The following is a 72,089-nucleotide window of genomic DNA, read 5'->3' as shown; positions in this document are numbered from 1 at the left end:
TAGTGCTGTTAGACCCTTAGGATGAGCAATCCATTGTACTAACTGGCTGGGTTGCTAGATACAGAAATTGGCACAGAATGAAACTCAGATGGTCACTATCTGCTTACTACACAGCCTGCCAGGAATGAGATTCACCAGGAACATACGAGTTGTTTAACACGTCTTTAAAAAGGAGCACATCTTTATTCAGTGCCCGTACCTGTTCCCCTCTGTTCAAATGAACACTTGCTTTTCACTTTGCCAAGAGCATGACTGCTCCCTTTGCAAAACTTTGTTGGCCCTCCTTTTAAAATCTCTGCTAAAATATCTTATACTTTGTCATGAGTGATCATGCATTTTTCTACAAAGCCATGGGATTTTGGTGTGCTGAATATTCCTAGATTTCAGCAGCTACCAATGCTGAAATTTTTGAGTGCTTCAGTGTGAAAGAAATATGGAAACACAACTTTGATGTAGGCACAAAGAAAAGGATTTATTTCACAAGTCAGATGCCCAGTTGAATCTAGTTGTTTTTCTTCCTCTCTAATTAACAGAAAGAGCATCATATCACAAATCTTACAAAGACACTTACCTTAATGACATGCAAGTCACTCTTTGGAATTACCTTACCTTCCTTTTTATGGATTTTAGAGATGAATCCCACCCCTGCTTCCCATTGTTTTCACCTTGATGTCAGTGGGAAATTGGACATAGAAATTAAACATCTGAATATCTTTATGGATCTAGGTCAAAGCTAGAAAATTTTGTTTGATGATGTTTCTGTCTGTTTCTAAGTTCACAAGTATCATCTTACCTTTTATTTTCTCATGGCAGAGGAGAAAAATCGCTGCATAAATCCTTTCCTCAGAAAAATACTACAATCAGCTGAACACCAGTAATTGTGTTCTAAATCTTTATAGCCTCAGTTCTAGTCTTTAAAGTAAATTTAGAATAGCCTATTTAGCTGTACTTCTTCTCTTGCCTTTAGAATGCCAGGCACACCAATAGAACTATATGAATAATAAATTATTATGCTATTTATCATCTAAATTGTTATCGTTTAGAATTTTTCTCTCAAGTGTTTCTTCTAGAAATCCACTCAACCCTCCCTAATGACACATTTGGATGAACATTTTTCAACTGTGAATGCCTAAAGTTAGTCATCTAGATCTATATTTAGGCACAAAAATGAATGACCTGATTTTCAGAGTTGCTGATTACTTATTTTGACACATTAATATGAATTTAATAGGTTAGCTGTAAATGCCAAAGTCTTAAGAAAGTTAATTTTTTTCCTGTGCACAACTTGTCTATCAAACTGCGGAGCACATACAGAATTAAATTACTAATGAATGATGACAATATGCCATATAAAAACAATGTTACATTGATTCATTTATTTGTTTACATGGTTGGGCAGGCTAATTTTATGCACAAAGTCCACGATGAAAGCTGATTTATAGTGATTTGAACAGAAAAGCATATATTTCTCCCATTTCATATCAAGACAATGGTGAATTCTTTGTGAAGAAAGCACATCCTCTGGTTGTTCTTTGTTGTATGCCAAAGAGAAATATAAGCTGAAGACATTTTGCTCATTCTATCAGAAAAGCAAACTTAGTTTTTCCTGATGACTTTCATTATGTTAAAAATTGAGAAAAACTGGATACTGTGCAATAGATCAACACGGATGGTAAAACAAAAGCCTTTCAGAAAGCATTAAGAGCCATATGTTCAATTTAGAGATATACACTGCGACTTTGAAGTATGGCTTCCTTTTTTAAAGGCCCAGTTCATCAAAGCGCTTGGCCACTTACATGAACAGGTCATAAGCGTTTGCTGAAGGGCATTGCTGAATAGGGGCCTAACAGCCCGATTTGCTATACCTTGTCTAGTTGAGTTTGAGAAGGTCCCTAAGCTACTTTGAGGATGCCCAGGACTATTTAGAGAATAAGGACCGTTGAACTGTAGTGTGACAGGCAGGAGCTAGACTTTAGAGATAAGGCTAATAAATACCCTTTGTTTAGTGTGTTGGCCTATTCTCTGTTTTTACATTGAATTATTCTTAATACACACAAGGGCAAAGAAAGAGGTGAAAGTAGGATCAGCTGCTAGATTTCCTCATCTTTGATAGTTGGTCTTTGGGCCCTGATCCACTAGTGGGGAGACTCCTATGAGCCACAGGGTCGTTGGGTGCAGGATCCCGCCTACTGCACTTAATTGGCTTGCAAAAACCTTGAGGAGAATGGCTTGAATAAAAAGAGGTAGGCTGAGTGAGAACTGCACATCTCCACCTGACGTTATATTGACAGCAGGTGGTAAATGTGGATGGAAGTGCCAGAGTATCGCTGAATAAAGCACATAGTCCCTTCAGCGTCAGCAGCTGTGTGATCGCTGGGGAGTTGTTTGGTTACATGTGGTTTTTTCACATCTGTCATTTTAACTAAATTGGTGGTCTAAATGAATAGTGTCATGCACAAAACCATTACATGGATTTATGACAGCCGAAATGTATAGCACCTAGAGGATTTGGTTTCTGTGAAGCAGTGAATGGATTTCAGAAAGGCATGATTTTCATCTGTGGTAGATATAAGCTTGATCCATTATTCATCATGTTATGCAAAAGAGAATTGCACATTGGGTTCACAGGGCAGTCTTCTGGCATTTCAGAAAGAAGAAAAAGGAATTTAAGAGAAAGATTTATATGTTTATGTTGCTCTGTTTACGATGTGAGCAAAATAAGTTCCAATTTCCTCCTAATTAGATTATAACAGGTGCAAGCAAATCCAACAGAAGGGAAGCTGTTTGTAAAATATCTATAGAGCATTTGGTGTGAGTGTAGCAGGGAAATGGGAAGCATCTCTCAGCCATGCTTTTCTTCTCCTATGGTCTGACACCTGCCGTGTGTTCTGCCATCAGATAGCGGTGTTACTGGGCTTGGTGAGGTGGCTTCATTCTGGCTCAGGTAGCACAGGTGAGTTCAGCTGAACCAGCTGTGGAAGTGAGTCCCCTTTTGATACTCATTTCGCACTTGCCTTGTTCTTCTGAGGGCTGTGTTGCCTCAGATGCTCCTGTTCCCTTTCACGCACCCTGTTTCACGCAGGCTTGGGTCCATTGCTGTCACTCACATGGGAGGCATTGCAGTTACTTGCCACTTCTCCACTGCTGGTCCTGCCTCATGTTCTGCTTTGCCCCCCTGCAGCTGAAGAGGCAGCAAAGAAAGGGTAGCACAACCTGCATGCAGACATAGCCTCCTCCAGCCATTTAAGCAGAGATGCTGAGATGTGAGCGGAGAAGGCTTAGGGGGTGTCACACATTCTGCTGTGTTACCACGTGGTCCTACCAGCAAAGTGATGCAGTGGACAGTTGGAGGCAGAAGCCTCTGAAAGTGTCATGCCAAGAACTGCCAGCGCTTGGCTATCAGAGATTTGAGGTTGTCTTGGTATGTGCAGATGGTGGGGGTTAATCTCCTTTCTCCCTAGATCTGCACTGGTGAAGCTCTATTGACATCCCTCCGCTGTACTTCTGATAATGAGAACAGAGTCCAGATGGGCCGATACTGAACAAGGAGTATAAGAAGATGGATGTTTCACCCCTGTTTTTAAGCAACCCAGGCAGCGATGTTATTTCAATTAAAAGAAAAACTAATGAGTTCAGAAACTTTCATTGCATTTTAAAGGAGCGCTAGACTTTCTACTTTCATTTTGAGTTTATAACCTAATATGTAAGAAAGGTGAAGACCTACTTTTTAATTGAAAAACTGAAGAGATCAGAACTGAGATCCTGTTTGACTAGGATGTTAATGCTGTTCTTTAAAAACTGCGACTGAAACAGAAAATCTAGAGGATTAATTTATGAATATTATGGAGAAATGCACAGAATTGTTCGTGATGGTGAACTTCCTTTTATTGTGGGCAAAACAAACTATTCTGATGTCATATAGTGTATTTATGAGGAAATAAGGTCTATTTCTGTGTAACTACATTTTACCATTGCTTCAGACTCCTAGTGAGATCATAATGATAAAGCAGTGCAAACTGCTGTCACAAACTGGCAGAAATCAGCCTGGCAGGAAATTCCAAGCCCTATGGCAAACTTCCACAGGCTATTGGAAATTAGTTGCTGTTCCGCTAAAACAGTGATTGGGGGTATGTCTTTTGGGAAGAGGACTGAGTTTTTAATATGTAGATGTGCAGATGGGTCCTTGTCAAGTTTATGACGTGCTACTCATTTACCTTCAGGGGGAAGCTGAAATCCAAACTGTAAAGAAAAAACAGGTTCCACAGGCAGGATCTGTGAAAAAACATATTTTTTTGCAGATACTGCTCTTGACTATTCAGAAAGGCATGCAAAGAAGTGCATTTACAGCAATTAATGGCTAGATAAGTGAATGTTATAATTCTGGGTTTTTTTCCAACCTGGATTTTCTCTCTGCTTCTGTTTTTACCATCTTTTCCTCTGCTACTACATTCTTACCTGTTTTTGATATGTGTTTTGAGAAATTGCTCCAGACCTGTCTACACAGAGATCTATTAATAGCTGTTCATTCTCTAGGCAGGTGCTCTAATTCCATTGATAGAGTATGGGGTTTTTGGAATTAGCTTAGCTCCAGTCAGAGTGGACTTAAACTAATTCAGACTAAGTCACTCCTATTTTGAAATAAGAGACCCTATCAAAGAATTCATTGATGAAAGACTTATTTTTCTTTAAAGTTGACACTATCTCAGCCTAAATACACTTTGTCTATAAACAAGCCCTTGGGAACATGCCATGTGTTCTGAATTACATTTGCAAGCTTTTGTGAGTATTTCAACTCATGTTCATGTGCAGTTCAACCTACCGCAATTCAAGATGTTATCACTTCCCCACCTTCTCTGCTATTTATCACAGCCATTCTGTCAGAAGTTCATGCCAGGGTGGCAGATAGCAGACTGGAACACCGGCTCATTCAAGTTTTACTGCTCCAGTTCAAAGGGTACCGTCTTAGCACAAAGCCAGTTTCACTGACAAGTACACTAGGCTGTGAACTGGGATGTGGTTGAGGATGCACGTTCCGTGCCTTTGACTCTGTTTTAGGGGTGCTAAAATGTTGCAGGAGGGCAGCTGGATGTCGCACCATCTTCCACTGCTGCAGCAAGATTAACCAGGCACAGAGATGTGTCAGAAGATGCCTGCGAGGTAGTGTGGCTCAGTAGCTCACCCTGGGGTCTGGGCACTGTAGACTCACATTCTTTCCCCCGTCATTGTATGAGTGGCCTTGCATAGCGCTGTTATTTTTCTGTAAAAGTTCAGTTTTGAACTTGGCCAGATTGGATTGGGTTTTTCTAGAGATCAACAAGAGAGCTTTTTCAGTCCCTGCACTAGGTTCATTTGAATGTCATGTTCCTCTGAAAGCCAGTGAGGCTGTTCAGAATTCTGCCAAAAAACAGCATTCAGGAGAACTGTCTGTTCTCCTTTAACCTTGTTCTCAAAGCAACAGCAACGAAAAATTGTTCTGGTCCTCCTGAGTCTTAACAAAACATTAAGGCAAGCACTGAGCTCAGACACTTGAAATTTGGCTGTATTACAAGGACTGAAAATAAGGCATTTGCCCTAGTAAATTCCCAAACAGAGGGGTCATTACCTGTGTTCTCACTTTGACTGGAGTAAGCCCACTGCAGCTCAGGATGGATTGGACTAATAAACTCCAGAGCCTGTAGAAAGCCTGCAACAGTCAACAGTGGCGAAAGCAATTAGCGTGCATGTTATAGTGTGAGCATTACTGTAGGAAAGCTTGCCTTCCCCAAGGGTCCCTGGGACAGGGAGAGGGTGTGCTGCTTGGGCCACTCTGTTTTCTTCAGATTCTTTTGCAATAGTTGTCTAAAAAGTTGAAACTAGATGTGTTACTTTGTTCTGAGAAGCAGGCTGAGTTGCATAATAGCAACTGCAGGTGACGCAGAGCCTATCCTTCCAGAGACCTGCAGAAATCTGGTTTACCACTGTAGTTAGAGTTCAGGTCAATCAGCTGCAGAGAACACCTCTGAGCATGACTCTCCTTCATGCTGCCCAATATGTACATTCTCCTGTGGTCCATTTATTTCTAAGAGAGCAGGGCTACTTTGGCATCGCTTGCAGTTACCGTTACGCAAAGTATGTGTCTGGTCAGAATGGATTATTATGTCCATTGCAAAGCTCAAAGCACACATGTCCAAGTCTACAGGTACAGCAAAATGGAACATTTGAATAGTTTATAAAATGAAATGATGACTTTCTTTTCTAGGGTCAAGTATTATCTGGGTGTGAGCTTTCTTTTCAGTGATCCCTGAGTGATGAATTTAGCTGAAGAGAAGGGACTGCTGATGTGAATAGCTGCTCATCTCGTCTGTTTGATCATAGTCAAGAGTCTATGTAGCCTATCTTACATATGAACGCAGCATGTCTGTGCTGCACAACGTCAGGCTGTTTGAAGATACAATGGCCACACATTGATCCTGGATATATTAATGCTCTGATGATGTAATGCTCCAAGGAGGCTGAGTAGGTGTAGGGTCGGTTTAACTCTGTGTGCATGCCACAGGAGAGGCATGACAGTATTCTCCTTTCCTGGGAGCAATGAAGCCTTTGAAATACATGTTATGGGTTTCCTTAGGGATATCTAATATTAATGTGAAAGTATTCACAATGCTAATGGCTAAATAAAGCTGCAGCTGTATCCAGCTGATAGTCTGTAAGTTTCTTCATCTCTTATTCCAGCTCAGATATTTTCTATATCCTCTTCATTGTGATATCTGGCTGAAGATGAAGACCTGAAGGAGGACCTTTTTGCTACCATGCCAAGCCCAGAAGATACTGCCTTTTGCAGAGCAAGTGGTCATTGATGTTTTTGGTGCTATTGAACATACTGCACTTTACATTGGTTGGCCCATGTAGGGGGAAGAGATCCACTTTGTATCTGTGAGAAGGAAAGTATTAGTAGAACTGCCGTGAAAACCCATTTCTCGCATCACCTCCTTAGGCTGGTCAAGGCAACCCTGGGCTGAGATTCAAAACAGGTAGAAAGATTAAGAAGCAGACGACTACATCATTCAGATGTGGGTTTATTGTGTAGGAGGTTTTTTTCTTTCCTGTCCCTTAAGTCTGTATAACATGGTGTATGCATGTTTAGTCAAGCGATCACCAAATGCTTGCTGTCTCCTAGTCGAGCTAGCCACATTTCTTGTTTGTGGAGCAGCTGGGGCTGTTGGGGCATGAGGCTGGTGCTTCTCTGCAAGTTGGCAGAGACAACAGTTTGCCTGGAATGTGCAGAGCCATAAAAGCAGCTGGGAGCCTTTTCCCTCTGGCCAAGTGGCTGTATTTATATTCACCAAGCAGAGGCATGTGTAGGCATTAGAGAAAAGGCTTTTGTTTTTTTAATAAAGGTCTTAATGTTGTTGGGACCTGTGATACAGTGGTATGTGGAGCAGATGTTTCAAGGACCTTTCTGTATTAAGTTTGTATTATATAGATGCCTGTAAGTGTTTGGATAGGTATTAATGACTTAGACCATGTCCAGACCATGTTCCTCTGTTCCCTGGGACTGGAGACGTGTGAAGGACAAGTGTTTCTGAAGGAGCAGGTATTCTCATCACTGGATGCGCTTTTAGAAGGGATAGGAACTCAATGCAAGACTCTTGAGAGTTTCAGCTGCCATGTGCTGATGTGCTAAACAAATAGGTGCTTAGATGAGAAAACGACCCTTAGTAGGCTGGGGTCTTTCCTAACTGTATGTCAACTTTTACTTTTGAAAATTGATTTATCTGCAACATAATACCAAGTTAATATATCCTTTCAGTGTCATGTTGGGTCTGTTTCTGAGATGGCCTTTGAAGGAACAGTTATCTGTTGTCAGCAACAACATGCTCCTTGCCTTGTCATTGCCACAGGTTATTGTTTGGCAACTCTTCTTTCTTCTTTAAAAGCATGTGCATGCAGGTTTCTCCTGCCTTCATACATGTGGCTAGCTGTCCATGCAAATATATCATAATCCCAATGCAATGGTACACTTCTTCCCTAGCCCAAATGTCTTCTGACCCTTTCTCTTCCAGATGATTTCTTCTGCCTTTCTTTGCCATGCTGTATGAATATACCCTGCTCTCTGGTTTTGTTCTTGTTTCTTTCAATGAAGTAGTTACTGCTTTTCCTTAAGTGTCCTGGCAATGGGATTTCATTCTTACTCACCACCCCAGCATATTCTGATACTGGTGTCCGTGTTTCATATAAACACACTTACACCTCTCCTAGATTTTGCTTTTCATGCATTTTTACGTTATTTAAGAAAATGTGCCAGTTTTCATTTATGCTCTCTCCCTTTTCCTGTCCTCTGTCCCTCCTGCCTGTTATCTTCCCCTCCTTACAGACAAGGACTATACTTCCTTGATTTCTTTTGTCTTTGAACTCGCAGGCAGATTATGGCTAGACACAATTAATTTATCAAGAGTCTCTAGGTTGCTTTGTTTCTGAGTAACAAGTTTTTCTGCCAAGCCACAGAATCTGTGGGTAATAATTTCTCATCCTTCTGTCTGGCATGTAGTTCACCTGCTGTCTTCTTTCTCTTGTGTCTTTCTCGGTGAAGGTCTTTCTTTTTTGACATTACAGATATTTTTTTTTCTTTGAATTTTGGCACCTCAATCACCTCAGTTTGTGTCAGTGGCATTTTTAAAGGTGTAAAGGAAATTTCACCCTCTGCAAATAGCACTCAGTTTCTCATTCTGCTGCAGGAAGTTGTCCCTTTCCTACAGTCTCAGAAAACTGAGGCTCACTCTTACTACCATCATTTTTTAAACTAAGTGTTAATATTTCTCATACTTTCTTATTTCGAATATGGCCCAAAGGGATGGTTTTTAAAACACTAACCTGACATTCTACTGATAAAGGGATTAAATGAAAGTATTTGCATAATATCTTCCAAAAAGATGGGCTTTATGATAGATGACACCAAAATATATTGCATAAGAATGTGAATCACTTGGAGGGGGAAAAAGTGCAAGTAATTTGTAAAGAGATTAGCGGAGTAGAACAGGCCTGTGCCAGACATCGACACCGTGAAATAGTAGGATTTCATAATGTCAATTGTTAAACAGCATCGTGCTGAAGAGAGCTGCCCACCCTAACTTCCTTGTTTCACTACAGGATGATCTTACAACCAGAGAAGCACAGACTGGCTAGCTTCAGAAAGAACCATTTTGCAGCCACCTTCAGGAAAAAAAAGGAATATTAGCTGTTATGTTCTTGTATCACAGGATGAATTTGAATTAATATTTTCTCCATCTTTTTGGCTTTACTTCAGAAATACATAGTTTGGTGGGAGGGGGGATTTAACAAGCTTTAGGCAAGCTTTGCTAAATCCACAGTATACAGGGTACTGGGCGACATGCACTGGAATGCTAATTCCATGAGGCTCGGAGTCTTATCGTGTCTGCAGGCAAAGAGTAGAAATGCTTTTATGTTAGACTTGCAAAATGTAATGTGCAGTGCAGTACTTTCCGTTTGAACCGTTCTGTCAAGTTAGCATGATTAGATACTACACCCCATTTTGAATCTTCTTTTTAATTGTTGTTTTTGTTTTAAGAAAGTTTAAGTCATACACCTGTCCTGGGAATGTCCTGAACAGTTCAGAGAGAATTTGACATTGTAAAATCAGCTAGAATAAAAATATTAGTTGATTATTTGATACATAGAACCAAGATGCATAACCTACATTCAGTTCTTTATCCTGTCATTGGCCTACTAAGCTGAGACAAGTTACCTCCTTTCTTTTGCCTTTGTTTTTGCGTGTTTAATGTTCTCCCTGTTGCTGTAGTAGTTGAGTGCCTCTTGTTCTTGTTAATGAACCTAAGCTGAAAACATGACTCTGAGGCATGAAAATAGAATCTTTTCTGAATGTAGATGGGAAGCTGAGATGTAGAGGGTTATGTTTATGCCACCAAGCATGATCAAGTCATATTTGACTCCAATGACTTTGGACCGTGCCGGCAGCTTTAGAGAACAGACAATCTGGATCACCTATCTCTCTGTTGAATAATAAATTACAAAAATCTGTGGTGTAATAAACACAATGCTTAAGTTAGGCTGGTCTTGAGAAGGGCTCTGCTGAACAGGCCTATGACAGACAAAGGGCTTTTTACTCAGACATTTTAATATATAACTCCCACTGAAATCAAAGAGAAGTTCTGTGCCCCGGGGACTTTGCCCTGGATTGCCCACTAGGTCTGTTGCACAACAAGGAAGTACTGGTAGGTGCAGCTCTAGAAGGGGAAAATCCTTGTATTTTACTCTTTTCCTCAGTGGAAATTCTAAATAAGTGCAACCTTTCAGTATGACATATGAGTAAAATTTCTCTCCTCTAAAATGCAGACAATGAGTCTGACTTATTTGTCAGATGCAGGGCTCTACATATATCCAAAGAAGGTATTTTTACTTAGTAATAATTAAGGTTTGACTAGGAGTAAAAATGTAGGTCCCCACTGTCTCTGATCTCAGATCATGTGCAAACAGAAATACAGGAGAAATTGCCAAAGCACCTGATTAACTATCATTACTTAGCTAATATTTGCTTCCTATCTTGGAACTGCCTTTTAAGCATAAAATAAAAACTGGTAAGAAACTATTGTGCTTTGTATGGGACTTGCAGTACCAGGCTGTGGAAGGAACAGAGGCTCACTGTTACACTTAGGAAACAGGTTTTTCCCCTGATTAGAGATCCATGCTCCAAAGTCACAGGCTGTCTCTGCTGACTGCACAAATCTGCCCTCAAAACTGCACTTGCCATGCACTGCAGCCTGCATGTGTGGCTGTGTGTGCTGCAAGGTTGCTCTCTCTGTAGCTGGTGGGCCTCCAGGTGCCTTAGCAAGGCCAGTGGGCTTGTATGTGCCATAGCCAGCTGCCTTCAGCCAGCTTTGTGTTGCTGCCTGGATGGGGCATGGGGCATGCTGCGCATCTGGGGTCTGCATACATACAGATGCATCTGTACTGTCAGGTTGGTTTTCCTGTGCCTCTGTGTTATGCTTTCCCTTCAGGCTGCATCTATCCTGCTAAATGCATCCACCCCTGGGAACGATGCCTGGTCCACAGGAAAAGTGGCCTGTTTGCACCCTCCTCAGAGCTGGTTTCTTTACAGCAGCCTGGTGGTTTCCCTTGTATCCTTGTGATGAAGCAGTTGTCTTTTTGGGTCTCTTCTGGGCCCTTTGGTTCAAAGATGTGATCACTGCTTTTCTGTGTTGCTTTTTTTGGTCTTTTTTCTTTTTGAAGCGTCAGAAATAACCTGAGGCATGGGTTGTAGCCCACCAGAGTGATACTTCCATAACAAGGCATGTGCCAGGATGGCTTGTGTCGGGATTTAGAGAGCTGGTTAGGACCAGGCAGGGTTGATAAAGAGCAAACCCTCATCAATGGCACATTTTAGGGGCGATCTGTTTCTAGTACTTCTCTCAATTTTGTATGGAGAAAATCAGTTGATTCACTCCAAAAAAGAGGCTGGGAAGGAAGCGGCAATTAAGCAATATCAGGCTATCACAACCTGAGAGCAAACTGGGAGTTAACTTGGTGGGTAGTGTAGGCTTACCAGTTATCTGCAATACATATGTGTTGGTTTGCACCTGAAATCTGCTCTGGAGTGGCCAAAGAGTTTTTCTTATGGTGCAGAGGAGAGTTCACAGCCTATAGCTGCTCTGATGTAGACCGGTCTGCTTCTCTTGGACTGGAGCTCAGGGCTCGAGCCCTTACAAAGAAACTGTAATTACAGCTTCAGTCTCTCCATTCTCTTGACAGGACTGTGATTTACCCCAGGAAAGCAGAGAACTACAAGCTGGGAGGGAGGAAGAGGCCTGGACTTGTTTTCTTGCTCTGCCACCATGGCTTTGGTGCTTTTTGCTAAGACATTATCACATGCCTTCCAGGTCTTACCTCTCTTACGTTGACTTATTAGCCATGTAATCCTCCAGTGAAGTTGCAGCTTCTTCTGTGAAGAAGTGTTTTTGCAAGAACGTATTATATCCATTCCCTACAAAATGAGCTACTTCTCAACAAAGTTGCTGCCGCCAGCCTTGTGGATCTGTCAGGAGGCTTATGCTTATGTGAAGTTGTGGTAAAACATGTTACCCCAATGGACCTGACTGCTCTGAAGAGTTTTCTAGTATGTATCTGCCCTAAGCCTCAGCTTTTCCATTTGCCACCTGGAGCTGATAGTGCTATGGTAACACAAGAAAGCCACCTGAGTTCCTCACCCGGGAGATGGGTTTCATCTAAGCCAGTACTGCTGCTCGCAAGTACAGCTGCTCCTGCCCTCACCTCTGCCCTCCGACGCTGGAAGGGAATAAGGGTCTCCTAACCACTTCTGCCACTTACACACAACTGCAGCCTTTTGTTGCTGACCTGGTAGAAGAACTAAATCTGACAAAATGAAGAAGGAAAGGGAAATGCTTCATTGATGATACAGGTGCAGGAAGGGCCAAGAAATGACATGTTTTGGTCTAGGGAATTCTTGACTTCTTTTACAGGTGCACAGACGTGGCCATTCCCTTAGTCCCAACTGGAACCTTCCTTTCAAACACCTAAGCTCATTTTCCGAGTGATCCACAGAACTCTGCAGAGAAATTTTAGTCTTGTGCCAGGTGGAGGCTTGCAGCTGACTACTCCAAGGTGGTAGCTTGCTGGAAGTGGGGAGTTCCTGTGGTGGGCTGGATGCGTTGGGAACTGCAGGCAGATCACTGCCTGCCATGCAGGGAAGTGTGGTACAGTTAGAGAGTGTGGGGGTCCCACTAGACATTGCCTGTGGCCTTTTTTATCTTTGTGGATCAGTGCTCTAGAGGCAGGGACAGTGAAACATTGTGGTCAGTTGGCATGCAGCTCCATGAAAAGAGAGCGAGTAAGCATTGATGGGTACACAGTGTTAATACATGAATAAACATTAACGGGTACATAGTGTTAGTGTACAAGACATAAACCTACTGAGAAGGAAATGGGAGAAGATTGATTGTGTCCCACCTGTTCTGTGTGAGAACTGAGGGAACAGAAAAGCTGTAGAGACCCTTGTGCATTTTACGTATTGTCAAAGTCCGTGGGCCTTCAAAAAAAGGGGACGATGTTTCTGGTGTGTGAACAGTCTAACCTGACCTGGTCTTCTCTGTACCTATAAGAAGTAATAAATATCACTCAGACCTGTATTGTCTGCATAACTTAAATGGATCTATAAGAATTTTTGTGACTAAGTTACAGTGAGAGGAAATATCTATCTACCTATCCTAGCAAATAAACACCCGATGTTTTATATAACCAAGATTAAGATTAGATACTGCCCTTATGGGAAAGCTTTCCTGTTTGGAAACTGGATGTAGTTAATTTCTGATGGTAACTCATATGTTCTTTGTACGTTAGTAATTTGACACCTATTATTGCATGACTTCATGATATCACTTATCCAAAAACTTGAAAAAAATATCACACAAGTTCCTTAAGATTTGGGTGGGGAAATCCCCAGACTCTACTATAAAAGACCTCCTTTGTCCCTTTGCTGTCACATCTGCTGGCTGAGAAGATGAAGCACACACAGGTGGCTGTGCTGCTGCTTGTGCAAAGCATGAATGCTCTGGCTAGAGCAACGGCAACAACAGAAGCGGTAAGATGGGGGTGTTACAACCTGCACTTTGGTGCCTTCTTGTCTTCCCATGTAATTTAGATTGCTGAAAATTCTTTTAGGTTACTGGAAAATTACTAGGCAAATGTTGAGATCCCTGCATGGAGAAAGTTTATAAAGTATTCCTCCATTCTTCCTGCAACTAATGTATAGGGACTGGATAATACATGTGAAAGTGAGGCACGGGTTTAAAATCAGAGTCAAATTCTGCCTTTGGTTAGACAAGTGCAACTCCCAGTGAGGATCTGAGTGGATATTAAATGCTCGGTGTAGCTTCTAATTAATTAGCAAGGGCTTATAGCAGGAAAGGATCCACATCTTTGATGTGGAAGGAGTTGGGAGGTGGGGGCTTTCCTAGTTGCATGATTGCTGTCACACTCTGTGACCAGGCACATGAAAGCCATACTGGATGTTTTTTGTGGGGTCGTGTTCCTCTTCCCTTATAAAACTGTATCTAGTTGGGCAAAAGAGAAGTTCAAATCAAAGCCATCAACCAGAATAAAAGGCCCCTAACCCACAAAAACAACAACAAATCCAGGGAGGAAGGGAGACAAGAAAACTTTGGAAAATTACATTAGTGAAAGATTTGTTTTAATTTTGTACTGCCTCTTTTTTAAAAAAAATTAAATTTGGCATAAATTATCAGAAGAAAAAGGTTGAGAATAGATTAAAAGCTCCTGCAAACGAAACAGAAACATTGTGGCTTTGTTTGACCCAAAGTGACTGCTTTTGGGTATTTTTTAGTTAAAATTTGGAAAAAAACCATTTTGGCTCCCAATGACTCTTTCTGATTTGTCTGGTTTAGTCACCAGCCAGAAAAATCCTGTGTGCCCTAGTTACATTTTTTTTAAGTTTGGGAGCACTGAGGATGCAGGCAGTGAAGTTAACATCTCCTGGGAAAGTGCTTTTATCTGCTCAATGAATGGGAAGTTACAAAAGTCAAGACGGAGGTAAATAAATGTTGATAAGCTGAGGGTAGAAAGCTTAATATGGAAGACACTTCTCCTCAGTCTGCTTAGCTTTAAGCTAGTCCCCAGTTTGTGTAGTTTACACAATTTGTGATGCTTTTTGCCCTACCACAGTTAATTGCTACTAGCTGCCCCTCTTCATTTTCAGTATGATCATATGAGCACACAAATATTTGTTCAAATGGGTTTATTTGACAGACCATCCTACAAAAGCTTGTTTACACTGTGCCCTTTAATAGACCTGCCCTTTGCTGGCCATTTGGATTTTCCTACCATTCCCTGGATCGGGAATTGGGCTTCAGCTGGGATTTGGGAAATGCAGAAAGACCCAGGGGTCCGCTGCAGGAGAAGCCCATTTGATGCTCTGTCTGTCACACCATTTGACATTGAGGGTGTCTTGCTGCAGTTCCCAGTTAGTGGTGAGACCCCACTATGGGTGACAGCATGCTGCATCATGCTGTGCACACTGTGCGTGGGGGACACAGTAGACCTTTGGAGACACACAGTACAGTGCCAGAGTGACAGCCAGTCTCCTTGCTGTGTCAGGAAGGCCGGCACCAGACACAGATGAAAGTTAAAGGGGACGTATATTGCCTTGCTAAGTAGGACTCCCAAGGTGGACCTGGCAGTGCAGGGGCTTCTGCCAGTGCTCCCTCCCCGCGGTGGGATGCTGTCCCCTCTGTAGTGTTAGTAGCAGAGCAGGACACGTGTCCCAGCCATCACAGCTCACAGCCTGACAGCTTGGCATGAAAGGGGCAGTGAGTCCTGTGCTGGGAGGCTGGAGCATGGGCTGGGTGGCAAGGAGCAGACATTCCTGCTGGGAGGACAGTAATCTCCAGATTTAGGGCAGAGGGACACCGTACTGTCATTTTAGACTGCCATGCAATCTGCCAGGGCTGCCTGTCAGAGCCCCAGCTCACACCTCCCGAGCAGGCTGCACGTCCCCTGCCTTGCACTGGTCACACAGAGCCTTTCTTCAAGAGGAGGTGTCTGTGAAGTGACAATGTGCCCGGGGAAACGTTAGTTGCCTCAACAGCAGGTCAGATAAGCCAATTAATTTTACTGTTGCTGGGGATGGCTCCAAGAATAAAATCAAAGTGCTTTGGAGCTGCAGGATGGGGGCTAGCTGATGGGGAAGGGACAGTTCCATACACAGGAATTCACACTGAAAAAGGCTTTCCTTTGCTTTTTAGACCCCTCGTCTCGATATGACGCTTCCACATCTGACTCAGTCTAGCAAGATGACTGGCAACCCGCACGCTCCCCCAAAGGTATAACCATTACTGTTCTGCAATAAAGTCCAGGAAAGAGCAAAATTAGGAGCTTGTGTCCCATTTTTTAAATGCTACACAGTCACTCAGAGACTTAACCCTGATATAGGTACATCATTTAGGCTGCCCAGGAAAAGAGTTTAGGTGTTGTGTATCCCAAATTTTAGGCAGTAGCAGATTCCCCAAATCATCAGTGCTGCTGCCATGTCATTTAATGACTCAAGTCACATCCAGTTTTCTGCCACGACTGTTGTGACTACTGAAGTCAACCCCAGACATGGAACAGCTGGGGCTGTGGGGGTTTGATGTCAATGTACCGAACAGTTTGGTGGTTACAGCCTTCCTGGAGGAAGGGGAAGACTTCTTTTCAATTCTGTCCTCTCATGTAAACCAAAACAGGGCCTTGAAACTTACCTTCTGAGAAGTCCCCACTTGTGGTTGCTGGGAGTGAGAAAATCTTCGTTCTCCCTATTCTACTTGGCTGAAATTTTATTCAATTATTTGCTGATACAGGGACTTGAATCTGATTTCCGTGCCTCTGGCACAGTGCTCAAGTCCATGGTCTAAGGATTTCAGGGTTTGGTTTCTTTGCCTCTCTCTGTCAGTGGCTGCTTAATAACGTGTTCGCTTTGGAGCAGATTCAATGGGACACACTTGTTCTGAATGGTGCTGCAACCTAGTATCAAGAACAGAGTTTTTCCAAAGCACAGCTCCAGATCAGACTGGAGATGGAAGACAGCTTGACAGCAGGTCTTCATTGTCCAGGCTAGCCTAGTGTGGCACCTGGGATGTGTGGAGGCACCTCTTCTGAGACAGAGTTAAGTTTCTGCCTCCAGTGGAGGGTTTAGAAAGTTAAATGGAGTCAGGAGACTCTCTCTCCGAGTCTCAGTACCAGAACCTAAATCTCATCCATCTCCTTGCCCAGCTGAGGTGGTCTCTGTCCCTGCTGTGGCCTCTGTCCCTGATATGTGGTTTCTGAGGATCCCATTCTATGTTTTAGGATGAGGGAGTAGCTAATTCAGAGCTGTGAATGCCGCTGGGCTACACTGCAGCTGAAATTAAGTACTAAAATGGCTAGGCTGTTTTGAGGATGTAACCCTAAGTCCACATTTAGGCAGCTGAATAAATTTCCTATTTTTCAGAAAACCGAGTAACTCGAAAAAGGCTCCTACTCCCTTAAATTGAAGGGATGTGGGAAAGGAACATTTTTCATAGCTTCAAATATGTATTTGTAACAGCTTAATTTTACAGAGTGAAATGTTGCTGTCAAGTAAGTCCTTGCTGTAGGCTAGGACAGTTTGCTCTCTTTTAAGCATTCCGTATAAATTATTAAACTTTAAAAAACATACAACTCCATCAGAAGTAACAGCCTATCTTGTGCGTTTTTCTACAGGATGAGGGAAGGCATTTTTGGTACGTGGTTGTCATTTGACTGGTATTATATTTTGATTGAAGCGCTTGCTGACCCAAGGGGCTTTTAACTAAACATTGCTTCTTGGTCTTGTCAACATCATGATCCCAATGTTTGTAATGTCAGTGGAAGAATAGAAGCAGTTCTGTGTGCCCAGGCTGTCTGCTCCTTCGGGGAAGCTGTTTTTTGGCTTAGATATAAGCTGCAATTACTGCAGTGAAGCTCTGCCTTCTACTCAAGGCTTTCTCCTAACACAAATGTTAGAATATAATGATTGTTTTTTATAGGGAGCTTAAATGCACAAATTGGAGTTTTTTGGGGAGATCATCTGAATACATTTATGAATGGCTTGTTTAGCACATGAAATAAACATGGTATCTCTAGATAAACTGATGGCTATATATAGTCAAGGCTGTAGTTTATTGCAGAGTATACAATGTATAGTTCACACTATATATGTATGGAAATGTATATACATATGTATAGTACACACTATGCTATACTATGTATAGTATACTCTCTAGGTATACACATACACGTGTATGTTACATTTGTCTTATACACAGAAAGGATAAAATACAATACCTTCCACACAAAAAATGAGCATGCCAGTGCACAACAGTCTTATTAGAAGATGCTGAACCACATTTATTTCTTCTTTTGTTTCTTCCCCCTCCCCTCTCTGTTTCTTTTGTTATTGCTGAGGAACTTGCCATCCCAGTTATGCCCATACGCAGAGGACTCAGAGGTGCAGAAGCATTTAAGTGACTTAGGAACCCTTTGGCTTTGATAACCACCTTGCAGGGAAATCAATGAAAGTTATGTGCTGGGAAATGCTTGAATGCCACGAGATACTTCTTTGCTTCCTTTCACATTAAATGTCTTCGGCAGTCTGTCTATGACTGAAGTTTTAAGGCCCGTCGTGCTTGAATACTACAGATAAAATGTCTTTTCATGCTTTCTTTCAAAATGAGATGCATGCTCTTTGTTATGGCTGTGGTAAAGGTTGCCAGAAGTGTGAACTGGGATCATTCTTGCTTGCTGCTGTTCTCTTCTTGGGCTCACAGATCAAGACAGCTTTGCTGCTGGTCATCACTGCATATTCTGGGCTGGTTTGGTGGTGAGGATGTTGGTTGAAATCACTGTGAAAAAGCAAGGGAAGAAGTGCTGCAATGTCAGTTTTCAGTAGATAGTTTTTTGTTTGCTTGTTTATTTTTAAGAGGGAGAGAGGAGAAAACACATAAATAACACCGGGATTTCTGCAAGGCACGCGGAGAGATTATAGGAAGAAGAGTATTTAAAGAGCAAATCTGTAGCTTTAAAATATGCAGCTGCATTGAAGTGTGTGCCAGAATATTTTAGAGTAACATCAAATGTCTTTATTAATAAATTTGTGATAGATTTATGAACGGGGAAGAGTTTTGTGTACAAACAAAAAGGAACTGCTCCAGACACACTCAGTATGCATCCCATTGCTTATAGGAAATTATGTGCTTCGGCTGTAAATTATGGCAAGGTCATGAATTGCCAGCCCTGACCTTTGCATGCACCATACACATTGCTCCAATGGTGATGCTTTGAGCATGCAAACAACCAGGACCAGGCAATTCATGCTAACGGCATGGGCAGTCACCTTGCAAACTGTCCACAAATGTGGGTGGGTGGGCTGTGGTGGGTGGATGTTACATGCAATGTTTTCTAGCAAAATAAGTATCTCTACCTTAGGCTGAGCCTGCACATTTAATTCATCACCTTTCAGCTGTGCATAATTAAATGCATATGTCTGTCAGCTAAGGCAGGCTGAAAACCTTCAAATGGAGCATTTTTCTTTTCAAAACTTTCCCCATTACTAGTTCTGTTTTGGTGCTTTCATCTCTATGGATGGAAATGACTAGATGATCTGATCAATTCAGATCAACAGAACAGTAACTATAAGACCTAACTTAGTAAGTTATTATTTTCCTGCTGTTGTGTGCTTTTCTATCTGCTGTAAAATTTTTTTCGTTATTTTAGGAACATTGTCTGCAAGATTGGGAAAGGAAGGACTATTATATACTTCTGTTTTTCCAATGGTAAAATCATTTAACTATTTTCAGAAAGATTTATGAGACTGAGTCATAAAAAATTGCTAGACATTTTGAGTTCCTTGGCAGAAAAAGGTGAAAGATGTCTAGCAACGAAGTTATTGATCTCATGGTTGTCACAGCTCATATTATTGTCAGACATTAGCTACTGAATTCAAAGGATAATATTAACACTTTTTTCCTTACCTATTTGTTATTGCAGCTCTTTGCCAATGTGCCTGGCACTATGGATGACGAGGGAACTTGTCAGTGCTCTGTGTACTTGCCGGATACCACCTTTCCAGTGCAGAAGGCTGAGCAATTGGAAATTATAGCCGCAACGCTCTCGGAGAAATTTGAGATAGAGCTTTCTCAAGTAAGGTGTTCTTTTCTCATAAATACAACAACTGTATATCTGCTGAAAAATGGTTGCCTGTGAAGAAAGTACAGCAGTCAGCCCTTTTCTGTGATGTGTCTTTTAAACAGCAGGAAAGAGGGCTCTGTAAGAACGAAGAGAAGGGTGACTTGAGATTTAATCTTTGACATTGTAGTATGCCATACATTTGAATATCCTTAGGTCTCTTTTCTAGGCCTTTGTAGCCAGAGGCATATGGCATTTTTGGAAGAATGGTTATGTTTTTCCTCTTTTGGCACAGTTTTATTCATTTGTGATTGCTACACAGAGCTATAGGAAGCCAAGCCTCCTGCTCTTTCATGTGTTATTATTTGTATCAAGCCAGCCAGATTGTAGGAGGGAAATGAAGGGAAAGAGGAGAAAGGTCACCACAGCCCAGAGTGAGGAAGTAGGTGAATATTTGCCTCTTCACTTCTTCTGCTCTCACAGATTAAAACAAATTTTAAAAACTCAAATATCTTCCTTGTCAACATCTGAAGCTGTGGCAGTGAGACTGCTGAATTATGCATTGCTGTTGAAGACAAACATACCTTCAGTACTTTGGCTGCTTGTTGCATGAATTCAGATCTGTTTTTTGAGGAACTCAGGCAAACCTACACATGCTGCAGTGTACTGGGTGAAGCTGCCTGTGAAGACAGAAATCTGTCTTTGACTTTTGATAGTGGATAAATATTCAGGATTCAGATTAGATGTCCAGCAGAAAGTGTTTTCTTCAGGAACTGAGCATCTTAAGAAATGAAGTGTCCTTGAATTAATCAGCAGAAAAGGCACAGCATTAAATTATAAATTCTAACCATAAATATTCATAACCCTCCTCTGGTATAATCAAGAACAGATAAGAAGTTGTGCATAAAACCCACAACAACAGGCGGAGGATCCTGTGGTAAGATCTTTCAGTTCAAATAATTTGTTTGGAAAGAACTAGAGCTAACAATGAAACACATTCAGCTGTCAGCAGGGATATGAAGGGCAAGCTGACAGAAGCCCCACTGCCTCCAAGCACAGGAGTTACCTGAGCCCCTGCATGGAGGGTTAGCTCAGAGTGAGTGACCCATGAAAACTGCTGAGATTTCAGGTCCCCATAATGTTCCCACTGTGGTCAGTGCTGGCATTTTAAGCTAGTTGTACCGAGGCAGGATCAGGGGCATGCTTCCCAGCCAGAAAGTTGGTGTGATTCTTCAGGGTGTTTGTGTACCAGCTTTCCCAGTCACTGGCCCCGGTGTAACCAGTCCCTTACCAGTACTTTCCTTGGAATGGTGCATGTTTCATTCAGGATGTGTGACTTATCTGATAGTGCCATGTAGTTCTGCAGAGCAGAAGTACTGCTGACCTCCTTGAGTGGACAACCTCAGATCTCCTTTGAGTTCAGTCATCTTGCCCATATGAAGACACAAGTTACTATAGATACCTAAATTCAGGTACGATTTTATGGCAACCTAATGCCTAGGTTGCCAGCTGATGTCAACTGGTGTAACTGTGTTGTCATCCTTAGGTGCCCAGCAGTGTACCACTGTGTAGATGCTGACCTTGGCTTTCAATTCTCCCTGCAGACAGCAAAAATACTCGACCTAACTCAGGCTTCACTGAATTTCGTCCTGTCGACACCAATCATCCAAGCAGTGTTACAATGCATCTAGTTAGATAAAGTGTGACATATACTTTGGTGTGATATAGGCAAAGAGACACTTTGGGTCAGAAATGGAAATGAACAGATTGCATTTTGGTATAACTGTGTGTGTAAGATTTCTCAGTTATGATGTTGTTTTTCTGTAGAAAGAAGAAAGCTGTCAAGCACTGCCCTATTGATATCTGAACTTAAGCAGTCTGAGATCTTGTGATGCATGAGTCTCCACGTTGTGGGAAAAATCATGCTTACACAATCTTGCATATTACTTTAGTCATGGTAATACTCAGAAAGAAGCAAATAATGAAATAGAAGAAAGCCAAGCTCTCATTACTGATCATTATTAGGGATAATCCTGAGCAAATTCCTAGGGAATCTTGGCCAAACATAACCTAGTTGCACCACAGGGCTGGGAATTTCTACTGAGTACTTCCTTTTTTGACTGAAGATCTGTGCTTTGGTTGCCCTTCTAAAACACCCTTTGAAGCTCATGGGAGCTTTCCCTGGGTAAGAGCTGCAGGATTGGACCGTCTTAAGGATGCTTTCCATGTCCTAGAAGCCCCAGATAAACAACCTGATTGAATCGTTAACCTTTTGCCTGATTGTAGGCTAATTCAAAAAGCAAGGGGGTCCTTTTATAGAATCAGCAGGCAAGGAAGCTCACAGATAAAGAGATGCTCTCATGTGCCAAATGAGTACAAACTGTAGACTGAAAATACCAGAATAATTTTTCCCCTGTCACATCAACCTTTGCCAGCATAATTATGATTGCAGAAGAAAATTAACCTTTCAAAGCAAAGCAGGAATTGGCTGCTTCTTTCAATAGGAGAGGGGAGAGGACACCTCTGTAACAGGATCAGCACATGATCCCAAGGAGAGAAAGTGCCGTTCAGAACTTGGCTCACAACGGCCATAACATCCTCATGTAACAAAAACAGGAGAAAAAAACCATGCCTGCCCTCTACCAGGAACAGCTGTTTTCAAAACAGATTAACCCGCAGTGGAATTCCTCTTGATGTCAGCTTGCAGACTACTTGCCAACCTTGCTTCTTACGGATCTGTAGAAGTCAGGCCTGCCCAAAGCCAGTGTCCTGGGCTGAGTGACTTTATAGAGTTGCTGGTTTTGTCACTTCTTTCTTATCTTCCCTCAGTCCTCCCACTTTTTTTCTTTTACATCTTCATCTTGCACCTTTGTTCCCTCTTCTGTACTCTCCAAATGCATGCTGGGTAAGTGTCTGTTTGCATGCTGCAAAACCTGTTCTGATAAATACCAATTGCAGGTAAATGACACAGTAAATGAGCATTGCAGATTTTTCCTGCCCTTTTCATTCCATGAGGGTGACAATGCTCGGAAAGGAGTAAAAACTGAAACTGAGGAATTTTCTTCCTATGTATGCCTCACGTGGCTCCATTCTCTTCCTATAAAGGGCTAGGACAGGCCCTATGCACTCATCATACCTCACTTTAGGCTTTTATGACACATGTGGCAGCAATCAATACTATTTATTGGTCTGTATCGCTAAGTATGGGATATGCACAGAGTTTCTGTGCCAGCTTGTCAAGAGACAACAGCCAGTCCCTAACAGGTAGATGCAGCAGAAGAGCAGGGTACAGTACAAGCTGCTTAAACGTATCTGCCAAGCAACAGAGCAACACCATGTGCCTTTTTCAACTGGTATTTCTATATTACAGAAGCTCTTAAGCCAAATCTGAGCAGGTGGGGATGTCCACACAGGGCATTGCAATGCTTGACGTATGTGCTGGATTTGTCTGCAAAAGCAGCGTAGACCTGTTAGAGCAGCACTGCTGAGAAAATGGTATTTGTCCAGTAATTTGTCAGGGAAGCTGTTAGCTTAAGTTCATTGTGATGCTGGTGTGGCTGTACAGAGCACTGCAGAGTGCTGGAGCTAGTGCAGGCTCAACTTGTATATATCTCTCATCTATACTCCCCTGGATGGTGTTGATATGTCCTTAAGTGACCTAGATGGTTGACTGAATGAAAACCCTCTGATGTGGAAGGAGAACTTCAGGTCTGTGACCTGCAGCACTCTGCAATCAGGGCTGAAATAACTATGTATGCCTTGCTCCAGCCCTCAGCATTCTGTCCAGGCTCAGGACCCAGGAGAAACCTTCAAATTCACAGGTTTCTCACTAGTGAGTAGCCATCACTAATTCCAGCAGTCTGTTTATTTCAGTGGTTTGTAGATTTGGTCTTAATTGCATTATTGTTATTTTTATTATTGCTATTAGTATTACTATGAGAAAGGTTATTAATACCTAGATAGATTTCCAAATACCTATGTGATATATGTAGCTTCACACAGCAGTGCAGTTCTGTTCAGACATGGGCTTGCTTTTTATTTCTCAGGCTGTAATCATATATTCTTTCTTTTTTTGTTGTGCAAACTCTAGACCAGGGGTCCTCAAACTTTTTAACCAGGGGCCCGGCGCGCGGATGCAGTGGCAGGCAGCCATCTGCGGCTGCTTGGTTTCCCCCGCCAACCCCCGGTGGGGGGGGTGGGGGGGTCTGTAAATACGGGGGGCCGGATTGAGGACCCTGGGGGGCCGTATCCGGCCTGCGGGCCGTAGTTTGAGGACCCCTGCTCTAGACACACAGTCTAAACATTACCCTTTGAAGATTTTTTTCAGAAGTTTTTTTCTGAGGATATCCAACTCCAATCTGATTTTGGTGATCAAGGAAAGTCTGAGGTCCAACTACATCTGGCTTTTCCAAGAGCGTTGTCCAGTTTTTGCTACTATTCCCTCCTGAGCAGATGATGGTGACAGCTAGAAAAAGGGATCCCAGCTGTCTCTGTTGCCAGTCACTTACAAGGAACTAGGTCTAAGTCTTTATATGTTATTATTTTTTATTCTTAATTGTAACAAATAGCTCAGTTACCCTGGCTTGACCCCAGAGATTTAGAGCGTTCAGTGTTATGAGTCAGGGTGCTTCTGCTGCAGCTTATGGAAACTTGCCAGTTTCCGTATCAGAGCAGCGCAAAGTCTGGCTGCACACATTTAGAACAGAAGATCTGTTTCAAACTCGGATTTAAACGCATGGGATTGAGCAGCCCGGGTTTGGTGTATGTTACGTATGTGCATGCAGAGGTTTGGTAGTGGGTTCTTTCAGATTTATAGTGTAGTTATGCCACTATTGAAAGTTATTCTTTTGAAAACAGGGTCTTCTCTCCTGCAGTTCTACTTCTTAAGTCACATCACTGAATATCTTATGATCTTAAAGGATCCTTTCTGTCCTTCATGAATTTCCACACCATGAGTCCCCATACGTCCTCTTTGGTACAGAAGGGCTTCAATCAAATTTGAAAGGAATTATTTGATAACTGTGTTTTTGGGGGACCCTGTCCCAAGCACTGCTGCCAGAACAGCAAAAGAGGGAGTCTGTGGTCTTCACACCATGACAGGATTTTAGACACCATTCCAGAGACAATGGGGAAAAAAATTACTTTAATTTCATGTTAAGATAATGTGAAAATGATTGAGAGGATGTGGCCTAAAAATCTTTCAGTTGAAGAAGTAATAATTATGGAAGGCATAGTGCTGTAGAGAGAGGGACTTGTACTACAAATATTATCTGAGAGTATAAATATGGAGTTACTGGTTCAACAAACTAATTGTATTTATTTCTACTTCTTACCTCTTGTGATATAATTATATTGATTTAAGGGAAAAGAGACATGACTTTTATGAAGCATATGGAAGAGAAATTTCAAGGAGATAACATTTTCCAAGGAATGTCCCAAATCCATATAAAATTCTTAACATTGTGCATAACAATGTTTGTGCTGTGACCTTTACTTCAGTAGACCTATCTGTGAAAATATATTTATCTGGACAACTGTTTAACAGTTCAAAGGCTGAAAAGGCTGCTATGTAAATTACTTTAGCTAAAGCCTGCAATATATTTTACACTTTCATTTAAACAAGATTTAATTTTTAACACTGTGTTTAAACATTTTCCCCCCACCCAAAGACAAACCGCAAACCAGTTCTGTCAACTTTTGACACAATTCAAATGTACACAGGGTAAAATCCTATTTAGATTCAGAGTTAATAGGAAATGAAGTTGAAAAACATGGGAATCCTTTATTGCATTTTTCAGCCTCCTTGGGTTTCTTTTGTGAGATAATACACTGCAGATTTCCTAATAAAATTTTCACCAATGTATGTTCTTGGCATACTGAGGATAAAATTAGCTCACAGAGACAATATTGGCAAAGAATTAAAAAAATGGAGGACTGCAAGTGAAATTCTGCCTTCAGTTATCCCCAGGCGTTCCTGAGGGGACTATGTGGAACTGCCAACAATAAATGAGGGTTAAATTTCACATTTTTTTCTTCTATGTGATGCAAATTTCATTTATGTAGTGTATGTGAAGAATATATATGTCAAGTATGTGGAAGTTAAGCATGGGGTACTCAGAAATACAATGAAGATGACAAACAGACTTGTCGTACTTGCTAACCTGGACATGAATATGTCCCTTCTTTTTTTTCTTTCTTTAAGGTTAAAGAGTACTCAAAAATGATTGAACTATATCAGCAGCAAATCCTTAATATAACCATCAGAGTGGAGCATATGGAGAAGAGCAGTGTATCTTACACAGAACTGGACTTCCAGTTACTGAAAATGGAAATCAGTGACCTAGAGAGACTGGTCACTCAGCTGAAATCCAGCCTTGTTGGAAGCAATGTCATTGTTGAGCAAATATATTTGGAGGTATTGCCAAAGTCTTAATTAGCCACAGAGAGTTCAAATATATAGATAGTCTATCCTTTCATTAGTGTTTATGTTGAGGAAATGTAGCCTGTCTCTACTGCAGCCAGTGGAATTACTTTAGCATTTCATCAGCATAAATTAAAAGAAAGCTTGACCTTAAATGTATTAACATTTTTTCCTTGATACAGAGCACAGAAAAGCAAAGAAACCCCCAAACAAATGGAGACCACTGTATTTTTGCCAAGTATCTGCCTGAAAATTAACAGTTTTGCATAGCATTAAGCATATAAGCTGATTGAATTATTATAATAACTATCAATTTACAGACCCCCATGCTTGAAGGCCTCTGTGCTTTAATGTAGATAATTAAAAAATTAGCTTCTGGTTGCTAGGGCAATGGCCCAATCAATATGAAATCAAGAACTGGGAAAGACTATCACCTTCCCAGCAGACTATAAATCATATTTTCAAAATTGTAGTTAATCACTCACCTAGAGAGAATAATTACTTCAGATGGAAAGTGAAATATCATTTCTCCATTGTCCTCTAGGTCATCAAGGATGTTATTGAAAACATTATTTATCTTTACAAATAAAAATCTCCAGATACTTTTGTAAGGCTGTAATAAGTACTTTTCATATATAATAGCTAGTAGTTGCCTAAGACTTACTGGATACTTTTATATGAGCTATAAAATAACACTATATTTTTGCATTATGTTATACAACTGAGTGTTAAAGCATTTCCTTATGGTCACATACCTCTGCTGGAAATGTAAAGTTCAGGCTAGCAGGATAAGGCCTATTCTTAGCGATATTTCTTAAAACCTGTTCTGTAGTATCTTTTGTGGTATGATCAACCCTGCCTGGAAATATCTGTTAAATAAAGTTGATGGAAATTTAAACTTGCCATCTTTTTTTTTCCCTCTAGATCACAAATCTGACTATACTGGTAAATGAACTAGAATCACTGGACAAAAACAATGTCCTTGCAATTCGTCGACAAATTGTGTCTCTGCAGAATCGATTGAAAGAGTGTGAAGAGGCCACAAACAAAACTATAATACCCCCTTATTTCCCACCAGGTAAGCATTTCTGTTGTATATCAGATAAAAACCAACGTAATATATGGGTAGAACAGTGAATTCATACATTTCCATTTGTTAATTTTAAATACAATTGTAACGATACTACTTAGCTCTTGAAAAATTGAGCAGACCACTCCTGATGTTTCATCAACAGGTTCAAAAGGAAAACGAGGGCAGGAAACAAACTCTTCCAGACACAGTAGCTATTTTCAGTGGGAAAAAGTTGTGATCTTCCTATCACCTGCAGCATGAAAAGCAAATCTCTAACCTCCTTCTCTTTTTAAAAACAATTACCTTTTGGGGGGGGGGGGGGGGGGGAAGCTATGCTTTTTTCTGACCAGCTTTGATTTTTAATGGTTCCTGTGGAAGTGACCTGTGTCATGGCAATTTTGCTCTAATGCTGCTTGGGAAATGTATGAGCAGCAGTTGATGTACTAAAGCTGTGGAATGCAAGCTCTGGAAGGTAGCTTTGCATGAAGATTACTTTTGCTTCACAGGCAAAAGATTCCTCTAAATCAGAAGGCCAAGAACCTTGGGGGAAATTCTGGTTTCAGGGAAATAAGTTGGAGCTGTATTACTGATTTCAAAGGAACTAGGATTTTATAATTTCCTTAACTAGGAAAGGTTATGTTCTGGGGCTTAGATCAGTAGTTCCTAGAGTGCAGTTCATACAAAAGTGTCAAAAGTCACAGGACTTGTGGTAATTAGTTTGCAACAGGAATGATTTTTGTCTTGACATTGTGTTCAGTTTGAAAAATCACATTGTGAGTGAATCATAGTCTAGAGAAATTTTGAGAGTCAAATACGATACACTGAAGCAAACTGTTTAGGAAACAATAGTTTAGGTATGCCAGGTCAAGCATCCCACTTGCCAACAGACAGGAAGATTTTTCAAACTGTGTTGATCTCCTGTTTATACACAGGAGGTTCCTTTTGACAGGGTACTGTAAGAGAGAAAGTGCTCTGTTGTATACAATACCCAGGGGAAGGATCCTGCTTTTCCGCATAAGCTTGTTAGCAGTCAGCTGGAAGAGCCCATGAAAAAGGAGTGGTGTCCTGCTTGCAAGGAGCACAGTTTTGCACCTACCAACATTTACCCCTTATCACCTTGGGGTCAGCTAGTTCAAACATCTCATTGGAAAAGTGAGAGGCGGAAATACAAGCTTCCCTTAGGGTCAGCAGCCTTTCCTATTGTGATCTCTGTAGGACTTCGTGGTGGTGCATGCAGCTGCTTCACTTCTCTGACAGGGTGCGTGGGTAACACCTTGTCTGGGGATCAGGCAGGAGGAAAAGCTGAAACAAAATTGTGCATTGCAAAACCTCAAGGCCTTTCTCTGCTCGTTATGGAAGGGCTTAAAATGTTTCAATGAAAAAAAAAAAAGCAGCCATGTTTTAAAAGTGTTTGAAGGGCATCTTATTGATTTATTGAGGGTGATGGTGTGTGGAAAGAAACAATCTCTTTCTCTTCAAGCCTACAGCATGCCTTTGTTTTGGTGAGAAAGTACTGGGCTCCAGAACAAGAATACTATGTCCTTCCATGAGTGATGGAGAAAGGGGCTGCTTTTATGCCTGGGTGGTTGGTGTGAGCATCTGTGGGGCACAGGGGCTTTCCCAGAGTGGGACAGTGCAGCTCCATGCAGAATAGGCAAGTCATGTCTAGAGCAGTATGATAGCTCTGGGATGGGTAAATGTAACTGCATAAGGCTGTGCCCCTAACAGAATTATTTAGCATTGTTTCTCAGGGCATGGTGTGGAGGTGAATAGAGTTCATCTGGGACTAAAATGGTATTGCTTTAGTGTTGCCTTATTCCTGACTGTGTGGTCATTGCTGGCTCAGGCATCTTGGCATACATTGTGTGGGAACCACAGAATGGGAAATAACCTAGAAGGTCAAAACCCCAGGGTGGCATGAACAATGACAGCTCCATTGACTTCCAGAGAATTACCACCACTGACACCAGCTGAGCACATCCTCTGGTGTTGCCTGTGAGTTTATCTTTTGCCCACAGCAGTAGGAAACCCAGAGGAGTTGTAGGGGGGGTGTGGGCATATTGCCATGGCCACCTTTAGGGTGAGGGTGATCTCTGAGGCTGGCACAAAGCAACTTCCACAGACTGATAAGTTTCCTGGCTTTTGGGTGATGCCAGCTATACACATAACCCAGGTGTTATGTAGGCTCAGACCCCTGCTAATCAATGCAGGACTTGCATATCCTGACTTTGTGTGCCTGGCAGGGAGCAAGTATTCTCTGGGCAGAGAACTTTGTAGAGCAATTGCATGTCCTGCAGACTGTATCTGAAAACAAGTAGAAGTAGTAAGATGTTACTGCTTGGGGAGATGGAGTAAGCACATGAGAGAGCTGCATTTTCTAGATGGTCATTTTGGAGGCTTTGCATGGATGCTCACACCTAGGCCTCTGAAGCTCTCTAGCACTCATTTATGCATTTGAACACAATTTCCATACTTTTTCTCTGCAAGCCTGATTGCCTTGAATTCCTGCCAAACCATTTGGCCTTGCCCTGCTTTTAGTTCATATTATATTTATAATGTTTCTATTAAACTGACTCTTTGTCCTGTTTTCAGATAGCGTTTTCTTTCCCCCTTAATCTTCTCTCCTACATATTTTGGGTAGTCAACATAAACTAGAGAAAGCTTGGCTAATCCCCAAGCTGCCTAAGACCATGAGTCTAAAGGCAAGTTTAATTAAAGCTTCTTGCTTCTCAGTGCTGTAGTACACAGCCCCTCTGACTCTGTCCCCCAAGGCTTTTGCTGCCGTGTTTCTCCGAGTGAGCAGGCCTGTTCTCCAACAACACAGCAGTAATACATCACTGGTCTTCATTTGCCTTACCCTCCAACTGGAGAGGTGGGTGTCTGAGTGTCTGAGATGGAGCTCAGTAAATTAGTTAATCATCCTCATCATCATTACTGGCTTTCCTGTCTGCAGCAGTTTCTGGCATCTCTCTCCTCTTCACTCCAGCAGGAAGAAACATTTATCCATTCATTTTTCTTTTGTGCTGATCTCATCTGGCTGCATCAGGGCAGGTAGAGTGAGAAAAGACCCCAGGATGGTTCTTTAAGGACTCCGCAGCAGCTTCTTTGTCACATCTCCCTGAAATGATCTGAGAGAGGCAGCAGGGAGAAGCGAGTCAGATGAAACTCTCCAAGGCAAAAAAAGAAAGGAAAAAAAGAGCAAAGCTGTTTTTTCTGGCTTTTATACGTTTAGAAATTTAGAAGGATTTCAAATTATTGATGAATAGGTCTCAGCAGGAGGAAGGCCTGGTGTAGCCTAATGCTGAAACACAGGCAATCGTATTGGAGTCTTAGTTAGAGTGATTTCGCTTTTACCTTATATATTACCTGCTGTGTTCCCAAGATGTCTGTGTTGAGTGTTTTGGATTGTGTTTTGAAATGAATACATCCATACATAAAGAGGGAGACATGCCCACAGGCACCTGAAAAGAGCTGGCCAGTGCCTTCTCTCCAGGACTGCCTGAACAGCCCCTGGAGACACATGCATTTCTCCATTGGCCATGGAGGGAGCTTAGATGAGGCACCTGAATTTTTAGTTGCCTGAAGGTAGGTCAGATGAACTCCAGCCCCTCACCTCATCCCCTATTAGGTACTGACAACGTAAATCTTCTCTGACACAGCTGTCAGCCTGTGTCTGCACCCCATGATACTGGTGAAGACTGAGGTATCTGTGTGGGTTCCTGTGTCAGGAATGAGCCTTTCCCTGAGCAGCACCATCTCCAGTGTCTCAAACCATAATAAGGCTCGTAACAGCTCACACATCTGGATGCAGTGGTTCATCTGATGGGAAAGGAAGGCACATCTGGTGCTTGGGAGCATGTGTGAGAGTGTATCACCAGCCCGCTCCTTGTCTCTGTGCCCCTCATGGGAGTTCCTTTAAACGTGGGTCACACCTTGCCTCATGATCTTTGGCTGCATAGGCAAACCGTGGTCCCTTCTTTTCTGCAATCAGATGCAGCTGCTTGGTGGGGGAAGGCTGCTGGAGTTTTCTTGACACCTGTATTGTTGGAGTGAGAAGCTGATGTGGTCTGTGAGTGCTTCAGAGTGAAGCAGGTAAAGCAAGACCTCATACTCATGTCTCATGCTCAGTTCTGCAGCCTGTTAGCCGAGCAAGTCAGGCTCCCTCCAGTCCTGACAGCAAAGTGCCAGCTCCTTTTCTGATGAATCAGAAGGATTAGTAAACAACTGAGCTGAGATACTGGCTCTTTATGTAGGGAGAAGGAGAACTATGTGTGTATGTACCTGTATTGTCCTCCTCTTGCCTGCTCGCTACATAAGCATGAAACAAAGGAAAGCAGAAATACCAGGACATCATTTATCAGTGGCCCAAAACAGCAGAGAAAGGAGTTAAAAACTTGAAAGTTTGAATAATGCATATGGATTTATTTCAAGTACCTTCTAATATTTACAAAATTACATGACACTTTGTTTCCTTTGTGCGTTTTCCCTCCCCCCAAGATCCAGACAGGGAGGCAAGTTTAGATTAAATAAACAACACTGAATTTTTCTGAACCTGTGCAGAAGACAGATCACCCCCTGACTACCACAGAGTTTTCTGGTTAAAAAGATAATAATTCTGGGAGAGTTTTCAGAGAAATCAAAATCAAGCACATACTCTATAAAAACCTCAGACAATTTTTGATGTCATTAAAACGGAACATGCTTCTAACTTTATTTTAATAATTCATTGTTTCATAAATAAAAACCAAACAAGTGTTCAGCAGAGAGATCTCTTTAAGGGAAGAAATAATAATTTATTATTTCTTTTGTAAAAAAAGGTCTCATTGCTGAACACACGTTTGTTTTTTATTTATGAAACAATGTATGAATTATTAAAATAAATCTGGAATCGTGTTGTGCTTAATGACATGAAAAATTATTTGAGGTCGCATATAGATGAGCTTAGCAGTGCTTCACTACCTGCAAGCCTCGGCACTATATTTTTCTAAACAAATCAAGAGTTTTAGAGCATTTAATAACCATTTAATTCTGAGATAAGTTTATTGTGATTTAAGCACAGTAACATATTCAATATGTCACCAGCTTGAAAGAAGCCCTCGTGCCAGAGGTAACAATACATAATAGAGCTATAAGAAAAAAACAGTTCAAATTGATTTATGGAGTTGGCAGGCTGCAAGCCATTTTGCACTGTCTGCCTTAGCTTTCTTTCTTTGCATGGGTTGAAGTATAAGCACCTCCAAACACTGGTATCTGTGTGCAGTGCTGAGGCCGCGTTACTAGCCATGCTACGTGCCATTTCCAGAGATACAGCCTGGCTAGCCATACAGCAGCGCCTTCCTTGTGCTATATTTGGAAATGAGGTTTCTGCTCCAGGGCCTCATCCTTTCTAAAGCACTTAAGTGCATGCTTAAATGCTCATCTGCTCCGAGCCAGGAATGTTGATTTGCATCGACTCTTGGTGGCACAGAAGGAAGCAGTGTTCAACCAGGGTCATCCCATGTTCCAGCTGCAAGAATCCCAGGACACAAAATAAGTTGGGGGAGGAGGTGGGATTATTCACAACTCATGTCACCCTCCCTGCCATGAGCTGGGCACTCATTAATGTAGAGCTGCTCCCATGGGCAATACTGACCCCAAGAAAGTTGCCAACGTGGCCTAGGGGCTCAGCATACCAATTTGCATTTAATATAAAGCTGCTCCCCACCGTCCTCATAGATGTTGAGGGGAGGCTGCAGGTGAATCACATGTCCCCCAAGCCACTAGTGCAAGACAACTCAAAACTGTGAGGGGTGAAGGTGTTATGTAGCAGAAGGAGAGAAATACTACATTTCGAGAAAGGAGGAGATGTGGAGAGCTTCACTGCTCAGCTCGACTGTACATATTGGCACAGATGTTACCCTTTTGCTTAGACAATTCTAACGTTCAGGCCACAGGTTTCCCCTGGAGGCAGAACATCTTTCCCCTGGGCAAAACAGATCAAAACAAGATTTCTCTGCATTTGCTGCAGTCTGTTTTCCACCAAATACCTCGTTTCCCAGACCTTTTCCAAGTAGAGTACGTCAGATTGGTCTGTCTCTGCATTTCCCTCAATCAGTGGGATAGACTAGGATGCCTTTGAGGACAAGATGCTTCCTGAGATTTTTATGTCGGTGGATTTAGGAGTTTTCAGTTCAGCTCTATAAGTATCGTCTGGCCTTGCTTAGGGATGGCCAGCTTTGAGGGCAAAGGTAAATTCTTTCTTTGTTATTTCTCTTTTTTCTTTGTGCTAAGACATAGATTATTTATGTGCTAGACATCCATTCATATGACTGAGCGTACAAACAACCATTCTTTTCATACAAGCTGTCAGGCAATCATGACATGGTACCCATGCAAAGTATTAAAACCTCAAAAGATAAGTTTGACTTTAATCATTGATACCATAGCTGGTGATGCAAGGAGTTCCTGTGCTGAGGGAGGTATTATTAATATCAAACAGTTGTGGCCATTAATTGACATGTGAAACTTGGGTCTGTTCGTATCATACTCCACCTTTAATAAGGAAGGCTGTCGAGTGACTAGAGCACCCCACTGGACTGGGATGCACTGGAATACCACTATGTTTGTCAGGTGGTGCCAGTCACTTGACATCTCTGTCTTCATTACCTCAGGTGAACATATCCTTACAATGAAAAATCTGGGACACTTTTGTGGCAGTAATACAAAAAGCTAATGTTAACACTTGGAAAAAAGCATGCTGGTTTTTGCCAGTGGCGGCTTTGGACTCATTAAAAGCCCACGGGCATTTCTGAGTCGAGGATTTTTTCCACCAGTGACTTTTACAATATTGAGAATTTATCAGGAAACAGTAATGTCACAGCCATTCACCAGAAGTAAAAGGAAAGTATTTCTTTTATTTCCATGATCCTGGAAATGGCTTCACAGTTGATATGTGGAAAACAGAGCTGTTCTGGTTCAGCTTGAAGTCATAGTCTCTTTAGAGTTGCCTCACATGAACTTGGACTAATATCTGTCTACATTTCCTAGGCTGTGGTTGTTACTGTCTGCAGATTTCTTTGAGGGCCGGAGGTGGAAGGCACCATGTGGCTGTGATGCACTGTTGTAAAGCTGTAATTCTGACAGCAGAATGCTAATCTGAAATGTGACTCTGGAATTACTGTTGTTGCTGCTCCTTCCTTCCCCTCTGAAGTGAAATACACAAAAATCAGATACTTCTCTCTCTTTTCCCTCTGTCTCTTACGCTCTCAGTTCCACTGAGGTAGAAAATAACCTAAAAAGCTTCTGAAATTTTATTTTCCAAGGGATTTCCTAGTGCATCAGGCTAGGGTACATCAGATGGGTAGATACAGAATTCTGTCCCTTGTCTGGACAGCACAGTGAGCACTTATTTTCTGCAAATTAATCATGAGGATGGATGCCTTTTATCTTTTCTCCCCCCGCCCCCACAACAGCCGTAATAATATGCATTTTATTTTTTTCCCCACTAACTTTCTGAGTCAACTTGGAATACTTAGTGCCATCCGGTTGCTGACCTTGGGCCAAAATGAGCCTTACACATAAAGCTATGCATTTATGCCTATGCTTTGCCACAAAACTAATCCTTAGTAAACACACTCTAGAGGTACAGTATGCAAAACTTCTCTCCTAATGATGACATTTGGAAAACCTGATTTTTTCTCTTCATTTGCAGGTAGCTGCAATCATCGTGGACTGCTGAATGTTAGCCAGCCCTATATTGTAAAGCTGAACTGGAGAGGATTTTCCTACAAATATGGTTCCTGGGGTAGAGATTACTCTCCCTCTAACCCAGAGAGGGAAGTCTATTGGGTTGCACCATTGAACACGAATGGGATATACTTGGAATACTACAGAATTTATAGTTCCTTTGATGATTTGCTGCTGTTTAAACCCATATATGAAAGTAGAATAACATATGGGGAAGGAAGTGGTGCTGCCCTTTATAATAATTATTTGTACTATCATGCTTATAATTCAAGACATATGGTGAAGCATAATTTAAAAACAAACACCATGGTTTTGAGGAAGGAGCTTCCAGATGCTGTTACTGGTAACCGTTTCTCTTATGCAGGTGTTTCATGGCAAGACATGGATTTTGCTGTGGATGAAAGTGGGTTATGGGTAATATATTCAACAGAACATAGCATGGGCAACATTGTGATTAGCAAACTCAATGAGACCACACTTGATGTGGTAAATACTTGGCAGACAAGACAGTACAAACCATCTGTTTCCAATGCTTTCATGGTATGTGGTGTTCTGTATGCCACAAGGCCAATGAACACTAGGAAAGAGGAAATCTTCTACACATATGACACAGCTACTGGCCAAGAAGGTCGTATTAGTGTCATTATGGATAAAAAATTAGACACAGTGCAGAGTATTGATTATAACCCCACAGATCAGAGGCTGTATGTTTACAACGATGGTTACCTTCTAAGGTACGATACGACCTTTCAGTCTTAGTGGTTCAGTGACGTAAGCATGCGATAAAACTGGCAGCAACTAAACCAAGAGATCCAATACAGCTTTAGCCAGTGCTATTGCCAGTTTAGAGTTCATCTGGTCTGATGTACTGTGTCTGTGGATGTTGTATATATATATATATATATATATACTTATGCTCTAAAGGAATTGCCCACTCTGGTCGGTAGTATTGCTGGCAGCAGTGTTTGGCATTACTGGGTTATTTAGGTCTTGATTGGTGTTTATTGGTGGTTGGTGCTGTATGATTGTCCTTCCTCTAAGGGTAGATTTACTGCATAGATTTAGTGCATTTTGTTAACAGGAATCGATGGACACAGGCTATCTACTGACCAAGAAGTTAATTACCCACTGATGTGTATTTGTCAGTGTAACACTGGCAAGGCACCCAGAAAATGAGAATGAGTTTTCACTGATCTTCAGCAGAGTGGATTGAGGCCTCAGAGGAATTAGTCAAAGGATTAAAATAGTATAGGGAGTAGACTTGGTTGGAAGACAGCAACCTCTTTGTTCAGTGGAAGCAGTAGTATCTGGCTCAAGGCTTCAGGAGAGAGGGTGGAAGTGCACTTTGCTGTTTGAAGTCCTACCACAGGGATGGAAGAGAAGGCGTCAGGGCAGGGACAGAGCTCACTGCCCTTACCATCACTGATGCAGTGGGACAGCTGCACCTGGGCCCCCACCTGCAGCTGCTTCCTAGCAGCTCAACCCTCTCCCAAGCTGCTACAGCACCAGGCTGGATTCTTGGAATGACTGTGAGGGAGAAACTGGCAGCAGGGCTTTCACCAGCTTTCCCTCTGTCCCACTCTGCTGCCTTTAGCAGTTCTGTGTGCCTAAACCTGGCCTTACGAATGGTTTTACTGCAATCTAGCCATGCTTTGCGGTCACCATAGCCCCATTTTCCTGGCAGTACAGTGGAACAAACTCTGTTTTCCTTTCCTTTATTCTCTTGTAAGCTGATGTAAATCCTCCTGTTGACTTTATTGGCCACAAGTGGCCTTTAGGTGTATATCATGCATTGCCATAGAATGACAGTCGTGTTATTTAATGTGCCTCTATGCAACATTTTTGCAGTTCTGTAATTAGATTCCTGAGAGCCTTGTTAGTGTAGGGTCCAATTTGTTCCCTGGGTAATTCTGTCTTACAGCAAGGTAAGAGGTCTTGTGGAAAACAGAAGTCTGGTCAAGCTAGCTGGATATATGTATTGGGTTTTTTAATAGGTATTGTGTAACAGTTTCTGAGTGTGTGCACTGTAACGTCTTACATTCATCATGTCAGAAAGCAGGCTGAAAATCTGAAATTCAGAGCTCTACAATGATGAAGAAAGTGGTTCATGTGGTTCCTTTCTTCTGTTACCTATGCAATCATGTCTGTGTCCTCTGATAATCAGAATCAATACATATGCAAACAATTGCTTTTTTTTAAATAAAAAAATATATTTTCAAAGAATCTCAGCTGTGCTATAGAGCAATGTAAAGCTGCTTGTGACAAATAGGTAACTTCTGGGATGCAATGGGATGCCAGGGCACCAAATGTTTGAAAGAGGACCATTGCACTCACTTGGGCTCCATGTGCTTCAGTAGCTCTGTGAACAACATAGAAGTGTGAATCAGTATGTCAACAAGTACGTAAAAGGAGCTTTATTTCCCCACACAGAAATATGTTAGCTGGTTAGGGTAACATTTCTGCATCAAAGCTGAGATGTTACTTGAGATATTGAAGGCTGATGAAATGATGACACATTTTGAAGCCAGGTGCTGCCACTTATCAGGTATCAGCATCTGTTTCTTGGAAACCTGTGAAATGAATTTGAAAGCCATGGAGGCATTGATGCAGTAATCTGATCAGTCAGCACAGGCGGTGCTGCTGTGTGAATAATCCATAACAGCCCAAGTAAGGATTTGGCTGAGAAAGGAAGAAGAAAATACTGCAAAAATATTTTTCCCTCTATATCTGCATGTGTGTCACAGAAGGTGCGCAGCTTTCCACTTATTATCAAGAAATGCTGTCAGCACGGGCCTTGAGGCTCTTCAGCTCGCCACCATTTAGGGAGGGAGTGGGTGTTAGCATGGAAGTGACTGACTCTAGTGAGTGGACTGGGATTCTCAAGTCCTCCCTGGGGACAGGTCCTCATGGTCTAGCTTTCTCCCCTTTGGACACAGCAGTCAGCCTCAGGTCTAGAGGCTTCCATGGTGGTGGTGGCAGTGGGAATGGCATGGCTGCCCACTGTGCCAGCAGCAGGGCAGCTGGGGAGCATCAGGGCAGCTCCAGCCCCAGGCATCGGGCACCTCCCTGGGGACAGGGGCAGGCTGAGGTTGGGCTGGGACATGGGCCCACGGGTGAGCCTGGCTTGGCGGTCCCCACGGCCTGGCAGGGCAGGGCTGCAGGGACCTGGAGACCAGCCCTGCTGCTGCAGCAGTGGGGCTGACAGCCCTAGGGGGCTGGCATGGGGTCCTGGGCAGTGTGGGGGGAGCCCCAGAGGGGTAGGTATGGTGGGAAGTGAGGCACATAAGTGAGCCCGAGGCCCCAGCAGCGTTCCTGTTAATATTGTAACAGGCTTTGCAGAATTGTAGAAAGACCATTGTCCTTTTAAAAACAGAAAAATAAAGGCACAAAATGACTGTATTTCAACTCTTGGCCTATTGATTTGGCATCTCCCCATGGAGGTTTTGGGGTATATAAACAATATTGAACATAAATAGCACTGGCCACAGAGCCCGAAGGAGAGGACATCTGTCTGCGCGGTGACACAGTGAACTGCAGTACAGGAACTGCGATGCAATTTCACACCACCTAACTTGAGGCACCTAGGGCAGGCGCCTTGGCTCTGATCTGTGCAATGACTGCACACAGTGAGAAAGGGATCTTCTGCAAAGGAGCAGTTCAAGAAGAGGGAGTAATACATCTTTTCACTTCTTCCCTTAGACTTGTCCTTTCAGGCCTTGGATGAAGGTGGTTCAGTAGAGCTGGGTGTTAAAGTGTGTTTTTGAGCTGGCTACAGCACACAACTTTGCGCAGGCTTCACTCACTGTCCCTGTTGTCCCCTCTCCTGTAGCTGGTGCTACCTCTGCTTTTTCTGGGGGGTGTTTCCTCCTCTCCTTCCTCCTTGGACATGGAGAAGACCTCACCCCCATGCTTCCCAGCATGGGCTGTTACTGGTTTGGTGGCTCCACACCACTTCTTGATGGGGCATTTCCACCCAGACTTTCCTTACACCCACTGACCTCCACCCCCCCACCCCCAAGTCTATTCAAAGTGACAAATTCATCCTTTTTTGCCTTTCACAGTCTTTCCTGGTCCCACCTTTTCTTTAACAAATTAGATACAAGCTCTTTATTCTTTGGTCCAGGACTTTCACATTCTTCAGCTCTCAGCAACTGTGTCACCTGAACGTCCCTGCTTTGCTGCCTAAAGGATGCTAATCTCCTTCATCCTCCTGTTCTGTTGTCACACACCTTTCCCGTTATTCCACACCGATGCTTTTCTCTGGGATGCCTTCTCCAAACAGATCTATCGGCTTCCCTGGGCTCCTCCAAATTTCTCATGAATTTCTCGGTGAAGCTCCTGATAAATTGCCAGCTGACTACAGCTAACTTGTTGCCTTTCAGTAGGAGACTGGTATTTATTTGCATCATGTATTCAATTAGCTGGCACATGTGAGCATAAAGCTGGCACATATAAACTCTCTTATTATTCATTCCCGTATGTCACTCCCTGACTCTGTTACATTCACTTGTTATATCTTGTTTTAAATGGAGATTGTATGTTCCTCAAGGGAAATACCTGTCTTTTAGTTTGGGGTGGTACAGCGCCTAGCACAATGGGCTGCTACCTTCCTCCTCTCTCCTAGGTACTTCTGAGCAACAAACAGTAAAAAGCAGGGAGAGCTGGCTGGGGATTGTTGTATGCATCTGTGTTTTTGTCTGAATTTTCATGCATGCTGCTATGTGTGCTGCATATAAATTGGCTTTGAAAAGTAGGCAAACAATATGCTTCCAGACAACTGTGTAAACATTCTGTTGGAAACTGTTTCAATAGCTATATGTACATAATGTAGCTACAATGCATCCCTAAATTTGTACCATGTGGGGTAGGATCACTTTTCCTCCTGTAAATATTGGATTTCTTTCCTTCCTTTCTTTGCGTTTTTGTGACTGCACAACAGTTGCTGCCTGAAAGCCAGAGACCAGTGGCACAAGCGTGCATGGTGCACAGAGCCTGCAACCGTGGTCTTTTTTTGTACTGCCAAGCAACCTGTGATTTTGCAGGCCCAGGAGTTCTCTTTTCTAATAGGTCAAAATGTTCACTTTGTAGCTAAGCTGGGTTTGGAGAGATGCGAATTAAGGAACTGCAATGTTATGGTTTGTAAAAGTGAGCACGTGTGAGGGCAAATGTGTGTGTCTAGCAGGAATCCTGTCTTCCCCTCTGTTGGGTTGCTGCCAGTTTGCAAGCTGTTAGCTATGTATGGGGAAGAAAATGTAGTGAGGTAAGCTGCAAGGGCAACTGTTCTTTCAAGTCTTCAGGGAATGGCTCCTGCCACTGGCCTACATCCTCAGGCCAGCTGGGCTGTACTTGGCCTTGGGCCACAGGTGCAGGCAAATCTGGCTTTAAGCCATGCTCTTCCTTGGCAATGATGCTGGAAAGTGGTGGCCCAGTCCTCAGCCCAGCAGCTCCCAACTTCTTTATCTTCTGCCTGCTATGTGTGATTCCTATGGAGTAGCAGGACACAGCCATATCTCACATAGATCTCTGCTTTTGGTACATGTATTATGCCAGAGAGGGAAAGAGATGGACAATACTTCTATACAGCTAGTGGATCCACCAGTGACAGAAGGTGTCACTAGAAGAAGACATCTGAGTGCGCTGCTTTTGGCTGGAGTTATGCAGAAGAGGGGCAGAATCATAGACAAAGATCCCACGAGGTCTCCGTGTCCACTGCTGTGCTTGAAGGCAGCATCACATATGTCTGAGCTGCGCTTGACAGCTGTTTGTATAATCTGCTCTTTAAAACCTCTAATGATGGAGATTTTGCAGTTTCCCTAGGTAGCCTCTTTGGGCACTTAACTACCCTCACAACTAGGAAGTTCTTCATAAACCTCTACTGCAAATTAAGTGGATTTAAGAAGATAAGCATGACTATGTTGCTGAGACCAAAGGCTCAGTTGTCCCAGTGTCTTCTACATAACAGTGGCCAATAGCAGAGGCTTCAGAGAAGTGTATAGGAGCAGGGCAAGGTTGCAGTAATAACCCTGCCACTGGACTTCCTTAGCCTGAAGTTTGGGAATGTTTTCTTAGTCTGTCTGCAGCAGATTCAAAGCACTGTTAACTCTCACCTATGTAAGAACCATTTACGTGGTGGAAAATGCTTTTCATATATCTACTATGTGTTCTTTTTTCTAGATAATGAAAGCCCAGATTCCCACCTCTTTCCCCTAAGCCACATTTTCTAAACCTTATAAAATTTGCATTGATCTTCCCTTTCAGTTGACCTACAACTGTTTTCTTCATCACTGAGAGAACGGACTGGTTCCCTGTAAGTCTCACATATAATATTTTGAACCAGTACCATCTTTTCTATTGCTGATGGGTTTTGGGCCCCATTTGATTTGAAATAAAAGCACTGAGGAGCCAGGAAGAGAAGAAACAAGCAGTCAGCTAACAACCTAGCCCAAGCAACTTCCCTGAACATGGAGAGTCCCATGGCCTGCCTCCTGTGTCTAATGTTCATGAATGGTGTATGTAAGATATGCAGAAGCTGCCCATAGGAGCCAGCCCTGGGATTTCTTCATCAGAAGGGCACAGAAGAACTGGGCTGTCATTACCCCTCAGGTTCCAGGGATGTTGCATACCTGCCTGCATGGTAATAGTTTTCAGAGGTGGGATGGAGAATTTGCACCCAAACTCCACACCCCAGCCCCTCTATTATTCCCTGCTGGTGCTGTAATGAGAGTTGAGAGATATATGGATTTGTACGGGATTTGGTGCTGACTTCTAGTGTTGCAATGGCAACTAACTAGGAGATTTCAGTCTTTGGCATTTCCTTCTGGCTGGCTCAGTGTGTCTGCATCCTCCTCTCAGAAGCTCAGATCTCTCACTGAATTGCATGGGGAACCAAAGATACGTCTGTGCCCTGCAGTGCAACTCCTTACAGTGACACTTGAGTCACTAAGCTGAGATGAAGTAAAGCTGCCAGTGCCTCTTGGACTGAGGCCAGAAATCTCTTTGCTGTCTTTCATTTGGCATTATAGACAGCTTCTTTAAGCTGAACAACAGGATAGCTACTTTAGCGTGATGCTAACATGAGCACTTGGCTAGCAGGCTATGCTAATGTCACTAACTTGCTTCCAGAGCGCAAGCACTGTGTCACGGAAATGACCCAGCTTGTTTAGAAATACCTGACAAACCCCTCTGCATGGTGTGGTGTGGGCACATCGACAGGAAATTTCCTCAGTGCTGGGCGCTCTGCAACTGGTCGTGGGAATGCCTTTTGTGCCTTTACCTGGTGAGCTGTAGCTTTGTTAACCCACTGGGTTCTTGGCTAAGTTTACGTGCGTCTGTGTGACTCAGTTAATTAGATCCTCACCTGTAATCAGGGTGGCCCTAAGAAGACTCTGGAAAGACTGGGGTGATGGAGGACTGCTGCCATTGCCCATGCGATGGAAGACTGCTGTTTGAAAGACTGTCATAAAATAACTCAGGTCGTTGATGTTTATGTGGGAAGCACATACCTAAGCTACGCAAATCATTACCATCTGTATTACGAACAGACCCCAGAGCTTTAACCTGTTCTATTAGTTGCATATGCTGGCAATACTGTTTATGTAGCAAAGCTGAGGTACAAATCCGTCTTATGCATAATGCAGGACATTTTATACATTTGACAGGAAAGCAATTTGAAACATTTTGAATGGAAACATTCTCTGCTGAATTGTTTTATTGTGATGAAAAATACCCCCAAGAAACAGTGATGTTAAAGATGCTGGGTCTTTGGAATCAGGAAAGTTTGGAGTGATCAAATGCACCTTGATTTAACATTTTCTGCATCTCCCTTTTTGGTGTGTTTTAAAGGAGAAAGAGATTCATTTGGCTTTTAAAATGGGAATAGTTAGGTCTTCGTATAGTGTCTTTTATCTGTGGGCCGCAGAGTCTTTCACTAACAGTAATTTAACATGGAAACCTCAATGTGAAGAAGAGGAAGATATAATACCACTCCTCATATTCATGCTAAGTTCCATGCCTTTATAAATGGGGAAAGAGAAAAAGTCAGTAGGAAGTTGTGAAGTATCTCTATATCTGCAAAGAATTCCTTCCATTGCTTCCTTCCCCTGGAGGAATCTGTGGCTTTGCAGAACAGGGGACAGTCAGGTTTCTGTAGATCAAATGAAGTGCATACACCTGGGCTTTTGTCTCTGTGCTGGCTACTGGGGTCTTTTCCCTTTGAGCAGCCTGATTCCCTTAAAAAATTTGGGGTGCAGTCTGTGCAGCACCACGCTATGCCTGCCACGCAGGACAGGGACTGGGGTGGGGGTTTGTACTGCTTCTGGCATCGCCAGCTCCTGCAGGGATTTCTTAGTGCAAATCTTTGGGAACTGGATTATGTTTTGGAAGCGATTCTTTGATGTCGTCTTATTGAGGGCCTGGGGGCTTTAACTGCGTGTCTGTTCTTTTTGGAAGATGGGAAGTATTTTCTCTTTTTCCTAGCTCAGACTAGTTTCTGCTTTTGCCTTTGTATTGGCAGTAACAGAAGTGGCCCAGAGAGATTCAGAGGTGCATCTACAGACACAGAATCAGGCTCAAGGAAGTTGGCAATTATTTTTCTTGTTCTGATCTTCTGGAGTGATGTCCAGAATCTGGGGTGATGGTCAAAGCATAAGAACTTCAAGACACAAGAATGATCTGTTAATTTTTAGTTTTATCCAGTGTTAACTCATCATGTTTCCATATGGAGAAATATGAGCAAGGAACTTCTTTCTGCTGCAAAGCAGCCTAAAAACATTTTAATATAGTTAGGTTCAAAAATCAATGGCTTTGTAAGTGCACATATCTGCCTTCTCTGAATGGAATTGTGGATTCATAAGCAGATCACAAAAGTCCATTTTTGCAACCTTCAGAAAAATAACTGGCACTATATTTCAAGGGAAACAGGGCTGAGTCCAGGTGGCACTAAGTGACACTAGTCCCTGCAGGTGAGAGCTCCTAGTTCCTTCAAAGCTAAGTCTAGAAGAAATCTAGTTAGAGAGGTTCAGAGCAGAGCCAGAGAGTGAGGAAACACCATGTGGATGATCAGCAGTCCAGCACGGTTCCTTATCCTCCATTATTTAGTAGTATAGATTTTCTCTTACTGCATAGCTTCAGCTTCCAGCATGGGTCACAGGCAGGTCATGGATATACTTCTTTGCAGCTTGGGAAACTGAGTTCCATATGAAATATGTCTGGGAAACATGAGCGAGAAGTTTTTCCACTGCCAGCCTATGGTGGGGTTTTGGAGAGGATGTCCTAAGTGGTGTGTCCAAGGTAGCCTGAAGATGATATTAACAGAATAAAAGTGAAAATGGTAAATACAGATATGTTGCCAAAACAGAAAGAAGGGTTTTGAATGGTTTGGCTTTGAAAGGATTTGGAGGTGAACAAATAATGAAGATGGAACACAAGGTTTCTGGACTTACAGCCTTCAATAGAAACAATGCTTGACCAAAATTTCCTGTCACTTAAATACTTTATTAAGTAAGCTTTTAGCACATTTTTCTTGAAATAAATAGCATGTGTTTACAGCTTGTAAAATATGTTCACAATGTACTTTTGGCTAAGTATTATTTTGTACCCATAAATCACACAAGTTTACTTCATGCAGTGAAAAGTGCTGTTAATTGAACAATGCACTGAACAGGGTTTAGTGGTAGCACCTGTGGAGCATTCCCAGGAGTTCATGCTTTGTGATCTTGGTAAGGAATTATTAATAGACTGCAACAGGGTGAAAACCATCCTGCATTAGCCCACATTGTAAAACAACTTCTACTTTTGGGAACAAAATACAAGATATGTGTTACTATAGGTACTAGTGGCTGTATTGACAAAGTCTCTGTTTTGCTGCTGAAGTAAGGTGCTCCAAAGAGCATTGCTTAGTTTTAGACAGGGCAGACATCATCAGCAGAAAAGTAGTTGATGTGCTGAGAGCTGGAAAAGAGATGGTGTTTAAATAGAGCAAAAATTGCCATTTTGTACCCGGCTTTTCACAATCCTGCTTTCATTTGCAGCTGTATTGTGTCATCAAACTATATGCAAGCCATGGGGTTTCAGCTGCATGACTCCCATTAGCTTTAATCAGGGTCAGGTGAATAAACTGCTGAGCAAAGCACTCTGAAAATGTACCCCTTCATTCTTAACAATTACATTACTCTGCTTTGTGTGGTGGGGCATCTTTGGGAGGCAGAGCTGAACACTCCATCATTTCAATACCTGCTCTTTGTGCATAATGAAATCAGCACCGTTTGCAGCCTGCTCCCCTACTACAGTCAACGACTGATTTCACTACACAAATGACCAAATGATTGACTTCAGCATTTTGCTACATGAAGCAGACACAGATCTTTCAGGGAAATATCAGCTGTGTTCTGTGCATGTGTTTGAGATTTTGCAGGATGGAAAGGCTGTTTAGGAAAACTGAGTGGCGTTGTCCTTTAATGAAAATTGTTGCCAGGATACTGCCAAGTTATACAGGGTAACTGCGACTGTGGTGGTTCTAGTGTTAAAGAGATGAACAAGTAACAGCAGTCAGAACCAGTGCCATGTATTTAAGGCTAGAGCAGAGGTCCAGGTGCAAGGTGATATATGTCTGCTGCCATATTTCCATGGACTATGGCAACTGTGCAAATCTCAGGATGGTGCATGCAAACAACCCGGCAGCAGTCAGAGCCTGTGAGATGCTGAAAATTCTCATCCCTCATTAGTGTCACTGACTGAGAGATACGGCTGCTCAGAAACCCAGATAGGCAGTGAGCATGCAGAGCTAGCATCTAGCCCTCTCACTGTATATGTGCTTCCTGGCTTTTATGCCCAGGCTCAATTGTTCTGAGTAAATAATCGCTCTCGTTTACAAATCTGCATTCTGAATAATTTCTTCAGCGTTCAAACACGCCCTGACCTTTTACATGACCCTCAAAGTGCATATAAAACCACTGAGATTTCCTGTGGGAACTTTAAAAAAACAATAACCGCAAACTCCTCTGAAGGACAGATAAAAATGTGGTGAAAGTTTCATTAGCAACAAACTCTAGCCCTTTCAGTTGCACTAGCAGCCATATTTTTTGTTCAGTGGGATGGTTTTTGCACAGATGTCAAGTTTTGCTACTTGAGGAATGTGAAAATGAGAACAGAGTTTTCAATGCATTTGGATCAGTAGGCATAATTAGGTCTCAAGACTACCATTCCTTATCCAGATAAACAGTAATTCTTTACAATTATTTCTGAAGTGTACCATGTTCCCATTTACTTAGACACGCAGTGCTTGTAGTGGGAACCATTGAAAAGCGTTGTCCTGCATTATCTGAGGGATTTTGAAGGAAATGAAGCAAATCTGCTTTACAATACATTGTTCCTGCAAGGAAGGATCTCACAGAATCTAATCTTTTTTTCATTCATTTTTTAGTGTAGCCTGCACAACAGAGGCAGCTCTTCAGCATCATTTGTATGATAATAGCATTATTTTGTCCCAAATATGGTGCACATCTCAAGGACCTCCACAGTCACATCAGGGGAATTGTTCAGTCCAGACAAGGAGGAGGCAATTGTTGGGGGGGAACGAGTCCAAACACAGTGAAGTGAAGTGAATTTCAAATATTACCGTTAAACTGTTGCATTACCTTTTTCGGCTGCCACCAAAAAGCCTTTTCAGCAAGAGGGACGTTTGGCTTCCCATGGAATTTCTGCCAGACCAGAATAAACTGAGCTGTTCCAAGAGACTTAGTCTCCTGAACGTCACCTGTCTGCCTAATCCTGGATTGCAATAGAGCTTTAAGCAGTCAATAAATGCTTAGACTCAAAACAGAGGTCCTTTTCAGTGTGCATGGGTAATTAAAGATAAACTTCTGGGAATTTTGAGGTGAAGTAGGAAGGCACTTACACCTTACTGTAGTTTAGACCTAGAGCTGTCTGAGGTGCTGCGCCTGGCCCCCACAGCCATTCCAGAGGGGTCTATGCTTCATATCGGATAGCCATGATACCCCAGGGTAACTCACATCATCCTAAATACCCACATGAGAGCAACTAAAAGCTAATTCATTAATGATTTTAAGCATCTATAAGGGCTGGGAGGGCTCTAAAGTCTGCAGAGTGGATTGCTATTTGAGGTTTAGGTGGCATTTAGGGAGATTGGTTCCTTTTGTTCTTTCTCTGTGGATTATGCAGGGACCCTAGGGAAATTGGCCTCCTAATTTAGGCATTTCATTGGGATGCCTAAAACTGGCAATGTGAATTCCCCGAGTGCCAGTTAGAACACTGCCTGGGCTTCCACAAGTGAAACTAAGTGCTGTCTATGACACTTTAACGAGTAGTTTTATTTTAACAGAGAAAATGTTTTGGCATGGATGCTTTAATTGTAGAACTGAACCCACTTTTCCTTTTTACAAAATGTTAGTGAATAGCTCATGAAGTACTTGTTGTAACTGGCTCTGTTTCATTCGTGATCTTGCCAGTGTGAGAATTTGCTGTGAATATTCCAAGTCCACACTTGCTATTATACTACAAAGCGACACGAATCAAATGGAATAGAATTTATTTTATGCATCTTTATCAATCTACAAGATGTATTTACTCTAAGCTAGTTGTATAGGCACTATTCATAGAAAGAGTTAGGCACTGTCCAACCATGATTCCACCTGCTCCTTAACGGAAAATATGAGTTAAGAATAATAGGTAGGCTAGATAACACTCTGGGGTATTGTTGAATGTTAAATGGATTAGATTAAACACGCAGGGTTTAAATCTGTGACCCACCCTGATATTTTTAGGGCCATTTGAAGTGCCTTAGGGTGTACTGCCTTGCTTCTCTCTGGTCTAGAGAGACACTTTTTCCATAGCTTCTGTGTCATGGGTACTTCTTCTAGGGCATCTCAAATGGCCCCAGGTGCTTACAGTGTGTTGCAGCTGAATCCCTGAATGTGTGTCCCTCAGTGATCATGGTCAACAAAACTAGGGATTTCTTGATCTGATCAGATGTACATGATTACTGTAGGTTGTGCTCAATACCTTTCTAGACTGGTGGCTGTATTCACTTTGCCTTGTGGAGGAAACCCACCTGATGTGTAGAGACCTGCACCCTGAACATCTACATGTAAGTATCTGAATTCTGCTTTTGGGGGAATTCAGTTGGATGAGATGAATGTGACCCAAAGGTTTTGTTTCTAATGAGAATACAACAAGTAGCAGAGTTTATCATTTGAGGGTTGAGACAAGAAAATTGTGAGAAAAACCCCTAGCTCAGCTTGCATCAAAATGGAGTATCTCTCATTTTTGGGGGAGACATTCAGGGACCCAAAATAAGATGATTTGCTACATACTGGCATAACTAAAATGTGTAGTCAACTAAAACTATGTTTTATGTTCTATATATGGTTGAATCACCTTAGTTTTAAACGAGGTCAATTTTGATATGAAAAAGCCATTTCAAAATAAAAAATCAAAAGATTCCTTTTGAAAATGTTGAAATGAAACGTGCCATTTTGAAACTTTCATTCCTGTTTTTTCAAATGAAATGTCAAATAAATGCAAATCAAATTTACATAGTCTATCACGTGAAAACAACACATTTTATCAAATCTATTATTCATCTATATTTTCAGGATAGCTCTGTGTCTGATGTGTGAGCAGACAACTTATAAAACTAGCCCAGTATAAATTCAGTTGTAAGAAGATGACAATTCATTCTCTGTGACTCCCAACACTGTAAAAGAAAGACTGAAAATTCAGCTCCCACAATATTTGTGTTTAAAAGGTTGGCTATATGATGATTTTTACTGAATAGACTATGAATGGAAACTAATTTTGACTCTAAAGAAGTAACTCTGGAGTATTTTTTTTGCCTGAATTGAAAACAAAAAGAAACTGAACTTGGCATACAAGATAAAAATAAAGTCTAGTCCTCCTACTTTATGTATTTAACTTCAGCTTAAATTTTAAGTGGCTTGTTAATGATCCTTCTACAGTAATTACCTAAGTTTTTATGTGAGTGCTCTCTGTGTAGGTATTTGGGAATTGTAAGTATTTCTGAAAAAACTCCAAAAAATTATGTGGTCCATCTATATCTGGTCACTTGAGTTGGACACATAATCTCCCTGTTGAAGGCTTCACCTTTCCATATTTGCTGCATAGGGACTGAAACACGTAAATTAGGAAGACTGCCTCATCGTAAGCCTAATATTTGAAGGTTAAAGTAGAGGCCAAGTTCAGCAAGCTGGATTCTATTCTAACAGCTTAACAACATTGGTTCCAACCAACTGGTGAGAGTTAGGGATAGAAAGATTATTGGCACCTATAGCAGGAAAAGAAACTGAAATGAAAAGTTTCTGTTGATGTGCACACCGCTTTTCTTAGCTGTGGCCTAAAACTTCTGCAGGCAGGGACCTGTGCAGGAATTAGGTTCTTATTTTTGGCAGTGCCATCTTAGATTATCGCCCATATGGCTCAGGTTCTGGGCCTTTCCTTCAAAAAGCAGCTCCTGCAGCCAAATAGGTCAGACTTTCTGGGCAGTGGCTGTGCAAGTCTGGAGACTCAGACGGAGTGAATTCACACCTCCTGCTCAGGGAGCTGGTCTCACTGCGTGTACAGCCAGTGCCTCAGCTGCACATGCTTGCAGTACCCTTGGCCTCCAGCACCCTTAAGACACCACTGATTTCTGGGGTGAGTTTCCTGTATGACTTTGGACAAGTCACGCTTTAGTTTCCTCATCTGTGGGCTGGGGATTATATTGCTGGAATGAATGGAGACTAAAATCACTGATGTTTGTAATTTGTGTTGATATTCTCTGAGGGGAGGCAGGCACAATAGAAGTGCAAATAAATTGTTGTGACTGTTTAGTATTTCAGTAAATGGAAAAGCTCTTCAAAGCGGAGTTCAGAGCAAGTACAATAGAGTGGAAAATTACATGTGCAGAGCTAAGAAAGACGGCGGGAAGACGTAAGGAAGCAAATTCATTGCAGTTGTTCTAGTAATCAATGAGATGTGTACTTTTATTTGCCAGCGTGGATTGTAATATCATCCATAAGTCTCTCAAGAAGAACAATATTGGATTTGGGCAGGCAAAGCAAATTTGAGACATCAGAAAAGTGCAGGTCCAATCCTGGTCATAGAAGTCCGAACTGGTTTCCACTTCATACACACTGCTTATAGTTGGAAAGTGGAGCTACACATTTCTCTGGGGAGGGACAGCTGAGCAGGCTCATGGCTTCAAGGTGGACACACAATTTCCCCATGAGTCTGCCTACAGTGGGACCAGGCTGTCATGGTTTAACCTCAGCTGGTAACTAAGTACCCCGCAGCCGCTCACTCACTGCTCCCTCACCCAGAGGGATGGGGAGGAGAATCGGAAAGGAATGTGAAACTTGATGGTTGAGATAAGAACAATTTGACAGGTAAAGCAAAAGCTGTGCATCAAAGCAAAGCAAAGCAAAGAATTCATTCACCACTTCCCATGGGCAGGCGGGTGCTCGGCCATCCCCAGGACGGCCGGGCTCCATCACGCGTAATGGTTACTGGGGAAGACAAACACCATAACGGCAAATGTTCCCCCGTTCCTTCTTCTTCCTCCAGTTTATATACTCAGCATGGTGTCATATGGTATAGAATACCTCTTTGGCTGGTTCAGGTCAGCTGTCCTGGCTGTGTCCCCTGCAATTTCCCGTGCCCTTCCAGTCCTCTCGCTGGCAGGGCCCAAGGAACTGAAAAGTCCTTGACTGAGTATAAACATGACCCAGCAACAACCAAACCCATCAGTGTCCTACCAGCATTATTCTCACACCAAATCCAAAACACAGCACTGCACCAGCTACTAAGAAGAAAATTGACTCTGTCCCAGCCAAACCCAGGACAGACATATGACAGACAGCTTGGCGCAACAGGGGATGGTTGGAGTTTGGTGCTGGCTAAGCACAGGGTGGACGTGCTGAGCTGAGAGCACCTCTGTGATGTGGGTGGAGGGCATGTGGATCATGGAGCTTGTCATGATTGTCCCAGGTCTGCCCCTCTCAGGGGGGTGAGCATGGGCTTTGTAGACAGTAGAGGGCTGCTGCGTGGGAAGGGAGAGGCAGCTCCTGCTTGAGCCATGACGCTGGAAGTCATTGCCACTTGGTGAGGAGGGATTGGGCTGGTGACAATGCAGGAGGCAGGTCCTGAGAGTGAATTATGAGAACCAGTTTCCTGTGGGCAGATTATTTGCATTTTTTGCCATTGTTTTGCCTCTCCTTAAACCAGGAACAATATGTATAATTTCCTAATAGGAATGAGCAGGGTGTGTTTCTGTGAGAGCATTTTGAATATGAAGGCCTCTGTGTACGTGCTGTGGGCTGTGACTGTGGAAGTGGCCATTTGGCAGCTTATGGGAAATGAATTCTTTTTTAGCCTGGCTTTTAGAGGAATGGTTGTCCTCACATCAGCATTGTCTCCATAATGCTCTGCACTGATGGTCACATCAGCAAATGTGTCAGGGTGGAATGAATGCATGTCATTCCTATGGGCACGTTCCCTCAAACTCAGCACCGACACATACCATGAACTGAAGTTCTTGTCATGTTGCTACTTAAGCTATGTAATTTCTGTCCCTGAGCAAGTCTTCTAAATTTGCAGATTATCATTCTCACACTTCTAATAAGCAGTTAATCCTCTTCCAGAGAGAGATAGCATTGAACTAGACCCCAGCCGTAGAGTAGCCTTCATTCTGGGAGGTGGATAGAAGTGTAAGCAAACATGAACTTTGAGCTTGCAGCTGGGTCTATACCACCAGCAAGCTCCCCTTCCTTGGTCCAAATGCTCCTGAACTTTGATCTGCTAGGAGTATTGGTTAGAAGCAATAACTGAAACATTAAGTCTCTCCTATATAAAATGCATCCATATAGGACAATATTCTGAACTGAGGTAGGTTGTATCAGTTCTAGTCCAGCGGGAGGATGATGGTACACAGCAGGTGACGATATGCACTACTTTTTAATACCTATGTATCACACAAATGGTAGGAGAGAGAGAAACCCTGGGAACAGAAAATATGTGAAGATGTAAAGAATGGAAAAAATAAAGTGAATCATGAAACCCTAAAAGGCTTATACCTGAAAGCTATATGCAATTGGAGAGGAGGTTATCTGTGCTGAATAATGAGGACAGAAGTAATCTAAGCTGTGGTAATACAATATTACTTTATTTAAGTAATGTGTTTAATTGTTTTTAATTTGTGGGATCTTTTTCTTGGAAACCGGGGTCCTTTTGACGCTGAAGGAGTGTTAGCCCTCCTTAAAAAGCTGACCCTGCTACAAAAGAGACTGCTAAGAAAAAATGAAAACAGCCCCTTAACAATGGATGCTTCAGTTATACTGCGCAAGTGTTGGAAAAGCATGTCTCAGGACTTCCAGAGGGCTGCTGCATAGAGCTGAAAAGCGATTAAGGCTGGCAAATCACTGTATAGTTTTGCACTGCCAGTCTTGAGACTGCCTCAGTAATGGTGTGACTTACTCAATTCAATATAGCCTTGAAAAGGGACCTCTTGAGCTCAGAAATGCTGTTGTGTAGACCACTCATGTGCCTTGAGGGGATTGTCACAACATTTCCATGGCAATTGCTCTTGTAAGCTGAGAAACGTTCAGGAGGCTGCCATAATATAGACACTGGATAGTATGTACTGACTTGTGTGTGCATGTGTGCGAGAGAGAAAGGCTGTCTAAAGGAAGATCTATCTATCTGACCTACTAATGTGGCTGAACTAGCTGAGGTGCTTGTCTCAGTGCTATAAAGATCTGTTTTTAGACCAATTTCTGAGTTTCAAGCAGATACATTTGCAGAAATCAGGATTGTTCTGTGAATTATTTGTCAGCAGAAAAAGAGGTCTAAATGCATGAGATAATGTATTCATAATGCATAATTTGACTATTTTAGAAGCAATTACACTTTTGAAAACACGAGCATAAGCTTGATGCAGACAATACGGAGCTCTTAGTACCCCCTCCTGAAACCCTCTTCCTTTCCTCTGCTACTGAGCATTGTACAACCTTTTTTTTCTCACCTGAATCATTTATCCAAATCCCAATATACAGGTCACGTTAAAACCTTTCTGTTTCTTCCTATACAATATCCATAAGAGCGGCCCTTTCCCCCAGTTGTTTCCCATTTAGGTCCTTATCACCTCTCATTTCACAAGCTGTCACTGTGGTTAACCACCTCAGGAAGATTTCTGAAATTTTAGTGTAGAATAGGTGCTGGGTTGGAATTTGGGGCCAAATTTTCAGCAAAACCTTAGCCATGCAGTCATTTGGGGGACATATTGACAGTCTGCAGCTGTGCAGGTAGGACTTGGCTTCTGCCCACTAACTGGCCTTAACTGGAACCACCAACAGCGTGTGGCTGCAGAGAGATGAGGCAACACGGACATTGCTATGTCCTGAATATTCCAACTAGGTCCTCAGGGCAGGCTCTTGCAGCAGTACAAATGGATCCTGGTCTAGTTTGTGGCCATGGCTTAGCTAAAAAGGCAGGGAAAAGAATACAGTCCTACCTGGTGGTGCACTCTGTTTCTGTGGTGCCCTGTGTGTGCAATACAATTGTCACCTTAGTAATGCTATTGCCATGTGCAAAGGCTGTTGTCACCCAGCCACGGTTTGTGGCATATCTTTTCTTTTCAACTGATAACATGTTGCATGTTCGACAAGGAGCACATCAACAGCTGGGGTGTTTGGTTATATTTGAGAAACTTCTCTGCTATCATTTTCTTAGCTCTGCACTTGGTGCTTCTTTCCACTTCACCATGTACCAGTGTTACTGACCATGGCCCACCTGGCCAAGTTCAGTATGCCTTAACTGTGACAGCTGGTGAAAACACTCCAGTTCTATTAATGTTTTTTCCTTCCTGGTGGTGGATGGTGCTGAGAAGAGAACACGGAAGGGAGAAATAAACAGGCAAAGGGCTGTGTCAGCTGGAAAAGGAATGAGCTGTTTTACACATCTGCAGGACACAGGACAAGGAGTGACACACTTAAGTTACAGCAAGAAAGCAGTATGATCAGGATTTGGAAAGGTTTTCTAACTGGAAGGACAGTCAAGCACGGAAGAGACTGACTGGAGATGTTAAAAGAGTACTGGAAGTTTTTAAGGCTGGACAAATATCTGTGAAGAATAATGCAGACTTTGTTGTTCATGCTGTGGTGCTGGGACTAGTCTGAACAGCCTCTTGTGGTGCCAGAGGTCCTGTTCATGAGTCCATCTGCTGTCTGGTAGCTCAGCAATAAGTTTTTCCTATTCTGACTTACAGCCATGGCTTTAAATTCTGGAATTACAGACTTGATACTGATCTCCAGCTTCACTCCTGAATCTTGCTTGTGGCCACTTACTATCTTGTTATCTATGTTCATGAGGCATCTTGCTTTGTTTTTTCATCAGTTTATACCTCCAGAGGATGTAAACACTGGCTGCCTGACGAGTTAGGATGCTTTTGACAGCGATCTACCTTGGTTTTCTGTATTTCTAACCTTGAATCTGTCCCAATTAGCTTTACATATGGTTTCCCAAGGCTTTGGAGAATATTTCAGTATTGACCCAAGCAATCAGATGTGTCACACAGAGCTCAGATTGTTAACAGTACATTGACAGTTGAAAGGTATTTCATCTCTCCTTGACAACTGCAAAGAAAATTCTTCAGAAGAAGAGTGCTGAAGTATTTGTAAAACTCTTTAGGAAAGCAGTGTGTTCCTGTTATTTAAGTAGTCGCTGGCAGATGACCTGTTATCCTGGATCAGAGAGCAGGATAGAATTTCTGCTTCCTCTGCTGACACTTGCAGAAGCTCATCAAAGGTAGTTCATTTTCACATCTGTTTTCTCTTCTGTGATCAGAAGAAAACTTCTCATACGTAATCTCTCAGTCCAACCAGACTGGATTTACATGGTGTTTCAGGGTGTATTGACTCTTTTGTGACATCCAAACTACCTTCTGAGACAACAGCTTGATTTATTTTCTTTTAGTGGCTCAGACAGAGTCCTCCTGGTTGAACCCTGAACCTTGCTGTAACATAGAGTGTATTTTCAGTTAAATGTCTCTTGGTGTTCTAATTGAAGGATGCAGGCTGACAATCCTGATGTTTTTCAACAGTTTTCCCGAGATCTTTGATCTCTTTTTATATTCTTTGGGGACTACAGTCACTGTGACCACTGAAAGAACAATTTAATATGCTTTCTGTATTCCTCTGCAGCTTTGAAAAGCATACACATCTTTTGTATGTCTGTGTGTCTGTATATGAATGCATATGTACATTTATTTCTGACTGGAATCAAGACAGTGTAAGAAATAAAAGTCTTATATGACAAACCCTCAGTTGCCAGTCATGAACACAGAATACAAAATCAAATTAAACCCCTGTATGCTAGATGATAGCATTAGGAACAATTTGACATTTATTGAGCAACAGATGGTGATTAAAAGGATAAAACTCTGATTGTCTTGCTAAAAGCCAAACCTTATAGTTCCATCTAAGGAATGTCTAACATTTCAAATAAAACACTCAAGGCATCAATGAATTCATAGGAAGATCAATCTCAAAGGCATTCTTATAGACATTCTTATCAGAAGCGCAGTTAAAATCTCCCCTTTAAAAGTACCACATTTTTAGCTTGACAGTTTTCTGGAAATGAATCCTCTCCTCTAGGAGAAGGTCACAGATAGTAAAAACTTAACAGAGAGACCACGTGTGTTAAACTGATTTTATTAAATGAGGGGAGAACTGAATACTCTCTTTCCCTTCAACCCTGTTCTTCCAACATAGCCCAGCTTTCAGTGAGTTATATGAGGTTGCAGTGTACGGTCCTGTCCTTCGGAGTGTGAGCCCCTTGGCCGCGGGGAGATGCCTTTGTCGATCACAGTGGAGTAAATGTGGGGGCAAAGAGAGAGTCCAAATTAATCAGTAGTCTTTCCTGTCTTTCTCTTGCACCATGCTATTAGATGCTGCTCTCCATGGAGTGCCTGTGAGCCACCCAGTAAAGGTGTTGTCTCTAACCAGTAGCTTTGTGTCACAGATCCCTACAAGTCTGTATCCTGCTTGTAAAGGAATTTATGAAGGAGAAGTAAGAGAAGCAGTCTATTGTCAGCAGATTTATATTCATTTTCATGTGAAAGAGGGTGGATGCACATTGTGCCAGGCAGTGGTCTCAGGCAAGTGGTCCCGTTTTTACCTCCAACCAGCACATCTTGCCTGGCTGACTGCACTCAGAGATTGTCTGCTCTGAATGCACCTTCTGGCTGAGTCTGTTGGTGGACACAAACTGAGGTATGCTGAATTTATATTTATAGGATCAGTTATGAACAATTTTGCTTCATCTCTCTCCCTTCGTGCTAAACAATTTATCACATCTTTGTGTGCAATCACAGCGGTGCCCTTAGGAGTGACATACTGATAATTAGCAATTATTGACAGATATATTCAGCTTAATTGTTTCATTGTTCTGACTACCCACCCTTCTCTCCATGTGCAGCTGTCATGTCATTCATTGATGGATGATGGATTTGTTTTATTCTCTGTATCTAAAGCCTGCCTGCACACCTCAGACTTGTTTGCTGTCATGTCCTCCTTTGCATAGATTATGCTTATTCTCTGCATTGGCCATACTTTTCTCCTTCAGCATTTTCACCTTTCTTTTCCCTCTTGTCTTGGCCTTGCTTCTGTCTTCTCTATGTTTCACTGACTGTGCATAATGAATTTTCAGTCTTCATTCACACATATTTGCTCTGCCAAGCCTGTTTCACAGATTGCATTTGCTGTGTCTAGGAACAATAGCCAACAGCATGGTCCCAGAGACTTGATGATAGAAGATATTTCCTGTCAGAAATACCCTCTAAAGATCTTTGGAAGTCAATGACTATAAAACTCGAAGTACAGAGGCACAATAGGGTCTTAAAAGAGGGTGGACATTCCCATGTCTGGTGACAGGGAGAGAGAAGGATATGCAATAGGTAGTTCCTCCTATCCTGGGACAGACATCATGGTAAGATGGCTGAATCTCTCTCTGAGGCAATTATACCTTTCTGTTAACTATCAAGGTTGACACAATGACTGTCTTAAAGTAGACATTTAGCTAACGGGAATTTGAGTATGGTCATGAACTGGAGCAAGAGACATCTGACTTTTAACTTCCCTGTGCCAGCATCTGGTGGTGTGCTCCCCCCACCCCCACCCCCCATGACCTTTATTTCCATGACAATGCTCAAGTGATAACCATCAGTGACAGTCCTAATGCATGCCTGTGGTGGTGATGGCTGCATCTGATACAAAGTGGATTCAGGGGGGACAGATAACACCACAGTAGCCAAGGACTGATTTGAACAATGTGCCCACGTAACCACAGTGCTGGTCAAGGTCCAACGCAAGCCAAATTTGAAAAAAACTAACTTTTGTAGTCGGTATGCAAATATGACTATAAATCATAAACCTTACTCCATAAACAGCCCAGGGCCCGTTAGGCATTCCTTCACAGCAGCGGGGTGCATGCCAGGACCTCCCCTGGAGCAGGGATGCCTCTTAAGGGTACTCCTTGAGGTTGAGATATTCCTAATCGCAACAGATTCTTGGTAAGTGATTAATAGCCTGCTGAACTTTGAAGTCTTAGCTGCGTGGTATAAAGAATTGATTGAGCACGTATAATCCTTTAGATGTAAAGCATTGACCAAGTTTGGGACTAAGTCTAGATCCAGCTGCACCTAAACTCCCCTCTGAGAAGGAAATCAGAATGCAGGGAGTCCTTTCTAAACCTCATGACCCGATGGGAGGGTCCCCCTGACAGCTTTGTATGACAACTGCAGTAAATAATCAAGTGTACCTTGCCATCAAATCTTGTTAAACCACTGTCACATTTACTACCAAAATTTGTTAATCACTGTTTTATATCAATAAGCATATTGCTACTTCTGTTTTACAAGGGAATTGGATCACTCATTTCCATGACAAAGCATCACTGTGTTTCATCAAAATATTTACCCTTTTGGTTAGCATTATTCAGATTTTGAGTTTTTGGCCAGAAGGTTAGGTTGGGGGTTTTTTTCATAGCATTGCAGGCATTTTAAGGCAAGATCTAATTGCAAATTAGAATGTAACTGAGAATAAGAAAGGTCAATATAAATATGTGGTACTTTAAGAGCAGAAGAGAACTTTAATGAAAAATCTGAATGAAGCATTAGGAATTTAAAGTACAGGTGTTTCGACCTTGATGTAAATAGTGTGAAAGATGTCAGAAAACCATTACTGCTAGTTAAGGAAATTGCAATTAGCATCAACTTATTAGTGATACAGAAAGCAAGAGACAGTCAAATTTGGAGGGGGAATACCAAGGGCTATGATGAAAGGTGAACTGGAAGTGTTGGTGAAAGGAACATCTGAAGAGTCTGGAAACTGAATACTGGAGCTCTGGGTGTGCTTCAGAAAGCAGAGGGTGGCTAGTGAAAGTAATCAAAGGAAAACAGAAACAATACATGGAGAAAGACAGAGAAGATGATGTTCTTGCAATGCTCCATGGGAACTTGAGGACTCTGTCTTTGAACATGGTCACATCTCAAGTAGATAAAGCCCTGAGCAACCTGAGCTAAGCTGACTGCTTTTAGCAGGGTGTTTGATGAGATGATTGCAGAGGTGCCCTCCAGTCTCTGCTGCTCTGTCATTTTGTGTCTCTTCCAAACTTCAATCATCAAAATATGGTGGTTTTTTTTTAGTTTGTACATCAATAAATGACGGAACTTATTTTCATTGCTATTAAGTGCACAAAGGCCTTCTGCTATTATCCTGTAAAATTTCATACTGAAGACATGTACTAAGGAAATCTTCCGTTACCTTAGGATTAACATTATCGCATCAGTAGAAAGCTGTAAAAGAAGACAGTAAAAAAAAAAAGAAAACATTTTATTTTGCTGATGCTTGCAATAGGTAATGACGGTATCAGCAGTAAGAACCTATTAAGCTACTTCAAATTAGTATCTGATCTGCTTTAAAAAGACACTCATTATCAGTTAATTCATTAAGGGTATTTGTTGAGGTTTAAGACATATGAAACAAAAATACCTCATTTGCAAGTAATTAATACAGAATTACTTAAGCAATACAGTATCACAAATGAAATACTTCTATTTGAATTCCTTTTAATCCACTTGAAAGAGATACTTAAATCTTTAATCATCAGATAAATTAGATATGTTTTGTTAATTACCTATCAATCAATATTCCAGCTCAGTATCTGCATTCCTCAGGAGAAGGGCACACAGTTGAGACAGGAGTTTTTTTCATTAAACATTCTTCCTTATTTATTTTCTTTGTGGAGGGTATTAACCAATTCAATTGTTCAATAATTCAAGGGAGAATCACTGTGTTTATTTTTTTTTTTTGTCTGTGTTGTAAGTAAAGATCCCAGGAGATTTGGTCATGTATTCCTATGCATTCAAAACCTTTTCGAAGTTAAAGAGTTTGCTGCTATTTTTTTTTTTTTTTTTAATTTTTTTTTTTTTTTGTCAAGACTTCAGGAGTAAGTGTAGCTTTATTTAAAAATATTATCACAAAGACACCATTGCATTTAATCTCTCATTTCAAGTTTGAATTGACTGGACTGTGCTGGCAGTTGTGTGAGTTATTGATTTTGCAGAGCCGGTTCCCTGGCCAAGGAAGGCACATGCTTGTGTTTGAGTGGTCCACTAGGTCTTCAGGTTGTGTAAGGTGGAAGCACTAAGCACCTGCAAGGGTCAGACTTCATAATTCTGGCATATTCTGGAGGAGGACTGGGAAGAAGAGATTCTGCAAGAAGAAGGTTACACCACCAGGAGAAGTTGCCTGGGCTGTGGTTTAAGCTCCTGCACTCACTGGAAATCCTGCTATGTTTCCCTGTTCAGGAGCAAAAATGGGTTTTCATATAAAAGTGGGCCAGACTGTTTCTTTAAAAATTATTCCAAATGATTCACACCTAAGTTGAAAGTATCTACCAGTCTAAAGCCAGGGATGATAATTCTGTTAATGTCTGATTTGGAAAACACTGAAAAACCAGTGTTAATAATGAAACGCTGACACAACTTTATCTACAGCTCTTCTAGCAGAGGGGCTATAATATGAAAATGTAAGATTCAATAAAATGCAAGGCAGAAATAGCAAATTATATTAGATGTGACATATTAGCCATAAGGCCTTTTCTAAACTACACTGAAAAAATTAGGACAAGGGTATGGTAGTATATTTTTCCCCAAAGCGTGAGAAAGGCCTAGGCCTTGGAGCATTCCCTCTGAACTTGTATTCTATTTCTAGCATGTGTTTGATTAACTTTTATTTTTGTTTTGCAGGCTAGACACACAGCACCAACCTTAATGTCAAATTAGATAATGAAAAGCAATATTCATCCTAAAAAAAATCATTCAAATAACTGTCATGTTGCATTATAGTTTTTGCTGCTAGCAAAAGCCTTAATTAAGCCTGCAGAATGGTTTCTTTTCTCATCTTCTGATTTCAGATGCTCTGAACTTCCTAAGCAATTTTTCTGTTAGAGCTGCATCTTTATGTTCTTATAGAAATTTTTCTGTGTATAGAATAGAGCAATCTCTAAAAAAAACCCTGTAAATGTAGGAGGGGAGAGTTTCAGATAGAGTTGTGCCATTTATCAAGTTGTAGGGAAAAAAATGAAAGCTAGAACTTTGAGTGTTGCTAGATTTCATCTGGGATGATGAACACAAGCCTAATGACTGCTGATGATGTATAGTGATTAACAAATCAGAACAACAGCGAATGACATGTTAGTATGACAACCTGGAAATATACTATGGAAGAGATCATGTCCTCCTCATGGTGCAGTGAGGTTACCCAAGCTGGGAGTAATCTCTGGCTGGTGCTGAACCAAACTTGCCCCAAAACAAATTTTCCTAAAGGAAAGATCATTGCTGCTTTGAGCAATCTCTGACTGAAGCAGTAATTCTTGACATGGAATCTAATTATGCCTGGGGCTGAAATGGTAAGTACAGGGACCAGAAAGTGCAAGGAAAATTGAGCCACACTTGGGTGCTGAATCAAGCAGAGCACAGCCAGATCTGGAGAAATGGGTCTAATGAATGCATGCATGCATAATAAATTGCAATCAATACCACCAAATGAGTCATTGGTGTGATAGGCATTACCTACTATAAGTGCATTATTGGAATTAGTAAATTGGATGTGTTACTAATGCTTACGAGCCTGCAGCATTTCTCCTTAACCTTAAGAGCAAACCCTTCCTCACTTGCTATGCTTTGATTTGTATCATGAAGTGGTCTCAGCATTCATGAACCAGAGTCTCTTGGGTTGAAACTAAATTAAAAGCGATGGTTGAGGAGATCACTTACTGCTCTAGAGCTGCAGATCGGTGTTCAGTCCATAGAAACAGACCAGAACTATTTACAAAATGAAGTACTCATAAAACTGTTTATTGATATGCCAGAACCTCTGCATCAGCTCCTGAGGTCTGTAGATCTACTTCTGGTGGTCCAAACTGCTTGCTGAAGCAGTTGGAAAGATCCTTAGGCCCCAAACAAACTTTGGCCATGAGGAAACCATGGTCTCCTCTGTCTAGCATTTGCATAATACAGGTGCAAAATGTTTCCAGGTCAGAATATTCCATTGTCACATGTTCCTATTTATACAATGTCCTGTAGAAATGACAGTGATTACATGAGGTAGCAAGTCACAGTGAGCCGAGCTTCTGTTTTTCCACTGAGTCTCCAGACTGAGTTTTCCCTGGCTTTGTTAACTCCTGAATTCAGTTGGGTCTATTGCTTATTGCACCTGTGAAACCAACAGCAGTATTATTGGCTGTTAGGGCTTGACTGTGAAGCCAAGTATTGCACGTGTCTCCAGGTGATTTCGAGAGTATGATACTCTAAGATGGCCTTTAATGTTGGCCTAAATTCCCCTTCTGCAAAACTGAAACAGTGAAACTACATTTCCCCCATAGTTTGCCCTCTCCACCCCAGTGATAAGTGCTCTGTAACGTAAGAACATAAAATTATTGGGCCAGACCATCCTTTCAGGATCATGTGCACCAGGGAAATGGCATCCTCCTGGGAATACATCCAGTTTGACATGAAACCAGACTACCTTTAGTACATAAAGAGGAAAAACAGCTCGAAAGGAAACACAGAAACTTTCCACAGAAAATGAAAATGTGGTCAAACGGAGAAGGAAAGGAGAAAAGTAAAATAAGCAAACAAAATGGTTTTAAGAATTCTTAATGGTGTCTTTTGAATTTGGGTGCTGTCAAGATTTGCCTGTGCTTTGACCAGCTCTGCAAAGTCACAGTAGAGCTGACAGGAGGAAAAGAGGGTCAGGACACGCCAAGCTGTAAAAGTATACACCCCTTAAATTTACTCATGCTTGCTGCATCCACTAAATGATTTGCTCATAAAGACCTGTAGCTAATGTTGCCTAGTTCTTCAGATTTATGACCAGTTTGCATGGCAGGCATAAGCCAGATTTAAACCCTTTTGAGACACGCAGGCATGTTTGCAAATTCCTCCTTTCTTTCCTTCCTTCCTTCCTCTGCTGAATCAAAACCAAAATGATTCCCTTTACATGGGTATGTTATAGCTTTCTCTGCCAACATAAACAACAATAAAAGACTTGGTCACTTATCACTACATACATGTAATAAGTGACCAGGCCACCTCCATATTTTACAGTGCTGTTTAAAAACATTTGTTTCTGGAATGTAGGCACTGGTTTCTAACCTGGAAATGAGAAAGTAAGGAATAGCATATGAGGAAGATTTATACTGTAGATTGAAGGAAAACCTTTGTTAAGCAGGGTTTTGGGGTTTTTTGGTGTTGTTTTGATTTTTAGTTTAGTTTGTTTATAGGTCCTGGAAAATCCATCAGATTAAAATACATCAGAAAATCCCCAGGAACCAGGCTGAAAGTGAACAAGAATTTAATCTTTCTTCATCACTGTCAACTGAAATTCGTTCCTCCTGATAAATATAAGTAGATGCTGTTTCTGCTTCTTTATTGATGCTGGTGATCTCAATCCAATAGCACCGAAGAAAGTGGAAGATTAAGATGTATGGTAAAGCAGGATTGCAATAAAATGGGAAAACTGTCAGTCACATATTGCCTTAAGATGGAATTTTACAGTGCTTTTGTGGTTAGGAAAGGTTAAAACTCTTCCAAGAATATCTTTCTTACTGATAGACTTTCCCCGGAGAAGACCTTGTAGTCATTTAAGTCCTTGGTGACCTGACTATAGATCTGATAATATCAAAAGTACAAAAATAAACTGACTTGCTTAAGGATTTTCAACTGTTGAATTTATACTTGCTGTAAACTGCATAAAAGAGAAAATTAGAATCTAGATAAAAATCAGTGTCCATGGTGTTTTCAGCACTAAACCCAGCATTTCCAATAATATTCAGTTAACTAGATGGCAAGAGTTCCTGAAGAACAGGATCAATGTGTTAACCAAAGAAGCCATCTGGGGATGATATGAACAGTAACTTAAGCTGGTATCCCAAGAAGCCACCACTTAAATGTGACTAAGGTTATTTGGACTAATAAAAATTGCTCCTGAGATTTTAGCAAGGCCCAAAAAGTGTCTGGGACCTGCCTCTTGGAAATTGCAGTTTTAAAATGGTAAAGATAAAATTAGCATACAAACACCAGCATACAAAGAGCCTGGGGTTGTGCTAGCACTCAGATTGTCACCTGAAGAGAGAGTAGGATGTGATCACTGTAGCAGAGGGTTTTGTGTAGGAGAAATCTGTGTTTATCTGGTGAAGGCCTGAAGTTGCCTTAACAGAGGCACAGGGTCTGGAAATATGCTGCGTGCACAGGCAAATGTTATCGCCGCAAGAGAATTTAAGCAGAGCCCTTTCCCAGCACAGGATGCTGACCCTGAAGCTTTACAATAACATCAGGCATGTACATGTTTTTTTCACGTACCCTCTGCTTGGACAATTTCTATTGTGAAAAGGACCAGGCAGGCATCACTCCTGTTCTAGCATCCTTTGACACTGAGTTGAAAATATTTAAGCCTGTGGGGAGATTGATGAATGCCTCTTTTGAATATTTTTTCATCTAAATCGTTAGGCACATGAGTAGTGAGGGGAAGAAGTCCTGACAACAGTTGCATGGCATATGTCTTTAACATCTCTTAACTACAGAGAAAGAAGTGACCACAGAAGTTGGTCTGAGGGCCCAGTATGTCAAAGCATTTCCAAAATGCTTGCATTCCCTATTTACACCCCTCTATTTGCATGTGAAAGGCCTGTATTTGTGGATGTCAAGATTTCACTAAGGGTCAGACTGAGCTGAAACCCTGAGATTCAAACACTTCAGAAGGCCTGAGAAGGCTGGTTTTCACGGCTCTGGTTTATGTCATTGTTGGAGATAAGAAAGTGAGATGATTCAGTGCAGAAATAAATCCCTCCGGGGTTGGTATGTGCTTTGGTTTTGGCCACTTCTGTCAGATGGCATTGTCTGGTTGTCTTACTTGGCTGGTAAAGCTTCATACACATTTTGCTCTCATTTGAAATGGAGCTTACTCTGCTCTTGATCAAGATACTTCAGTTTCCTAGAGAGCTGTTTTACAGAACTGCTCTAGGGCACCTTTCAGCATGATCGGCCATGTCCAGGAATGGGGTGGCAACTGAAGCAGCATGCCAGGAAAGCAAGGGAAAACATGAGAAGAATGTTCTTGGTGTCACAGTGGCTACTGCACTTCTAAACTTGGCTTATGCTCCCTCATCCAAGGCAGGGGAAACTGCTGCTGTAAGTATAGCCCTTCCTGAGCAACTGGGGGTGCCATGGACCTCCATGCCCCCAGCAGTGGGTAGCTCTGATTCTGCTGCCTGCATGGCCATCCCTGCTATCAATCCTCCACCATCCAAGCTCCTTTGTATCCTCAGCAACTGGCTGCAGCAGGGTGGAGTGTCAGAGCTACTGTGAAACTGCATTTCCCTATCCAGTAGTGAGGCTGCAAGAATTTGTCCTCATTCCTGGGACAGTAAAATTTGATCTTGTCTGTGCTGTCGTGAATCCTTGGTCTTCCCCTGAGGACTGCTCTTACAGAGCGCAGAATGAGACTATTATTACATTACCATTCAGAGTGGGCTTGCCAACATAATTATTTCCTATTAGAAGTGCCTGCATCGTTGCAATTTCAGAGTCTTGAATTTGCATTACACAAAACTATAGGCAAAGATCTTAGCTGATGTAACCTGCACCACTTCGCTGAAAGCATTTGTAGTAGGTATGGCTCTGTATATATGTATGTACGTATCTGTGTATGTAGATCCAACACAGAAATGTTACAGAATACATGACATCAGTAGGAAAAATCCTGCTTTATATTCATTTTGGTGCTTCTATGATAGAAATTACACAAGGAGAACGAGTTTGATTTTTCAGATAAAGAATGGAAATTGGTCAGTTTTGCCTTTTAGTAGAATTAAACCTTGAATTATGTACCATAAGTCTTCAAATAAAACACTGCAATTACCTATCTATTCACTTCTCTGTTGAGAGACTTTTTGTCAGGGAATGTGTATGCAGAATGGGAAGGAAAATAAAAATCAGTTTTAAACAAAACTAAAAGGCATTTTCTCAGCTGGAAGTTAGAAAAAAGTGATTCCATAAATGCAGAATTTTGTGAGAAGTCCTTGATGGTATCTGGAATAACACAACATACAGCATAACATAATAATGAAAAGAGAAAATAAAAAAAAAAAACCCACCAACCCCTGCTTTAAACTTATTTGATTCAATGCATGTACATTTTTCTTTTTGGTATTGTTTCTGTTCTACACAAAGTTATTTTAAAGACTACTTAGATGTTTAACTGCATTGAGATCATGCATTATACAATTTGTCCTTTACAAAAGAGGGCATACCTGCCAGGAACACATAATTTAATAAAGAAAATAACATTATAACTAGGTTTTGGTGACACTATAATCAGGAAACACAGGCGAGGGGTCAGCCAGCCAGATTGTTTCTACTGGGTATTTGAGAACTGTGGGCTGCTGTTATTTTCAGCTGCACCGTAATTGTATTTTATTGTGGAGCATAAATCAAGGTTTTAAAGGGAAGATATATATATATCTATATCTCTAGATATAGATATATATTTCATATCTAAAAGCTACAGATGTTGGCAGGAGAATTGCTTGTTGCCAAAACTAGCTGGAAGTATATTTAGTCCAAGAGAAAATGATCAGGTTTATAGCTCAGAGGTTGAAAAAACACCCCTATGACAATTATGCTCCGTTTAACATCAGTGCAGGTTCTTCTGTGCTTTCCTGTCCTCACTTCATTCTTCTTTACATTATTTTCTTGTTATTGTGTCCTGTAGGGAATGGGTCTTTACAGGCTGTTCAGTCTCTGAATGGGTTCAATCCCTCACTTCTGTGGAGACCACTGAGAAGGGTGTCACTTGTGAAGGCAGTTTTGTGGGGAGACAACTCACTAATAAGACCCGTACTCAGACAACCAGCCTGCTCCTGCAGGCCTCCGAGCAGCTATTAGAAGCTAATTGTAATGCTTATTAAAGACAGCTTAGCAGGGATGCGAAAATGGCAGGCAGAGCTTTGCTATTATCTACACCAGCTCTCAGCCCTCTTAGCAGCTCTGCTCTCTGGGTCTATTCAGGGGCAGAGATGCTGCTTTTCTAAAAGGGGCGGGGGCGCAGGGGGGAGATTCCCAAACCTATATAACTTGGCAGTTCTGAAAAATCATCCCAGCCTGGGAAGGCTGATGGAGGCTCTTTCGATTGCACTTGCATCGTGTGCCAGTTTTTTGGTGGAAGGCTGTCTGCAGGACCACTAAACATATCGTACCTTTTTCACAGTCAGCAGGTGAGCATGACATAGGTGTTTCTGAGGAAAACTGATGCACAGATGTTCCTAAGATCCTTTATTAGTGGTGATAATAAAATAAACAGACACCCAGAAAAGTACAACTTGAATTAAACATCCCCATTTAAGCTTTTCAGTGTCATCTCTTATCATTTGCAACGTCTCCTTCCCACCTTCCTCCCACCTCTTTCGGGTTTTTCCTGCAAAAACTAAGCAAGTATGGTATGGAAATCAGGGACACAACACATGTCAAACTCAGCATGCCATATCCTTAAACTCCCTGTCAGAGTAAAAATTCAGTTTGAGGCTTTGCATCCTGTTATTCCTCATGCAAACTGCCACTGAAGGCAAGCACTTTGCCTGTGGTAAATGCTCTTGTTCAGAGCAGATGTTTCCCTCAGTTAGCATTTATTCAACTATTTAGCAAGTACATTCTATTAAAATATTTTAATTTATGCATAAATTATGTTATTAAATTTACAAATTCTTTTTATAAAACACATCCTATAGTTTCAAGCTAATAATTTTCTATCAGTAACAGTTATCAGGGACCAGAGAGTATTCCTCTAAAAAGAAGTCTTTGCATTATGTTTTCCACCAGTGAGACATTTACTTCTTTCATGTATTCCTCATAGCATGATGATGGCATTTTTTTATATCCTCCACATAAAGATACTTAATGTTTAAGACACTTGACAGGTTTTTGAAAACATGGAGATGCAGATTTGAGTTTTCAAAGTTCTGTACATATGTAATAACTCTTTTGTTCTTATTCTATTAGCTGTCCTCCTTCCAAAATCATGGATAGACAAGACAGTCTTTTCTCCTTATCTTTCCATCTGTTCAGACTGTTTTCACACACTCTGCCAGTGCAATTCTGCCCTAATGTTACTTTTCCCCTAAGTATTGACTTAAATGGATAGCATAGCTTAAGAAGTCCATATGCAGGTCAGCATTATTTCTGAAAACATTTTCATCTGTCGATTAAAATTAGCTATAGCACAGGCTAATACAGTTTTCTCCTGGGAGACTGAATAGCTCCTGTGCTTGATAATGAAATGCAGGTTTTTTTGCATCTAGGTTGTCGGCAGGAATCCAGCTCAGGTTACTAGTGACCGACAGTTGCTACCATCTACTGGCTGTTTGCAGTCCTCTGTGAAACAACGGGGCACCTCGGTTCCTTCGCATCGCGGAAAGGTGGGGTCTGTCTTGTTGGCAATCTGACCAGAATCTTGTTGGGATTGGCAGCTGACAAGAGGAGTAGCACTTTCACACGTCTTTTTAGCAGGTCTTCGGGTTCAAGAAAATGTGATTTTTTTTCTCTTGCTATCTAATGTAATGCTAGTTGTTTACTTCAGACAACTGTGTTTAGGAGTGTGCCAGCTAATTGCTGCTGAACTGCAATTTTATGCGGAGCAGTCCTTGTGTACCTTGGATATTAACATTCAATGTCCCATTGGTTAGTGTGTGTTTATCTGTATATTTGTAATGGTCTTTCTCAGTGCTGGCAAAACTACAAGGCTTTGTGGGTAAAAAAATAACATCTTTTATCAAGGTTAGAACTGAAAGACTGTAAGTTAGCTGTGAAGATCCTAAAGTGCCTAGGCAGTAAGGCAGATAATCTCCTTTTTTCCATAAACAATAAACATATTCACTTCATAATGAGCATAGAGTAAAAAGGTTCACTGCCACAACACTGTCCGTTTCAGGTTTTTCAGAAGATTCCATGCAATTTAATTAATTTTTATATGCATAGCTTAACTACTTTTAAAAAATTGGTCTAATCTGGATACATGCATGTTTATTCTTCATGCTTATGATTTTGGGGATAAACATTGGTTATTAATAATAATAACAACATACATGGGTTATTGTACTAACCCAAACTCTTCCTTCTTTCTTGCTTTCCTTTGTTTCCTAGCTCTCTTAATACTGGAGTTCAACTGCATTTGGCTTTTTCTTTCACATCTCCTACATGGAGCCTCCCTGGTCCCCAAAGGCGAATGGCTTTGACTAGTTGCCCAGTCCTTGTCAGCTACTGTTGAAAGAAAGGTTTCTAAAGTAGACTAGCGAGTGACAGTACACTGGCAGTGTGTTTGCAGAATGTAATAGATTATAGATCTGCCCATCACCTAAAGGGAAGTCACAGAGGCAGCAACGGCAGAATGACAGTAGAGTTTGCAGAAGCCAAAATTCTACATAGCAGTGAATGTTCCCAAAAGCAGTGAACTCCAGCAAGAGGGAAAGTAACCTCAGATTTCTTGTAAATTTGGGTCACAAACGAAACCAACATGAACCTTGTAAATAACCAGAGTGTCACTGTTGATTTGATGTTACGAATGATGATATTTCCCTGTATCTACCTGGCCATGAGCAGTTTTTTAATAATGTAGGAACTCTAGTGCAGCAAAACACTGATAATATTCACTGCCATAATGGAAGAAATAATCTCTCCTTGACAAAAGTATTAGGTGGAATTCTCTGGCTTCTCCTCTGTAGGAGGTGAAACTAATTATTTGACATATTTTTATTTGGCCCGAACCTCCATGGAATCTATGGATAATATCCTCTCTGATTCATCTGTTTCATCTCTCCAGGTTTAAATGAACACATACAGGTCATGGTGGGAACTGTTGTGGAGTTGAGGTATTTGTTATCTATGCAGTGACTTCCAATTTATGCAGCTTAATAGTAGGGTAAGAAGATGAAGGGGAACTATGTCCTCCTGATAACTGGATCATAAACTGAAATACTTTTTAAAATAGTTGAAGATGAAAAATTATAGTGAACAAGTAATTTTTACTGAGCATTGGAATTATTTGCTTTATTAGTTACTCTTAACTGTGTGGTAAGCTAAGTGGTGTGGTCACCACAGAAGTGGTCAGCACTGAGGAATCTCTAGGATGATCTTCATTACTAGTTCTGTATAGAGCTATTTAAGTGACTGGGACTTCAGTGTCTGTATCCATAGCACTCTGACACAGCTGACCCTGGAAGTGTACCATCCTATTTTCCCCTTTACAAGGACACATTACAGCCTAGCTGCCCACTAGCTGTGCTGAGCGGTGTAGTAACCCAGAATTCCTCCTGCTATTCTGAACTAAGGCTTGCAGACTTGTTAAATGGTGGACAGATTTGATCCTGTGTCTGCTCTGACTGCAGCAGTCTGATCAATAAGACGGGATTCAGCTCCAGGTAAAGATGCCTAAATGTAGGTGTCTAAATGAAGGTATTTGCTATAATCATACCAAAGCCCTACTGCAGGTTTTCAGCATTATCTGAGTCACTTTCTAGGCACTGCTGAATGTACAGACTGGCAACTGACCTCAGATGCCCACACATGGCCTCAGTGATGTTTCAGATTCTTTGAAATATCCTCCCTGATTTCACTTGCCACTATGGAAAGTTACTGCTCTGTTGTAGGTCTTCTGTCATATCTGCCATCTCCACATGATGGTCTTTCACACTACAGGGCATCTTAAATGTAACTCCGTGTGTATGTGTGTGCAGCTGAATTGAGTCAGGATCTCCAGTGGCTATATTGGGAGCTTATATATACAGGTCACATGTAAAACATCTGATGTACCTAAACATTAGAGTCTCCTGACATTAGAGATGCCTTAGGATGCTCCACCTGACTGTCCTAGATACTGTAGCCTGCCTGAAATGGTGCTGCATGTTTTTGTTTAGTTAACTGAATCCTGCTCCTAAATTTAGATGTCTTGGTCTCAGACTGAGTCTTACCCTGGCGGTTTGATACAGGTGCCTGAAACACAGGCTTTCTTCCATGTTCAATACCCACGGGTACCCCTGACATCTGCAGAGGTGTAACAGGTATGCCACAGGATTTATAGACCTGAGCAGCGTTGGAGTGGCAGCTGGAGAGATACCCTTAATGTCTCATGGAGAATAAGGACAGTGCTGCACTACTGGGTCTGGCTGCGGTATCTTCCGAGCAGTCTGGGTTATATGTGCATCCTGCCTGTGTCCCAGACAGAGCCAGGGTGGCTGGAGCCCTGTGAGAGACTATGTAGGTGCACATGTGTGTGTGTACGGGTGATTTATCTGGGTCACCTGCTTCACTTCAAAGGGAATATTCTACTGTTTAGACTCTGGGAGGTCAGATGTGCTTCATTCCCTTCAGAGACTAAGCTGGTTCACTAGGTTAGGCACTGAACCATCAGGGATGCCAGCACTGCTAATGGAAGTGCTGCTTTGTTTTTTATTTTTTTATTTCTTTGATGGATTTCATTTTTCCTGAGCCTGGCTGACTAGGATGAGCAAATTAGGTAAGATAGAAATGGTTATGGAAATATCAGGAGAGCTAGATAAAAATGGTGCCTGAATCATCTGTTTGAGGCATTTTTTTCCTATTTACTATATGGTCATCAGTTAAAAGCCATACTTGACCTGTCACTCTGTGTCCATTTCCAGACAAAATTGGTAGCTCATTGTGTCTTTTGAAATCTATTTGGACAGAGGATTGAAACACTTTTTTTTCTTTGATGAGGGGCTTGTCACACTTACTCATGTCTTTGTCATTCCAAGCAAGATTTCTGCAACATGTTCTGCTTTAAAAGGATTTATAAATATCTACTAGAAAGAGAAGTGAGCAGCTCATCTCCTTTTTAAAGTGGTCACCAAATACTATTCCAATGTTGCTTGCCCTGCATTTCGCTCTCCCTTCCAGTTTGCTGCCAGCTGAAGCTCAGAGAGTTACTTCTGACCTTGCAAGCCCCATGGATACAACAGCTTGAGAGAGAAGTCTTGCGAAAAATCCTGATGGAATGGAAAGTTGTAACTGAGAACATATTTATTTGTGAGGAGGAAAAGAAAAGTTTTTGTTTTTCTTGACAAAAACTGTGATTTTGGCTGGGGTGCGTGTATGTGTAAAACAGGGAAATTCCCCATAAATATTTTTTTGACAATGGAGGCATCCTGCCTATGTACAAATGCTAGGTCAGCTTGATAATGGGAATTTGCGATGCATACAAGTGTTCAGCTACAAAATACATTTTGAGGATATGGTTTAGTTCTCTGATGTGCTTTGCTTCCACTGTTGTAATTAAATCCATAGTTGGTAACAGGAAAAATTCTTGCACCTAGTGTATAAATAACAACAGAGCTATATCAAACTTGAATGACTGCCAGTAAAGGCAAAGCATCGCTGGACAAAGCAATATTTCAATTCTGCACTTCAAGAGAGGTAGCCAAGTGACAGATTACTTGGTAGAAAGTGGTTTTCGCCAGGTGAAACTTAAGGGGAAATTTCCCACAAAGTTGAGATCAGAAGGGTTAACTGACAAAAACAACAGCCTGTGAAGGGAC

General features: G+C 41.8%; 1 protein-coding gene across 1 annotated transcript; it reads left to right on the top strand.

Moving 5' to 3' along the window:
- The first annotated feature begins 13,528 nt into the window (after nt 1-13,528).
- Nucleotides 13,529-38,114, top strand: OLFM4 (olfactomedin 4). Its single transcript, XM_055803172.1, has 6 exons — nt 13,529-13,609; nt 15,789-15,866; nt 19,564-19,716; nt 25,904-26,116; nt 27,047-27,200; nt 34,885-38,114. The coding sequence occupies exons 1-6, from the start codon at nt 13,529-13,531 to the stop codon at nt 35,676-35,678; spliced, it is 1,473 nt and encodes a 490-aa protein (XP_055659147.1). The 3' UTR covers nt 35,679-38,114.
- The last annotated feature ends 33,975 nt before the right edge of the window (nt 38,115-72,089 follow it).

This window comes from Falco peregrinus, chromosome 4, assembly GCF_023634155.1.
Source record: "Falco peregrinus isolate bFalPer1 chromosome 4, bFalPer1.pri, whole genome shotgun sequence".
In the NCBI taxonomy this organism is placed as follows: domain Eukaryota; kingdom Metazoa; phylum Chordata; class Aves; order Falconiformes; family Falconidae; genus Falco; species Falco peregrinus.
This window is presented reverse-complemented; position numbering and strand designations above follow the sequence as displayed.

Excerpts from the sequence above, each read along its gene's own strand:
- OLFM4 (XM_055803172.1), top strand. The coding sequence starts at position 13,529 with ATGAAGCACACACAGGTGGCTGTGCTGCTGCTTGTGCAAAGCATGAAT. Across the intron at positions 13,610-15,788 it reads CAACGGCAACAACAGAAGCG|ACCCCTCGTCTCGATATGAC; the intron begins GTAAGATGGGGG and ends TTTGCTTTTTAG. Across the intron at positions 15,867-19,563 it reads ACCCGCACGCTCCCCCAAAG|CTCTTTGCCAATGTGCCTGG; the intron begins GTATAACCATTA and ends TTGTTATTGCAG.